The 72,089-nt window shown below is 38.5% G+C and overlaps 1 protein-coding gene across 1 annotated transcript; it reads left to right on the forward strand.

Moving 5' to 3' along the window:
• The first annotated feature begins 6,876 nt into the window (after nucleotides 1-6,876).
• On the forward strand, nucleotides 6,877-49,806 carry LRIG3 (leucine rich repeats and immunoglobulin like domains 3). The gene is made up of 19 exons (XM_088530375.1): nucleotides 6,877-7,061; nucleotides 14,309-14,380; nucleotides 14,619-14,693; nucleotides 29,801-29,935; nucleotides 30,574-30,717; nucleotides 32,041-32,184; nucleotides 32,496-32,639; nucleotides 33,064-33,207; nucleotides 34,584-34,664; nucleotides 35,410-35,481; nucleotides 35,849-35,920; nucleotides 38,817-38,980; nucleotides 41,656-41,976; nucleotides 42,525-42,806; nucleotides 43,454-43,906; nucleotides 44,126-44,284; nucleotides 45,270-45,413; nucleotides 45,510-45,785; nucleotides 49,078-49,806. The coding sequence occupies exons 1-19, from the start codon at nucleotides 6,877-6,879 to the stop codon at nucleotides 49,320-49,322; spliced, it is 3,312 nt and encodes a 1,103-aa protein (XP_088386501.1). The 3' UTR covers nucleotides 49,323-49,806.
• The last annotated feature ends 22,283 nt before the right edge of the window (nucleotides 49,807-72,089 follow it).

The following is a 72,089-nucleotide window of genomic DNA, read 5'->3' on the forward strand; positions in this document are numbered from 1 at the left end:
CAGGATTTGTCTGTGCTCTATTTTTTCCCCATTTAACCTTAACAGGATCAACGCAAAGGGAATGTTGCAGACCAATTGCTCAGCAGCGCTGCCAGCCGGTGTTTTCTGCAGCTCTTGCTGAACTATAGCTGGCACTCAGCCCATCAAGATCTGCACGCTGCAGTTGTTGCTTTCTGATCCAGGCTGCTCTTTGGTGCTGGCTGAGGGAGTCAGACTTCATTGCAGCCTCCTCAGCCTTCATTGCAGCCATGGCTATTGCCACAAAATACCTGAGCAGCTGCTAAGGATGCGTGTGATGTGTATTTGGATATCAAAAACAATTTTGGGCCCTTCTTGTTAAGTTTGATGTTCACCAGGACAATGTTTGCTTAATTGCTCTTATATAAGAATTGAGAAAACAACAGGCAACTGACAGCAGAAAAGTGGGAGTGAGGCCAAATGCAACTACAAAATCCACTGTGATTCACTGGCTGGGCCATGATGGCAGTGTGATAACTTTGTGCAGACTTGTGCAAAATCTCCAGTCCTGCTTGCTGTACTGTGACACTGAGCATGATTTTTTTTTCCCCCTCAAAATGGAATAAAATACTTGTTTTGAGCCTTCAACAGCACAACAAAATCATTATTTCCTTTCCCTCACATAGGAAACTTGATATATCTCAAAATAAAAGATGCCTTCTGCAATGATGGTTCCTTGTCGTCACATTTTTACTTCACAACACACTACTAGATCTTTTTCCACAGGCTCCTCACTTCACATTTATACATGAAATTTCTCTTAAACACAGCATCTGCAACTTGTTTTATGAAATCTTATCTTGTTAATATATCCTCAATGGAGTTTGTTATGTTCACAGACAAGATAGAAAACTACTACATGGTTATTATAAAATTAAAAACAACAGTAAACAAGTCATATTTGTAAGAAATTTTACTTATCAATGTTACAGCAACATTTATGGTAACTAAAATCAAAAATCTTTGTTAAATATGTATACATGAGTCTATTTATTTAGTTAGTTTTCATGTTCAAACGCACAGATTGGGAATAATCTAAAATCCTGGATCTAGTCTAAGCTAGACATGAAACTCTTTCTAGTAAGTGGAGGGCAGAAGCCTCCAGAGGGTGATTCATTCCAAATGTCTTGATTGCTTATTTTAAGAAGGTAGCAATCACTCTCTGGAGGTGTCTTTCTGTCTCCACTGACTACAGAAGAAGCCAACTGCTTTAGACTAGACACCAAATTTCTAAATTGCTAAAATTACCCAAGATGATTCCCAGCTGCAACTTATTGCCCCTGAAATATTCAATCAGACCTAAATTCTTCAAAGATTTAGTCCCTAAGTCCCATCTATTTCATGCTGTGAATTTCACTGAGCTATTGACTTCAGAAACTGTTCTGGGCCTAAATATGGTGCATAATTAATGTCTGGGCCTTAAAACACTGACAAATAAATCTTATCAAATCTGCCTGTGATGATTTAAGCAAAAACGGCCTTCAAACACCCATCCCTCTCATCCGGCAAAAATTTCCATGGCCAGTGCAGAAAGGAGCATGTGTTCATGCTTCAAATACTGCAACATCTTCCTCGGAGATCGTGGTGTCTTAGAAAAACGGATTAATCAAAAACATGCTTTCAAATTCTCTTTTTGACCATTTCTTGATCTTTCTCACCACAAAACATTTACTTATTTTAAAATATTATTATTAAAAAAAAAAAAGAAACTAGTAGAACAAACCTAGCAGGTATTTTATTACAGTAGCACTATTCCGAAATTACATCTACTTATTTTTATTCAAATTGACAGCATTTCAACTTGAGTGTTGCTTAATGACACAAAACTAACTCTTCTTCTTTCCCCTTTGAAGTTACAGCATTGTAGATGTTGATTGTTTAATTGTCCTTCCAATCATGCACTTAACTTCCCATTTAGCTCCATGCAGGACATGACTTGAAGACATTAACAATCATCACTAATGTGGATTGCCTTAGGATGTTTAAGTTTATTTGTAATGGAGGCAAACACTTGGTGGATGAATTCTACAAAAGCTGAACATTTTCAGCCTAGGGCAAAACTTTCAGAAAGAGTTCATATGGTTTTGCTGGTTGTAATCAGCGCATTCAAATTACGCATAATTCGGTTTTCATGGTTTCAGTGTTGGATCACATTGTCAAGTATAATTACTACCAAAAAAGCAATTTCTATATGCATCTTAGGATATTAACCATGGACTTACGACACATTAGTAGGAGATCCACAATTAGTAGGAAATTATTTAAGAACATTTTATTGTTTTCCTCAAATGCATGTGAAATTGCAAATGGTAATCACAGGAATGAAAATAAATGGTCATGATGTCTTGGTGTTATTAAAAACTGCAAGTTGTATCAATTTCTATTTGTACGCCCAACAGGCAGAAGAAAAGGTGGGTAGGGAATGCTTGTATTTATATTAATTCCCTAAAAATATATATTCCATAATATAGGAGGAGTCCTTTGTGTGCACAAAAGTGGAGAAAAAAGAATCTTCTGCCTTCAATGGGCAACTTCTGTGGGGGATTTCTAGCAACTTTCTGACGGGTGACTTAGGCAAACACAAATATCTCTAGCTGTGTTCTTGGCAAAAAAAAAAAAAAAAAGAAAAAGGAAAAGAAAATAGTTTTAGCCTTTGGACTTTTTTTAATGGACTGTTGAAGGATCTGCAATAGGTAGTGGTGATCTTAGAGGATGATTTCTTACTACCTTCTCCCAAACAATCCTAAATGCCTTCTACAAGAAAGATAATGAAATTGGGAAGGTTTAGTATCCAGTAGGTAGGATATCAGTTCTGCCAATACTCCTGCAAGGTCATTTACTGATAAGAAGGTAGGTACATGGGACATTGATTGCTATCTCACTCCATCTGGACTTAAGTGACTCAAACCTTAAGCAGTGTTCTTCTCTTTGCTTTAGCTTCTTGCTGCTACACTATCTAAATTGTTTTATTTACTCATGACAAATAGAGAATCCGAAACAAACGCTAGAGTCAGGTTTGGATTACTTGGTAATTTGTGAGGCTGTGAGAAACTCTAATCCCCAGAATGTCCTTAATGTCCTAATCGTTTAGAGGATGTGACTGTTCACCCCTTTTAACTTTCTGACATAAAAAATAGGAAGGTTAGCTATACACCATTACACTAAGTGTATATTCTTGTCTCTCCTAGCGACTTGAAACTCCTTTTAAAACTGACTAACCATCAAATTGCGTTTAGATTATCCAGGCCGTTAAAGTTACAAATGTTATATAAGATGTCCTAAATCTAATTGAAGACAGCAAATGTACAGTATCTTAACTTGGTTTTGCTTAACTTTAGATACAGGTAAATTACTTTCAGTAATCTGCTAAAACCAGCTTGATTTGAGGTAATCCTTTTCTAGAGAGAGGTTACATGGAAGTGACGCATGATTTCATTGTATCAGTGATACATACAAAATGATATTTTGACAGTTTCTGGATCTGCCCTTTGCCTCAACTTAATACATGTTTTAAAATATGTATGTTTGGGCTTCAATATGTACAGTCATGATTTAAAATAAACAGGGGCTGAAAATTAGATGATTTCAGTCATCCCGTAAAATTCCAATGAAGGGATTCACTATGCAACTTGCTTTCTTCCACCCCCAACTAATCCAGATACCATGCTCAGGGATCCTCATGGAAGAACAGATGCTAGAACTGGAACTGGGGAGAGATGTAAGGAAAAGAGAGCTTTTACAAGTTTTCCAATAATTGTTCTCTGCAGCAGTACTTCCTCCTTCTCAGCAGCACACTCTCACACAGCCTATATGCAGGCTTCATGGAAAGGGCCTTCTTTGCCTACACACCATCATCACGGATAAGTGCTCTTTCTCGTACAGCCACAAGGAAAACTGGACCAGGGAATTATTCCAGGTCAGAATTCAAGGTGGGATGGGAGAAGGAAGAGAGGTATTGTTTTTGATAAGTGAATTTTCAGTCAAAAGAGTCCCTTAATCCTGTTGACATTGTAGCTCCAAATGCTGACGCCAAACAGTGGAGGGTAGGAATGCCTCACTATGCCTCAAGACAAGAAGGTGGGAGACTGTGAGAGCTCTCATTTTGGTATATAGTCACTTAGGGCAGGTATAATATAGCCAAACCTGTGCAAAGGAGTCCCAATAAGCTTCACATTTGTATTTGCTTATGTACAACCATGGCACACTCTCACCTCAAAGCTAATTATGAAGAAATCCCTCGGTCTGGGGGTTGCAGATTCGGGGTTTATATCAGTTGCAAAAATGCTACTTGAGAGCAGAACTACCTGTGAGAAGAAAGGCTTTATGTCACAAGTTCTCTAGTACAGCATATAAGTATTTTACAGCTCAAAATATAATCAATTTTAAAATGCTTTTTTTGAGCATTCAGAGAATAGAAACAGCAAAGACAAATGGATTCATCTTCTGCATTGATTTACCTTGCTTAATTTAAAGAAGCTTCATATATTATTAACATTTAAAATGCATAAGCTTTCTCTGGTATAAGGGCATCCTACTCAGTAACTGCATGAGTGGTTTTCAGAATTACGAAAACAGAAGTTCTTGCCCTTTTTAATATTTTAATTTCCTTTTCTTCAGCTTTCTTTTCTCGGATTCTCTCTTCTACCACAGTTCATGTCCACACCATATATATCATTCAGTGTTACGATAAAGTAAGTACAGAGTGCTCTGCTTCTATTTTTTCTTTCCTTTGGATGTTAAAACTGACAGCTTAATGCCTGTGTTACCACTTACCAGTGAGTCATTGCCCTTGCCAACACTCAAGATAAGACAAGCTCACTTTTCTCAAATAAGAACTGTTTGCTCTGCATTCTGGGAACTGTAGTAGGATTGGCTCCTGGCTATTTTAAAGCCATTTTTAATTTTAATATGGTATGCAATAAACATGAAGATCTTAATCTTGTATTTTGATTACTTTGCAGAAGCAGCAAATGGAGCATTTTTTAAACCTAAATATAAACACAACGTTCACAAATCTTTGCGTCTTAGTAAAGTGGTACGAAACAACCATACAGATAGAACCAAAACATATCACTTTCTGAAACAGAAGGAAGCTTTTCCATTCCTACTCCTACTGTAGGAGTAGATGTAAAGCTAATGATGAATGGTATTGAAAAACTAAATTTGGCACTGTCTGCATTTTCCTGTGTGCTATTTACAGCAGCTCGGTATTTATCAGACTTTCTTAATCTAATGTTAACCTAATGTTTTTGAAGGGAAGAAAAAGGCTGCGAATAAAAATAACTATCACATGCCAATGCATGCCAATTCTTTTACAACAACTAAATGAAGGCAGTGTGTTAAAAAATGTGAATTCCTTTTTATTTATCCTTTATTTTGCTTGTTTTCTTGATTGCTAACTTGCTTTTCTGTGTAGAAAAATGTATGCTTCTGCAGCATTAGTTTTTTTTTTTTCCTGCAGTAATTTCCTTGAGGACCACCTATGGTCAGTGGATCACAGGCTAACAAAGCATCACACAGCACTATTCATACATGTAACACACCTGCAGTACCTGTGGTGAAAGTGTCATGAGTATTTTTAGCAGCTTATGCCTGCTTGCTTTGCAAATTCATAACTCCTGACTTAAAACAGAATGAAGCTTTCTTTGACTTAGCCTGTTTCCTGGGATACATACGGGAATAATAAAGACAGGGAGAAAATATTGACTGTACCCTTCTTGAAGTTGAAGGGGTTGGGCTTTCAAGGCTGTCCAAGCTGCCTAGAGTCTAGGCTGCCATCAGTCTCTTAGGTGAAATGTGTATATACAGATATATATATATATATATATACTCACTTATAAAGGTAGGAGGGAAGGTACAGTGTTCTTGAGTAGCCTGACATTCTGCTTCTGCTGTGTGGGCACGTGCAAAGCCTCTGGTAACTGAATCCACTGCAAGGTCTGAGCTTACATATGGAACTCGGAACAATAGGTATTTACTTAAATTACAGAGATTACCTCAGAGATGAGGAATCCATATGCCCTGCCTACTTCCCTGAACCTCTGGAGCTGGGATCCTGTGGGGAACATAATGGGCTTAATTACGGTGTCTGGCCTAGCCGTGCGGGACCCGGAAGGCAAGAGTTAACCTCACCTCACCTTTTACATCCCTGTGACCCCAGGCTTGGCCACAAACGTGTTTGGACCTTTGCACGAGCTAGAAAAGCCTCCGAATTGCTCCGGCTCACACCAAGGGGTGAGGCTGTGGAGGAAATGTGCAGGGCCAGCTTGGCACGCTCCCTTCATGGGCTGCAGTCTGTGTGCGGGGAGACAGCGCTCGATAAGAGACCCCCTCTGTGCATGGAGGTCCCCAAACCACCCATGTGTGCAGAAGGGTTGGCCCCAGGCCCCCAAGAGCACGGTGCTCTCAGAGCCCCGGCCAAGCACCCGAGCTGGCGCTTGGTCCTGTGCCAGGGCCACCGCGCGGCTGCCGCGAGCGAGGGAAGGGGCCGGGGTCTCCCTCCAGGTGCCCCGGCCCCTGGCCCGGCCCCGCCGCTCGCTGCCGTCACATGGCGGGCCGGGAGGGAGGGGGCTGCGCGCGGGCCGCCCCGCGCCGCTCGGGGGCGGGCTGAGGCGGCGGAAAGTTTGCGGAGTGGCTGGCGGCGGCCGCGGCGCTGCGCACCCCCCACCAGTCCCCCCGGCGGATTTTTTTTTTTTTTTCCCCCCTTCTTTTTCTACTCCCCCGACCTCTCTCCCCCAGCGCCTTCCCCCCTTCGTGGCAGCCCCGGGGCATGAGCGGGAGCCGCCGGCCGCTCTGAGAGGTCGCGCTGTGCTGGCTCTGTCAGTGCGGGAGCGCGAGGCACGCGGCGCGCAGCCCGCCATGCCCCGGCCCCGGCCCCGCGCGGTCCCGGCCGCCCTCCCGCTGCTGCTGCTGCTGCTGGTGCCCGGGGGCCGCGGCGCCGCCCGCTGCCCTGCGTCCTGCCGCTGCGCCGGGCACCTCGTCGCCTGCAGCCGCCAGGAGCTGAGCCAGGTGCCCGAGCGGCTGCCGCGGGGCGCGGTGCAGCTGTGAGTACCGGGGCGGCCGGGGCGAGGTGGGGGGGCGACCGCCATCTTCCGTCCCGCGGGGCCTCCGCTCTGCGGGTGCGGGGGAACGAGGTTTTGGGGAGGGAAGTGCCCTTTTCGAGAAGCGCGGCGGTGCCGGCAGGCACGGGGTGGGTGGAAGGTGCGAGGGACTGTCACTGCGCCCGTGCGGGTCGTGCCGGGCATCAAATCAACCCGGACCAGGAGCCCGTGGAAAACTTGTGCAGCGCGGGGTCCGGGGGAACTTGGAAAAGGCGAAGGGGAAAGTTTTTCTGACGATTGCATGGAAAACGTGCAATAACCGTCAGGTTCTGTGGGGTTCCAGGTACTTTGTGTGTCGGAGAAAAAGAGGAAAAAAAATCACTTCCAGCAGTCTGAGTTTTGTTTGTGTGCTTCTTACTCCTGATCTTCGGTCTGCACTAGTTGTGGGTGAAATAGCTGTATCAGTGCTGAAAGTTGCTATTTTTAATTCGCTGAGACAGACTTGCAGAATTCTTAGTAACGCGACCCGAAATGCTGCGTGCAGAAAATTTACTTTCAGTGACCAACTTTTACAGACAAAGCATAAATTATGAGGAACTTTCTGAAAGCCCGAAAAAGAGCCGAGGGACTTTTCACATTTGCTTTTAATCTCGTGTCGCTCAGATATCTTTTGTATTAGTCGTATTAATTTTCTATTACATTTCGAAAGCAGATTGAGATAAGGACTTTAAAGTAAACAGGAAGGCTTTCAATTAGTTGTGGCTAATTCTGCTCAATTGCCTCGTCTGGAGGTCATGCTGCTCCGCTCATGAAATGTGGAGGGCTCTATTGGCACCATATGGGGCTGCACGTAGGAATGGCTCTAGGAGGCGAATATTTCTGTGCAGCGCCATAGGAAAAAAGTGTGAGTGAGGGGAAAGACTCTTTTTTTTTTTTTTTTTTTTTTTTTGGCTTATGCGATTGAAACATATGAAACAAATACTGGATCTGCTTTGCATTCAGCATTTGTTTTACTTCCTATTAAGTTTCATCCCTCCTGTTCTTTTGAACGGTGCCTAATGTAAGTTGTCTGACAAAACTTACAAAAGTGTTTTTTGATACTCAGCTACACTTTATGGCTTAGTTTAATAGCTGAGGTGAGTTAGTGATGTTGGTTAAAACTCAGATGTGACACCTAAATTAAAACCATAGGGAGAAAATCTGAGAACTTCCATTTTTTGAGTTACTTTAAAAAGTATTCTTCATTAGCAGTAATCCAAATTTGTCTTTTCCACTTTACTGGGAGAAAATAAAACACATTGCAGGGCTCTCTTTTTTTGTGAGTGCGGGGAGGTTTTTCTAATTAGAATTCCCTTGGTAATGTAAATTGTCCTTATGTAAGTTCACATTCCTTTAAAAGCGTGAGAAAATAAGTTCCACTTGTGTAAATAAGCTTCGGTGTGCTTTAAGAAACCCTGCTGTGATTACTCATTGGACAGCTGTGTCACTCGGTCTTAAACTCACAGGAGTGCCTCTTTGTAGGTGTCACCAAACCATGTGGTCTGGCTGCTTTTGTGTAAATATTTCTTTTGTTTGTGTCAAATGCCTTAGAAGTGCCCTGCTCTTTCTTCCTTCCCTCTTCTTAAGAGAACAAGGCACAGGGTGGCATGGGCTCCTACCTCCCGCTACTCGAGTACTTGCAGCCTTATGTTATGTTGGTTATGATGCTTTGCAGTTTTGCATGCTCAAGGAAGCTTCAGATAGTCTAGGTTTTTGTTTCTCCAAACTGTGCATTTACAATTTTTAAAAGACCATTTTCTGAATTTTGTTGATATACTGTTTTTTTTTTTTTTTTTTTTTTTTTTTTTCTTCTTCTTCTTCCCCATGGAGGTCTATACTGCATATAGCCAAAAGCTAGTAGTTTAATTGCAGGATTTCCAATCCTCTTTGGAAAAGAGGATTCTTCTACACCAGGTTCTCAACATATGCAGGCAAGAACTCCTCAGTCGGAGAGTGCACGTTCTTGCTTCAGAAGTTTTGGGCCCATACTGGACCTTACATACCAAGACAGAAAACATGTCTGATGAAGTTGCCTATTTGAATCTCTGGTTTCACACTCTCATTTCTTTTGTATAGTGAAATAAAATGAGAGTTTGGAATGTGGAAAGACTACGTGACCTTATAATGGACAAAGCAAAATAAGAAAATGAGCCTGAACACTGAGTTAAATTCTGGGGATTTTCTTGGTGGCAAATATGAGACTACTGCATTGCACAGATTATTACTTCATGAAGTAGGGTGTAAACAGGGTGTCACTGTCCCCTTTACTGTAGTTTTAGCCCCCAGAAAAAAAGTCTGTAGCTACTGTCACATAGAATAATGATAATGCTCCGAAAACAGATACATATTTGTAATGGTTCTGTGTACAAATAGTTTTGAAGTTAGATTTTAATTTATTTCTAGTATGAGTGCCCTGAGATTGAAAGAATGTTGCTGTTAGAATTGATGCTTCATAGCCAAAAGTGGAGGGAGGAAGAGAATTTGCATATTAGCCAGTCTTCAGTATTTATGAATTTTCAGTGGATTTCTAGAATATATTTATTTATTTATATTTATCAGGCTCACCTAAGAATGTTAGAGCTGTTAGTGAGACAGAAGGGAAAATCTAAAAGACAGTTTTCACGAGTGTTTGTATTACATTTTTGGTATTTACTTTTTATAAATCCTCTAGTTCTTTACCAGCGTTGCCAGAAAAGAAAAAAGGGGCTGTATGGTTTTCACAGCTGTTTTTCAATATTTTCCAGACTAAAACTTGAACACAGCAAGCTGATTTATGAGTCATTTTGGATCAGTGTCTTAAAACAGCTACAGCCTGGCTTTTTGTTTTTCAGCTCTCTTGATTTCTGCTGAATTAGCAGCTCTATAGGCCCCAGTGGGACTGATTAAGAAGCTGTTGCTGGATTTGCATTTTAAAATTTGACTTGGGGCTCAGGTTCCTGAGTTCTCTAAGGAAGAAGATGATAATTGTAACTAAGTGTTGTGAATTAAGTTAAAGTCTAAAAGTCATATTTATAAAATGTGTGAAGAAACAGTCACCTTCTCCCTTTATGCATTAGACCTTCCTTTTGTTTTTTTTTTTTTATAGCATAAACATGGATATTCAGAGTTTTGTTTCTGTTTTCTGATACAAAGGCTCTGTGAATTATGAAATATATTCATACAAAAGCAAATGGGTATGGAAAATGCTTTCTTTCCTACAATAGTTTTTTTAAAGAGCTTCAAGAACTACGACCTGCTTTTCAAAGTGTACTTCGGAAATAAGTGCTGAGATCTGCTTAAATGTTTGATCACTTTTATTAGAAATCTTAGGTGAAGAACAGGTATACATACCTTGTATTGCTGAAAGGAATTTCTTAATATAAACTTGGCTTCTGGAGTTCCTGAATGTACTCACTATTGTGTAGTTCATAGCTTTTGAAATTCTAGTAGAAAAAGTAATCACAGAGGATATTTTCTCCCCACTTTTTATGTGGTTTTAACAGAGAGGGAAAATTCAGAAATGGCAAATGCATAGTAGTAATTTTAGTATTTTAGTATCGTGAGTTCCTATTTTACTTGCAAGTCTTATCCTTATAGAGCTTTTCAAATGCATTGAAATTTCTAGCTATATGGGACAGGGATGGTAAAATTTTATATTTAAAAAGTGCCTTGATTCTAGTGCTTTTAAGTCTGGAAACTCCTACAAGCTTAAGCTACACTTAGAATTTTAGTGAAAGACAAATATTTTAACTTATGGCTTACTTCCAAAAGTTCTGATTTAACTTAGAAATGTAACTTGAAAGAAGTAGGCTTTTCCCTGAAGTTGCTAATGCCTCTAATACTGAATGGTGTTTATCAAAATACTTACATTTTATGTTTTCCCCATACTTGTTTAGACAAGCATGTCAATAGTATTTGGCTTTTTTTTTCCTCTTCAATTTGTGCTTGACAACCTTTTGTAAGTAAACAAGGAATTGAGGTTTTGAATGCATGTATTTTTTAAAGTAGGTGCCACATGGAAAGTCTGACGATATCTGCAGTGTTAAAAAGCAAACACACAAAATTGTTTGAAACCTAGCGTAAGTTGTTATGCTCACGGTTGCCTTGATGGACTCCAGATGGATGTGAGATTGAGCTATGAGTGAAAGTGTCTGGCTCCAGTGTGGTGATCGTGCACAGCAGTGGTTGTAATTGCAGATTTTTATAGTTTAAGGACTCTGCCAGATTTTTTTTTTTTTTCATGTTATAACTCCAGGAGAACAAATCTACTCATGTCTGTTGCTGTCTGGTAGGTCCTTTAGGCAAACATATTTTAAATAAACCTTTTGCAGGGTTTTTAGATGAAAAAAAATGAAGAAACACAAGTTTTTAGCACTAATGTTGAAAGCTTTTTGTTGAAATAATCCCTAATTCCTGATTCTTGTTTAAAGCATGAAGAACAGTAACATATTAGTTCCTAACTTTACTGAATTTAGGCTGTTTATTTGCATAGTTCTTATAATCCCTACGGACAAAAGCCAAATATTGAATTAAGTTTTAGGGTAGATTTTTTTTCTGTACACAGTCTCCTTTAAAGTAATTTGTTAGATTCACATCCCTATTAAAACTTAGTTGTTTGTAATACCATATTTTTCAGTATTTACATTTAAGAATGCAGTTTGAAAATCTGAAGATAGTAACTGTGGATTTGAGATGTTAAACAAATGGGTTTTTCCTCAAATCTGTGGCCAGAATAATGTTTGCACTAGATTCTTAAGCAATGAAAGATTCAGTCCTGCAACTCAAGTGTGGTTAACCTCATTTACAGGAGAACTCAAAATCATAATGGTGAAACTAGCATTTGTGGATTTTGAAAGTCTTAACACTGTATTGGCTTTCCATAGTTAAGAGGAAAGATCTTTAGGGGTTTAAACACCTGAGAAAAGACACAGTTTCTATTCTGGAGGGGAACCCTGACACCCAGGACTGTAGCTGCTGGTGCAGTGGGCAGTCACTGATTCCCCCTGTTGGAGCTAAGTTCAGATCAGAGTTCAAGACTCAGGACTCTGGGTAGAGCTGGAGTTGATGGGGAAATATGTGGGTTGAGATTCTTGGGAAGCAGATAGCTCATGCTGGAAGCATTGAGCAAGTGCAGCATGAAGCACTGAACCATGAGGGAGCCTCAAGCATGATTTCACTGTCCCCTTGTGATGCATGAGGAGCCTATGTACCTGGCTGGCTTTCAGTTTTCTGTCCTCTTCGAGAATCTGAAATGATAGGTGCAGAGAAACCTGAGATCCCAATAGCTCAAGGCTTAGTAATGTGGCTGAGCACTTTGCACAGATCCTGGAACTGGCCCTTTTTGGCTCCTATGGAGAACAACATGGCTGTGCAAACCATCCATCAGGATACAGCGCTTCCAAATCTGTAGGTTGGGCTGCACCCATAGACTCATGCGTGTGCCTGTTTTCCAGCATGCTAAGAGCTGTGTTTGGTGCACAGACCATAGGTGGCAATGAACTGAATCATATTCTCTTGAAAAATTAAAGACTGCTTGAATTTCCTCATATATTCAATTTGAGATGCTCCTCATGCCCTCATGTCATAATGAGGAGCTGATTTAATGCTGGCATAGACAGTGACTGTCAGATCCTTCTGGTGGTGCCAAGCATCTTCTCTTCCAAGCCCTTCCCTGCTTTTATCACAGACCTATTGGCATAGTGCTCAGGATGCAGTAGTCAATTAGCACTGAATTTCATTGATTAGATTGATGAAATAATCCAGTCTGGGAACTTCTCTGGCCTTTACCTGGTGCTGCAGCTGCTCATTCAGCAATCTGCTAGTGCAGCTGTTTGTGGGTCTGTGTTGCAAATTCAGTTGCTGAAAAAGGGTGAGTTTGAGAACTTAAAAATAACAGAGCTTTTGTTTTTTTTGTTTTAGATAAACTCCATATTCTGCTATTCAACACCCACCTTAAAGACAGTTGTACTGGTGCAACTTGTATTGGTGTAGGCGCTGGTGGCAGCGGAGTAGGCGAGCAGGAACATAGAGGCCCTGGTGGATAGAGGATTAAAACTCAGGACATCAGGGCAAGCCATTGTGAAAGACCAGTATTAAATCTGGGCCCCTTGCACAGATCTTTACAGACCTGCATGTTTGGATTTCCCTGCATTCTCTTATAGAGTCTTTATTTTTGTTTCTGTGTTTTTTTTTTTTTTTCCTCCAGTACCTCTTGAGAGCAAATGTTCTTATATTTTTATTACATATGTTTTTATTACAGCAAATGTTTTTATTACATACTTTTACAACATGGCCTTTTCAAGTGTTCAAGAGGATGCGTGGTAAAGATGCATGGTGTCTGTAGGCAAAAAGAATTAAAGGTTTACAGTGGTCAAGAAAATGTATTGGATTCTTAGTACTCTACCTTGTTTTGTAGCAAATACTGTTGTCTTTAAAGAAGTGTGTACTTCAGTAGTGAAATTTCTTACAAAGTCCATCCATATATATTGCTATCTTAAGATCAGATAGGAAAAAGCCTAGTGTTACAAACTTGTAAGTGCAATTAAACCTCTGATTAATGTGGATAGTATATAGACATCTTAAAATTCAGCATAGTGTTAGACCTTCTTGTGTCTGTTTTCTTCTGATATTGTGTATTTAAGATCCACATTAAATTTGCTTCTTGAATAAGAGTTCTGAAATGTAGTAAAGCCCGAAAACAGAATCAAAATTTCTTTATTATCATATTGTGTAGTTGTAATTTGTTAATTGCTTTAGAGAAGCAAGTGAGAAGGCTGGATGATAACAGATACTCTGACCGTGACTGAAGAAATAAGCCTTCAGTGATCCTTGACTTAAAAGTTTCTCTTGATTGGCTTTAGCTGTTAGTAGTTGCATCAGGCATTAGAGGTTGGATCTTCTGTTGTGAAGAAGTGGGGAAGATTGTTGATGGAATATATAAATTTTGAGATGCTTTTCATGATTCTGCCTTAAATACTCAGCCACATGTGCACTCAGCCCTTGTTATTCAGAGTTGCAGGAAACAACTTGACACTGCGGGTAGTGATCAAGGCACTTATTTCAATATTCAATGTGTATAAATAACTGAGTTTCTATTCTAACTTCACTGATATCAAACCCTCACTTTTATAGGCTTGGAGACAAATGATAATATAATTTGTATTGAAATTGCATTGCTTTACTAAAAACTTTATGGCAAAACTGACAGCTTGTTTATTTTTGTAACCTCATAGGGACTTAAGTCACAACAGATTATATTCAGTCAACACCGGTTCCTTGGATCACCTTCATAGTCTTCGGGAAGTGTAAGTTAATTTGTCTTAATTAAAAATAAATTGTTTGACTATGTTAATTATACAGCTGTTTTTCCAGGGATAAGTAGATGAAAAACAAAGATGTTTGCTGTTCTTCTGATATGTTGCATTAAGTGATAGGCAAATTAATTTCAAATTTTGGAGCGATGTTGTTTGGCAATTCAGCAATTATAGTTTATTTACTTCTGATTGACATCAAAGCTGACTTTCCCTTTTTTAATATTAATAGGAAGCTGAACAACAATGAACTGGAGGTCATTCCAAATCTGGGGCCAGTCTCTACAAATATAACTCTTCTGTCTTTGTAAGTAGGTTTTGTTCTGCTCCCTAGTTAGTGGAACTAACTACAGTTTTAGTGGAAATATGTGTATTACAGAGATTAAAGTGAAATAATTGGAAATAGAGCAGCCTGTGGTTAGGAAGTTGATTATGTCATATTATATACCAGGTTGTTTAAAATGTGTATAATTGAGCTTATAATCCATGTAGGTTTTAGGCTCCTTGCAGATACAAAGACTACATTAGAATTAAGTTATATTGTGGTAGTGCCCAGAGGCTTCAGACCTGTTGTGCTAGGCACTGTACAAACAGTAGTAAATTTATACAAACTCGTACAATGCAGACTTCAAATTAAGAATTATATTCTATTACTATGCATCTTGGCTGAAATTATAATTGTGTTAAATTGTGGTGAAATTCTATTAATTTGAATGGGGAAGGTAGGGAAATACCTTCACCACGCACCTGCAGGACAGATGTCTAGGCTAAAAGATGTTGGGCCAATATCTTAAAAAGTCTTTGAGTCAATTTGTGTCTGTGGTGTATAATTTTTACAGCTTCAGTATGTGCGTATAACTGACACACATTGTTATGACTATGTTCATTGCTTTGTTTGAAATACTTTAGTATGTTACTTGGTGGGACATCTGCAGTACTGAGTATAAGATTTAAAAAAACATATGGGGCCTATACTTTTTTTTATTCTAAAAATATATAATTTTTATTTTAAAAGAAAAAGTATTCCTGTGAATTTCACTTGAAAACAGTTTGATTTTCTTGGCCATCTAATTTTTCTAATACGTTTGATGGAAAAAAATTGTACTGTTAATTAGGAAAAAAAAATGTGTTTTTCCAGAGGTGGAATTTTGTTTTTATCAATGGGAATCTAAATTCTTTAAAGCTAGTAAAATATAGCCCTCTGGCCAAATCCTGCCCTTAAAGACAATTTGCAAGTTACCTTTCTCAGAGATGCCTGAAGGGTTAAAGCAATACAGTAAACTTTGGAAAGCTGTTCAATTAATTAAACTGATCACTATTCAATTGCTTACATCTGGTGATTTATAGGGGTTTGTTTTTACTTTAGGCCCAGGTCAGCTAAGTCAGCTGGTGCAGCCGCTGTGTCTGGACCGCTCTGTTTGAATAAGAACTAAGTGACATTTGATACTGATGTGGTTTCTTGCAGATCAAAATCAAAAAAGAATGAAAGGAAAAGCAGATGGTGTCTGACAAATAACTGCTGAATTTACGCATATCATCTACTACTATTTTGCATTAGCACTTTGTAGTTTAATATCTCCTTGATCTAAAAGATATATTTTTATTTAACTCTTGATGCTGTTAAGGTTCTTTTTACCATAGGGTTGAAAATACTAATATAACCAGGTGTTTAGATCCTCTTGCCTTACTTTTGATGAGTACAAAGTTGAGAATTTTCTTAAGAGCTCTTCTACTCCATTGCATGGAAACTTAACTGGGTCAGATGAACCTAAAATTACCCTTCTGCAGCTGTGAAAAGATTTTTGTTTTCTTTTGATAGAATAAATAAAAATCAGTCATTGCTAGGCTGGTTGTTCCAGGTCCCTGAATCACTAGCTTAGTTTCATTTACCCACCTGGCCAAACATGGGGAAACTTTTGTTAGGGCTGTGCTCTGCACTATATGCTGACTTTTTTAAAAGAGGGGGGGAAAAGGTCTTTCTAAACCTGTTACTATATTACCAATGCAGTTAAAGTTGGATTTCTTGGGTGCTAGCTTGTTCTCATTGTATTTTGAAGTATTTGGCATCCTTCTGTATAGTATCACAATGTTACCAAATGTTCAGTATGCCTCAGCTGAGGTTTAACATCTAGTGTATGACTAGACTGTAGAGATTCATTGACTTTAACGCAGTAGAAATTGCTCTGTAAGCGACTCAAGAGTTTTACACTAACTAATGAATGTTAATATATGATACTCATTATGTCTAAGACAATTATTTGTGCCACATCAATAATGTAGAAAGAGCAGAAAATTGGGGAGTATCATTACATTTTTTTTCAAAAAATAAAGCATCTTGTGACTTCACGAAAGGTTTGTGTTTTGAACATTGCCCAAGTTAGAAATTTTGTCAGAAAGATGTCACACTTCATTTTACAAGAAAGGATATGGGAGGAATAAAACAGCTATCTGGCAAAAATATATACATAATATACTGGTATCATGGATCAGCAAATAGATCAATTTAAGGATATATTTTTAATGATTTTTTTTTTTTAATATTTACCTTTTTTTCTGTACTGGATGCTATTTGGAGAGGTTGTATCAGACTGAGTTAATGTGATATCCAAGTTATGTGAAGGAAAAACATATGGAACAATTACAATGTGATTTTTAGCACCACTCTTCAAAGAATAATTGCATTTGAAAAATACTTCTGATGACTTTCTGCAGGATTTTCAACTTTTGTAAAAAAGGAGTTTGTGGAGCTTTTCCAAAATAGACTGCTGTTTCCTTGTGAGGACTTCGTTCTGACTTTCAAATAATAACTGAAAAGAAAGTGCCAGTCTTCTGAAGCTTTATTTGATTACATTTCTTATGAGATGCATATACATCTGCTCATTACTGCTGGTTGAGAAGTCAGGCTCTTTTTTTATTTTTTTATTTATTTTTTTTGAAGGAGTCTTCAAGGAATGCTGTGAAAGTGATGCCCTCCTTTCTTGCCAAGATCTTTACTGTTGAATAATGTCTCTTCCTAGAAGAGAAAAATATTTTCAGGTGCCTGTTGCTTACCTGCAGAGCTTTGCATTTTTACATATTCTGCAGAATTTTTTCTTGCCTTGCAAACGAAATCACGCTGGTGGTTTGTCCACAGGGAATAATAGTGCAGGTATCTCCACATACCACTGCATCTCTAAATTCTTTGAGCAGTGTAAACAAGTATGAGTGGGTTATCATGTTAGTGTAGTTTCCATTTCTGGAGCTGCCTTCTTTCCAGCTATTTAATTGATATTTATCTAGCAGAGATATTTGCGTGGTGCTGAATTATGCAGGGTAAACATACCCAGAGCAACAGATGTTCTCAGTCTCACACTCAAAGTCTGCTGGTGAAATTAAACAACGAGGCCAACATTTGGGCTTTTATGGATGGCAGCTGAGAGTGGAACACCATGGGAGAGAAGTCTTAGGCAGTCACACCCCAGTGTGCATGTGAAGGAATATGCAAGCAAATGCAGGTGCACGCTCATTAAGTGACTGGAAATGCATTTATCATTTTGTTTATGGGATGACTGCATCTCATCATGGGCATAGTGGAGCTTAGGAGACTCCTGGGAACCTGCAACTGGCTGTGAACTACACAGGTGGTACTTTGGGCTAAATCTCACCTGCAGGCCTTTGGTTGTGAATTTTGTGATGATTTTCTTAATGTTGTCAGATGTAATACCTAGCAGAGAAAGCAGATTTGTCCTTCCTACACTAAATATGTGGAAATTTGGTATCTTATGTAGGCATTAGTCCCTGTAGACCCTCTTCAGGGTGGATGGAGGAAAGCTGTCTCTTTTTGAAGTGATTTGCCTTTCCTAAGTTAAGTCAGGTGTTGGTCTAGATGCCCATTTTAGACTAGTTTTTAGATGTTTGAACTTAGGTTCCTTCCAGAATGCCCAACAAATGTACTTGGGCGTACCTGTCTTACTGTGAAGGCATTTGTACAGGTCTGATGGCATCTTTTGGTATGCCTGACCATTTGTGTTAACAATGTCATAGTGAGATTTCATGCTGTTTTTTTTTTTTTTTTTTTTTTTTTTTTTTTTTTTTTTTGCTCAGGCATCCAGCCTGTTCCTTAGTCATGTGTGAGAGGGCAGGAAGAGAGCAGTTTATCAAGGTAGAAACAGAGGTCAGCCATTTGACAGACATTTCCAGCTCTCCAGTCAAACCAATAGTTCTAAACAGGCTGCCAGTCATGCCAAGAGCTGGGCAATGCCAGCTTTTGGGAAAATTGTGGTAATTGGTCATTAAATACTCTGTGTGTGTGTGTATATATATGTATCACAATGTATACATACTGTACATGATAGTGTAGGTGTGTTAGTGTAGATCTAATTATCTATCCCTGCAATGTTAGATGTTTCCTTACTTGTATTCCTGAAATGCTTGTAAAACCAGTGATATAAACGTGGAATTGCTTTAAAAGGCTATAGTAATTTTGTATTAGACAATTTCAAAATTCTGTGAGGATTTTTTTTTCTCTATATTGGTGAGTCACTATTATATCAGGTATAGAAATGAGCATTCATTTCCTGGTAAATGAACAAACAAATTTTGAAGTCTCCTAAAGATGGCTGAGTCGGTTCTTATTCTAACGGCTTTCCTTTTCCAAGATATGCCAGCCTTTCCCTGTTTATCCTAAAAATCTGCTAGTATCTGTCCTGTTGATACATGAGCAGAGGGCTAGCATTACCGTTTCAGTCTGTTATTGTTCTGAAGCCTTGCACCTAATTAGAGTCTAGATCCAATATACAAAGACTCTGAAGAGTGGAAGAGATTTTTGACTTTTGTCTTCTATATACACTAATGTAAAGGTAATGTGTACTAAAATTCAATCAAATATATATCAACGCGATCACTTTAGTGATTGCAAGCGTGTGATGTTTTAAAGTCTTCCTAGAGTTTCCACCCTGTGCCCAGAAAGCACAGATCCAGTGCTCTTTGGAAGATCCCTGGAAATTCTCCTCTGGAAGCCTTGGTGCCTCTCTTGGGAGGAGATACCTAGCCGGTGTAAAACAAACAGATGTTGTTTGTCAGTGTCACTCATCTATTTTAACTGTACATTTGAGATAAGTAGTGCTAGTTGTATATCACACTCAAGGCATGGTTTTCATGCAAGCCTGGGACTTAACTTTATTCAGTGTTGTTGTTTTTGTGTGTGTGTGCATATGTGGCATATGTCTTAGAAAATAAATGTAAAAACATCTAAAGGACTAGCATGTAAGGGTTGGAGTGCATTAAATGCTCAAGAGACGATTTGGGTTAAAAAACTACTACTTTGCGTGTGACCTACTTCAGTTCCAAAGAAACCTCCAACAAGCAGTGACTAAGGACCCATAAAGGTACTTGGGATTATGATCTAACTGCTGTAGGGGAGAGCAGTGCTACTAAAGCTGAAGAATTAAATGGGAACCAATAATTACAATAACTTTGTAGAAAAGAATTATATGATCTTTAGCTACACTAACATGCATGTTTGCTTAGGAATTCTACTTTAAAACTCCTCAGGGAAAAAAAAAAAAAAAAAAGGCAAAACCAAAAACTGATTTTAGTGCTTTGAAAGGGAGATGGACAGGATATTCAATTTAAATAAGAAACACATAATGCTTTGCTTAAGGGATTTTAAAAAATATACTCTAAACTGAACATGCAACATCTTCAGCATACCATATGCTTAAGTCTGATGGAAAATGGCAGCAATCAGACTTTAGAGAGACAGAACAACCTTAATCATCAATATTATAGTATTCTACCTCCCTCAGTGAACTTTATAATGTTATCAAAATATATATGAGAACTAGAATTAATATAAAAAATCATGATTATTATTTTGTATATCCAGAATATATTATTTAATAATCCTTTTGCTCTCTCTAGGGTCTAGAAAAGCCATGCATGCAAAAATCTCTACTGCAGTATAGCATGCAATTCTAACATTAGCTAGCTTTAAATGACAGAATGCTTTAAATATATTTATGTGTTTTTTTGTATTTTTTTTGAATAGAAGTGATTTTAAATAAAATATTAAAATATGTAGATAGGTGATCTAGCTGGAAGTATTCTTGTAGCTTATAAAGACTGACCACATTACTCTAGAACTACCTAGAATACTTAGCCTTACTAAAGCTATAGCAGAAAATGCAGAGTTTGTGGTGCTGAAATAAAAGGATGATCATATCATTGATGATATAAAATGCAATAATATTTTTTCAAGTAATACATTAATACAATGTTTATATTACATTTGAACTTCACTTTTTTTTTTTTTAAAAAAAAAAAAAAAGAATGTAAAATCCTTCCATCAGAGGGGCATGGAATATATATGTTATACAAGTTTACTCTTAACAGTATTTCCCATCTCCATTTGCACAGGGAGCTTTTAAGGCAGTTGAAACAGCCCTAAAGCCATTTCATTCTGATTTTTTGAAATTATTAAAAATGTTATTAAAAATGTTTTGTTTTTGTTTGAGTGTACCTACTTGTGTGTTAGTTGTTGGACTGCATCTACAGGTCATTTTTCTAAGCACTTTTATAGCCTTCAGTTGGTAATATTTTTAATGATGTATACTTAGTGTGCACTGGATTTGAAGACAGTTAAACACTGGTGTGTTCTGGATGTTTAGAAAGGCAAACAAGGAATATTAACCTATAAGATTGGTAAAAAGATAAAACTGGCGAGAAGCATGGGGAAATAGCTAGTGGTTTGCAGGATTAACAAGTTTTTGTGGCGAGTCAGATGACTCCTGCTTTAAACGCAGCTTACCTCCTTTGAAAAGACTTTGACTACTTGATTATTAATCTCAGGCCTTCTGTTTTCAGTGAACACATTTGAGAAACTAACCTAAAAGCTGAAAGTCAGTGCCAGACTGACAGAAACGCAAGGTCATTCACTTCAAAGAAAAAAAATTATCGAAGCCATCACAATGGTTTGTCAAAAATAGGGTTTTCTTTGGTCACTGAAAACAAGCAAAACCACAATACAACCACAGAATTAAGAGAATGCCTTATTTTATTTATTTTTTATTCTATTTTATTTATTTTTTTCCCAAATCTAGAGAGTAGCGTATTGCCAGAATGGATGTTATACTTACTGTAAGTTGTAGTGTCTACAAAGCTTCATTAACAATCTTACTTTAAAAATAAGTTACCAGAAGAGCCAAGGTTTAGCTTTGTGTCTTACTATACTAGCTTCTTGCTTAATTCCTTACTAATCCTGATTTCAGTCATCAGTAGAGTTTCCTCAGCGGACAGCACATGTTGCTCAGAGCTGAGTAAACCCCAGCTGATGAAGGACGCAGCTACAACACATTGTTTCCTGAGATGTTTAAAGCATTGCGGTATTAGGCAGCGGGGACAGAGCGAACTGTTGGGATACAAAACTTCAGTATGTGGAACCTACCATGTTGCAGTGCCGTTATCTTTACTTCTGAGGTAAACAGGATTGTTCACGCTGCCAATTTAGATATGTAATCTGAAAAAGAATTTTTTGTTACAGCTCTTAAAACTAAGCAACTCTTAAATTGAAGAGTAGTTTCTTGTAAGTCTTTGTTAAACAAGATGCCTAGCTTATGACCAAAGAATTGTTAATTCAAGTGTTTTAGGCGGTTTCATTCTTTCTGCTTCTTTCATTCTCTATGCCGTGAAGAAAAAGATAAGATTATCTTCTCCTTTACTGAGAAATAATAAAGGGTATTCTGGTCACTGATACTCGTTCTTGCTTAACCAATTTCTCTGTTTTCAAGAGTGATACTCCCCTGAAATTAGTTTGCCCTATTTCATTCTGTTCTTGATTAATGAACATCCGAGTTAAATACCTATCTAATGCTATGAACAAGATAATAATGCTACTAAATAAAAGTTGTGATTCTCCGTCATACTCTGTTGTAGTGATTTTATTTTAATTTTGTGTGTCCATTTCTGTTTAAAAATATGGAAATATGTATTCAAATATGTTTTCAGATAATGGACCTTCATAGGTGTCTTGAAGAAAAATTCAATTCATTGAAACAAACATGCGTAATAAATTGTACGTCTGTCCCAGTTAGCAGTATGGCGATAAGAATGATAATTTACGCTATTTGGCCATATTTTACTGAGTAAAACTCCTTTGAAGTGACTTTAAAAATGCCTATTTTCAAGTAAGATTGTTTGGAAGAAGGAGTATTTGGGGCAGATTGTTTGGGGTAGCTTGGGGAAATTTTGCCGCTCTGTAATATATCAATATTTTCAAAATGGCAGCTGTGTAGAACGTGGAAAACCACCATCTCCATTGAAGTTTAGACACAACTCCTGAAAATGAAAGCTTCTATTCAGTAAAAGTGGATGTTTTTCCCTTCTACGTTTGCCAGAGAAAGTGGTATTGTGTGTTTATAAAGCCAACATACTAAACTAAAATTTGGCTCCCAATATTAAGAAAATTTTGGTCAAATATTTCAAATCCTTGTCATCTCTTCAGTTACCACTTTATTATGTGGAAGGATTAAGATTTTGATGCTGCCTGGAAGAGTTTGTTTTGAAGAAGGATTGGGGGGAAGAAGAGGAGAAAAAAAAAAAAAAAAAAAGCCAGACTGGGCTTCAGGCATAAGGCAAGTTGGAGAAAGTCCTAAAAATGAGAGTGGTGGTAAACCATGTGTGACTTGGGTTGAAGTTGTGAGCGAAAACCTAGAGTAAAGAATCTTACTGGAATTAGTTTTTGTAGTCTTTGACATTTGGTGGGGAGAGTAAGAGGAATTAAATGAACGAATTTGAAAAGGAATCTGTCTTAGTCAGCCTTGCAGACATGGAAACAGGTTTTTATGGTAGCAGTTTATACTGAGTGATTCAAAAGGAAAGAAGTATCTAGAAACCTAGCTGTGGCACATATATAAAGTAGTGACAGGCTGAATGCCAATCTAGTGGTTATTTTCAGTGGGGGAAAAAAAAGAATGATTTTCTGATTAATAGTGCTAAAAATATTAATTAAAAGCAATAATATTGGATCTGAAAGCAGAGAGCAATACAGAAAATGGAGGAATGGTAGGAAATTTTACCATGGAAAATAGTGGCAAGTTGTAGGGCATATGGTACAGAAAATGAGGGAAGTCAGGAAGGAATTAAGAGGTCAGAAATAGCTCAGAGACATAGTTATTGCCATAGAGCAGTCAAATGTAATTACTGTGAGAAAGACATAGCAGCCTGCCCACTACTCTGGCATTGGGGGATTAGGAGTTGATAAGGGAAGATCCCTCCACCTGTTAATGATTAGCTCTGATGAAGTGAGGGTCTAGGGGAGTGGGAGTCTGTAGTCTAGGGAAAGGAGTCTCCAAAAGGGAGAACTGACTCTGTGGAAATGAAGGACAGATGTTTTTGCTTATTGATTCCCCATATTAGATTGAAAATGTGATTTATAATGAGGATGGGCGCTAAATTGGGTTTCATCTACCTGGCGTGAACTTGTAACTGCAAGATTTTAGAATGGACTCAGAGCCCACAGGGCTAATATTCCTGCTGCTGGCCTCTGCTGGAATAGCCGTGCCTGTGCTGCTGCTCTTTGCCTTAGTTAAAATAGAGTCACGCCCTTAAACCTTCCCTTAGATATCACATGCTAAGTAATTTGTGGGATTTTTTTTGTTTTGTTTTGGAGGGTGGTGGTGGTAAAAATGTTGAATTGAAACCAGACTCTAGAATATCAAGAGAAGGGTTTGGAAAGAAATTTTAATTAAGTGCATATTAGTATTATGAGTGGATTTAGGAAAGAATTGCTGTGAAAGTATCAAGTGTTTGGAAGTTTGGATTTGCCTCCATCTTTTTTTTTTTTTTTTTTTTTTTTTTTTTTTTTGAGACCAGCATGTCTCTTTTCTTCTTTTCTCTGTTTATGTTTGGCTTGAGAATCAGTAAATCTTTGATCTCAAGTTTAGGATAGAGACGTGATCAGCTAAGGAAAGAATCTTGAGTCTTGAGTTTGTGCTTTGTGCCTATATACCATAAAAAATAAGCACACAAAACAGGACCTGAGATTGTGCTGATGTCTGGCCTGACAGGGCAATGACAGACAGGAATCGTGGAATGAAGGAGAGCTTCAAAAGAAAGAGCAACTACTTGCCTTAAGGAATGTGAGGAGCCTGTGTGTGAACCAGGCAGCAGACTTGCAGACTTAACCAGCCGGACTGGAAGGTGGCCAGAATCCTGACTCTGCTTCTGGCATCAACTTCCCTGAGATAGAAGTTTCACTTGAAATATTTATGTTTCTTGCTCTGTAAAGATTCAGAAAACTGGAGGTTCTTGGACTGCACTTGGCTGTCTGGTTGTGAGAAGTTTGCGTAGTCCCATTTGTATCAGGGGAGGGAGTGTTAAACTTGAAACCATAATTGCAATATTTTAAATGACATAATTGTTCATTACAGCCTGGCTAATTTTAGTAGGCAAATGAGTTGAAGTGGAAGAAAAAAACCAAAACCACCAAAAGATCTTTTTTTTTTTTTTTTTCTCTTTCTTTCTCGTCTTCAGGAGTTGCTTAGACTGTTTCCTGTAGTATGTACTCCTGAAACTTGTCCAACCTCTCTCTAAAAGCCACAAAATATGAGTCTTCCAGCACTTTCTGAGGAAGTTTATTACAGTCTTGATCTTTCATCTCTATTTGAAATTATGTATTCTTTTTGTTATTTCTTTTCTTCTCAGTGTCTTCACATCATTGTTTATTATGAGAGCTCCAAAAGTTATAGAGCAGAAGTCTTGGAGGAGTTTGGAAGGGGGGGAAGTAAGAAACAATAGCTGATATGACAGTATGACAAGAATCATATGACACTGATGGGTGAGTGGAAAGAATACAAGAAGCAGCAACCACAAAATTCGGGCAAACGTGACAAAGCAGGCAGTGTGCTGTTGTGGAGCGCAACTGAGACCACCCTGCATGTGCTTGGATGGAGTCAGTCAAATCTGCTTTCCCTGGGCTCAGACGTGGCTGCCTGCAAGCCCAGCCCTCATCTGGAAGCCATGTAAACATGAGAGCCTCCAGCTAAAGATCTGAGGGTCTTAGTGTCTTGGCTAAACAGTGCTCTCTAACATACAGCTGGACCTGGCAGAATGTTTTTTGAGTAGCGCATCCTCTTAATCTCTGTCACTAGACAGTATAATCTCATTAACCTGTTCGTAAAGCCGAACTAGTATACCTCTATCTTCCAGGGCTTAGTTTTTGAGGGTCTTAGGACACAATCACACAGTTTTTAAATCAGAGCTGCATTACATGGAGAGCAGGCTACACAAGCATACAGCTCTCCAAATGTTTCTCTATAAGAAACTTCATTTTTCACCAGCTGGTTCCAGCTTCAGACTTGCACATGTGTTAACTTGTCATAGTGGTGGTGCAAGATAATGTCAAAAGGTTCTCAAAAGGTAACAGATGATCTTCCTTTGCAAGCAAAACTCTTTGTTCCAGTCAGATTTTCGAGAACTTTATTTGCAGAGGTTCTGAATAGAAGTAAAAGATTTCAGGGCTGTAGGATCAAACCAATTCAGTCATATTTTTAAGCTTCTGTAACTCTTTTTTTCTAAGATAGAAAGCATGTATTGACAGTCTTATTGAGAGATACTCTACCATCTCGTATCTTAAAGTTTTCTTCATCAAATGAGAAATACCATGTCTAAATGGTGTTAACAAAATCCTTAACAAGATGAATATGGAAATGGCTGCCCTGTTTTATGCTTCCTCAGAGCCAAAGGAAGCACATGTCAATATATCAGATATGCTGTAGCTGCTGTTTATACAGAGTGAATCTTGAGATCACGTTTGGTTGAGCTTGATAAATGTTTTGGCCTCGTGATGTGGTTAGAGTCATGAATGCTGAGATGGAAAGCTCAGGTTTTTCTCATGCCCATAATGAGAAACTGGTATTCTCTCTTAAGCTGGTATTCACACAAGCTTATGTGAAAAAAATTAAATCAATCTGCATGCATACTTTTGTTGTTTTTTCTGCAAGTTAGGGTGTAGGCACTTGAATAGCAAAAGGCATATATTCAGACTCATGTAGTTATTTTAGTGGTTTTATCTGTAACTCCTTAGTGCTCCTGCCTCTTTAGCTGTAACAGAAGTTCTAAGGAGGTTTTAGCATGTTGCTCTTTGTAGCCTAGCAAGAAACTGAAATGTGCCTGATCCAGGTGCGCTTTTGTAAGAACTTGATGTGCTGGTTCTCCCATTGCAAGGGGATCTGTGTTTGCTGTGATCTTCCCTGAAGGATCTGTAAAATGAAACCAGGACGGTATATGCAACTCTTTTGTCTGAGTGCAGCAACACCACTCGGCTGAAGAGCTTGTTCACGGAAGACAAAGTTGAACTTAATTATGCCAAGAAAGAGGTTACTGTTTGATTCTGTCTTCGTACCTTAGACAGACTTGCTTTTTCAAACATGTCCTGCTTGACTAATTTTGAAAAAAGCTTGACGGTTATGAGAAAGTTGACATAGATTTTATTTGATCTACTTAAGTAATGATTGTGAAGAAAAAAAATCAAATTAGAATTAGACATTGTAATTTAAATTAGGGCTAGGGCCTCAAGTAGAATGGTTTGGCATGTTTTCAGGACCCAATAACCTCCTTTTAGCTGGGTGTTTCAGTTTTTTGATGGGACTGCTGGATTAGGAGGTTTGGACAATAAAGTGCTTAAATATTTTGCATTTGAGTAACCCCCACAAACATGGCCAAGAAGGCCAATGGGATCCTGGCCTGCACCAGGAGGAGCGTTGCCAGCAGGTCAAGGGAGGTGATCCTGGTCCTCTACTCAGCTCTGTTGAGGCCTCACCTGGAGTATTGGGTGCAGTTCTGGGCTCCCCAGTACAAGAGGGATGTGGAGCTTCTAGAGAGGGTCCAGCGGAGAGTGACAAAGATGTTTAAGGGACTGGAGCATCTGTTGTATGAGGAAAGACTAAGCAAGCTGGACATTTTTAGTTTGGAGAAGAGAAGGCTGAGAGGAGATTTGATCAATATGTGCAAGTACCTGAAGGGAGAATTTAAAGATTATGGGGCCAAACTCTTCTCCCTGGTGGCCAGTGACAGGGTAAGGGGTCATGGGTACAGACTGAAACACGGGATGTTCCATCTCTGTATGATGAAGAACTTCTTTCCTGTGAGGGTGACAGAGCCCTGGAACAGGCTGCCTAGAGAGGTTGTGGAGTCTCCTTCTCTGGAGATCTTCAAAACCCACCTGGATGCCACCCTGTGCCACGTGCTCGAGGTGTCCCTGCTGGAGCAGGGGGGTTGGACTAGATGGTCTCTAGAGGTCCCTGCCAACCCCAACCATTCTGTGATTCTGTGAAATAGAAGGGTAGAGTGGGTGCTCATTTGGTTTTCATTATGAGATGGAATCAAACTTTATATAACTCTGTATCTGTGAACAAAAAAAAAGTTAGTATATCCAAACAAAGTGACTATAACATTACCAAACAAACAAACAACAACAAAAAAACCCAAAAACAGTCCCCCAAACAAACTGCCTATTTATTATTATTATTATTTATTTATTTATTTTTACTTGTAACCTGGTTTGTGTCAGGTAATTTGCCAGTTAGTTTAAATGCTGATCTGAAGAATTTTATTCGGTTCCATTAGGCCCAACTAAACTTTTCAATACAGGGGCTATTATCCTGCCAGTTGTAAGGAATTTCTGTTTTATGAGGCAATGCTGACACAAAGACAGCCCTGTGTAAGCCGTGTCCATAACTGAACACTTTCACACTGCAATTTAGGAGGCGTGCAGTTCAGGAAATTGCTGGCTTCTGCTGGAGCACACTTTTACTGCTAGGAAAATTTTATTCGTCACTCAAGTAATTGGCAGTTTTAATACCTTGTTAGTAATTACCTTATAAACAAACTAATGCATAAAGGCAGGGCTCTGTAACCTGTTATCTAACTCATAGTCTTATTTGGCCAGTGGAACCGACACGTGGTGGTGGTGTTTGTTGTTGTTTTTTATTAAAGTAATTTGTTTCCATTTATTATAAATACTTTCAGCTAAGAGTTGAAAAAAAAATGCAGTGCACCTCTACCAGACAGCCTAAGGAATGAAACATGATACGGAAAAAGAGCAGCGATGGAGGGGCTGCAAGATCACTTACTCATTCCCACATGTGGTCGAAAGGGCCATTAATCTAACTTCTGGTTCAGTTTTTTGAGACAGGATTTTTTGTCTTGAGTAGCAGTTGTATTCCCTTCCCCCTTGCCCCTTGCATTTGCTTATGTGAGGATTGCCCACGCTACCCAAAGTCTTGGCTTTTTTGATGTAGAACTAGTACTTCCAATAAAGTCAAACACATTTCAGAAGCAAGTTCTCTCTTTTTCTTTTTTAAACCTGAAATTGTCTTTGCCTGCAATCTCTAGGAGCTGGGGAGAACTCCTAAATTTTGATTATTCATTGTACTAGATGTAGGATGTGTCACAGCCAGAACTGACTTGAACTTGACAAGGTAACAAGATCATTTAGGGTTACATTCATTTAATTAGGCATGATCTGTTTTCCCTTATGTGCCATTAGGCCCAAATGAATAAATGAATAGCCCTGTTGATGTTGCTGATGTGTGTGTACCATTCTGAACGTTATACAAGTGTGTCCTGGGTATGAACATGAAATATAATGGCTGCCAAAAAGCACATTTCTTTGGAAGTAGAAAAAGTGGTATTGCTAGTAGTAGATGAAGATGAATCCGTACTCTTAAACTCTTGCAGTTTTTGTTGTTGTTGGAGAATAGTGTGATGCCTTAGTTGAAGCTTGAGCACACCTGAAGTCCAGAGCCTCTGTAATGAGCTGTAATAAGTTTGAATTTTATTCTTTATTAGCAATCAAGTAAAACCTGTAGGATGAAATACTAGGTCTAATATCAAAACACGAAGAATGTCTTTCTGAGGGGGAGCACGCTGTCATTCATATCTTTGTCAGGCACTGTGTTTTGTTTTTTCTTTGAGATTCAGACTCATTTTCATGCTGTATTTTTTTTTAATGAAGCAAAATATCTAGCTACCAAACTAGCTAGTTAGTTTGGTTAAAATGATTTCATTGCAATACTGTGACATATTAATAAATATAAATATCAGATATTTCTGCAATTCAGAAACAATGATCATAGTTTTGATTCTTCTTTTAAAAGCCGTGAATTACAGTAACTGGATTATAATACGATTGTTTCTTTGTTTCTGCTGAGAATATTTTTTTAAGAATTGCTGATATATGCGTCTATTTACAGTATTCAGATTTGCAGCTTGGGATGGTTAGAAATAAATATTTTGCTTAGAGATAAACAATATTTTTTTTGGGCAAAAAAAAAAAATCAGGCAAGGAAATTAAGAAATAACCTTTGCCAGAGTGACATGTAGTTAACACTTTACTCTGGAAACAGCAGTCTTCTAACTATTATCCTTAAATTTCAGAACCAGCAACAAGATTTTCAACATCTTGCTTGAACATCTGAAACCATTTCAGAGTCTAGAAACTTTGGACCTAAGCAACAACAACATATCAGAGCTAAAAATGTCATCATTTCCTTCTTTGCAGCTCAAGTATCTGTAAGTAAAGCTTAGTGTTACTTTCAGGTTTTTCAGGTTATTTTCCAAAAAACTTGTTCTTGAAAAACTTAGATTGGTAACTGTATATTGAGGGACTAATAATTTTTTTGATTGGATGCTTACATTAAATATTTATTCCCATTTTCACCTCATGAGTATAGCATAAATTGCTAGCTTGAATACATTAGTTGTTGCAATGAGATGCTTCAGTTCATAGAAACTGAAAATCATTAGATTAATCAAATAGGTGTACCTTTTGAGAAAGTTTAATTTCCCTATGGTTGGCTCTGTCTTGAGTTACGTGGAGATTTGTGAGCTCTTTTTGAATCTTCCCTTAATCCTTATTCAATAATGCTGTAAGGCCAGAACTATGCTGTGTGAAAATGAAGTAATGGGGTTTCAACATCCGAACCTTTGACAGCACACTGTCTAATGCCAGTGATATACTCCTGCAGAGTAGAGCAAAATTTTGGCGTTGAAATACCATTTGACTATAGGCTGATTTGTCAAGAGCTCTAATTAATGTGATAAAAGAAATTCTGAGGGGACAGGCAGCATAAAAGCTTTGAGTTTTACTACTTGGTATTAAAAATTATTAAATGACTGTAAATTTAACTTTCTAGACATTGTTTCAACAGGTACATTAACAGTAACCGAATAACCTCCATGGAGCCTGGTACCTTTGACAATTTGTCTAGCACACTTCAAGTATTGAAACTGAACAGGAACAAAATTTCAGCAATCCCTCAAAAGATGTTTAAACTCTCCCATCTGCAGCACCTGTAAGTGCAACCTACAATTGACTAATTGTTTGCAGGTTTTCCAGTGCTTGAACTTTAGCCTTTAATTTAGTGAGAGGCAGAGTGAGACGGACACAGAAAACACATTAGTACAACCCTTACTAACTGCAGCTTTATACTGAACAAAAGTAGTGTTATATAGGGGTGAGTTTGTGAATAGTCTTTGTTTTAGAATTACATTTGCTTATTAAAAGCAGGAAAAAAAAAAGACTGGAGAAGGGATAACTGCAATTTTCCTCTAAGGAGATGTTTCAGAAAATACTAAGTGAAGGAAATTTATGTTTTGGATACTAGATCAGTCCGTGTGTTTTTCTATTTTAATGCTCACAACAAATGAAGGAAAAGAATTTCTTTCAGAAAATATGACAATAAACAGTGTGCTCAAGAAAACAAGTCTCAGTCATCCTCACTAACGCAATGTGTCTATAAGTATTTTACCTAATAAAGAGATAAAACTATTACATATTACAGAATGATTGAGGTTGGAAGGGACCTCTAGGGATCATCTAGGAGACTTTTTTGTTTTAATTTAAAAAGTGCAAATATTTTACAGAAAGATGGGCTAGGATGGGACTTTGTTACAGCTTTAATAACTGCTTTCATTATTAGATAGCAAAGAGCTAAAATGATGAAGTCTTTTAGATTAACTTTGCAGGTAAAAGGTATGCAATAAAAACAGTAAAGTAATAGAATACTTGACATATCTAGAAACAATGACTTGTGTCCTATGCATAAATGCAAAGAAAAAACATTGACTCTAGCCTTTAAGGAGGATAGAAACATTAGGGTGAGTGCCACAGCCACGTTAGAGAAAGGAAGAAACAATTGTAACTAGTTGTGGGGAATTAGAGGAGAATGTGTAAGGAATGCTTGACTCTGGATAAAAAAGGAGAGGTTACCCAGCATAGAATATTTACTTTTTGCTTGTTATCCACTACTGAAAATTTTCCTTTCTTCCAGTATTCATTGCAATTGCTAGCCAAAATTAGTATCTGTGCTGCTGGATAAATACTAAGAAGTTGCCTTTATTTTGTGAGAACAGGGCTAATTCTTCTAGATTTTTTAAACTGGAAAATCAAAAAAATATATTTTTTGACTTTCCTTCATATCCAAAGTACCAATGACATAAGCATGGTTAAATATAATGTATTGCAGTAAAATGTTTGGATTTTATTATATCTTGTCTCGGTTGTTTTATGTGCAGCCTAGCTATTTAAATAAGGTTTGTTTCAAGGGAGTGAAGAAAGGTTGTTGGTGCACTGGTAGGCTTAATCTGCTTTAACTTTTTAAAATTTATTGATGCAGGGAGCTGAGTCGCAACAAAATAAAAAAAATAGATGGGCTTACTTTCCAAGGACTTCCAGCTCTGAAATCATTAAGGCTGCAGAGAAATGGAGTGACTAGGCTCATGGATGGCGCCTTCTGGGGACTCACCAACATGGAGGTCCTGTAAGTGTAAATTTTCATATATTCTGCAATTTGGTAGACTTGCACAGAATGAACAGAACTGCATGATAAAATTTAAAGGTATTTTTTAATTAAATTGTTCCAGAGTGGTTTGAAAAGCAGGAAGCATTAATAGGTGAAAATATAAAATGGCACATTCTGAATGCGTGCATCCAATTGTAAATGTAAAGAGAGCCTGCACATACGTAGCCAGTAGCATTAAGCTAGATGTAGACCCAGGGCAAGGCATGCAGTGCAGTGGCTTTCCCAACCTTATGTCTTTTGTCTGTCTGTCTGTGTTTGTGTGTGTGTAGGCAGCTGGACCATAACAACTTAACAGAGGTAACCAAAGGCTGGCTTTATGGCTTGCTGATGCTGCAGCAACTCCATCTCAGCCAAAATGCCATCAGCAGGATCAGTCCTGATGCCTGGGAATTTTGCCAAAAACTCAGTGAGCTGTGAGTAGCTTTTATTCAATTCCAGTTCTGAAAGCAGTGTACATGCCAAAGCATGAGCTTCTTACCACTGATCTGTAAATTTTTCGTAACAAAGTTTCCAAGGTGACAAGAACTTTTTTGTGTATGAGACAGTTACATTTTGTTGAAAGAAGTTGAAGCCAACCGTGACTACTTCATTTTGCTGTGGCAGTTGAACTAAAGCTTTGACACAGTCATTTTCAAATGAAAGAAATCCATTCTGCAGTAATTCGTGAATTATGGGAAATAATACACAAGTTATATGACCAAAATTGTGTACTAGGCTTTGTTGTAGTAGTTGTAATGGAAAGAGTGTTTTCCCCCACAAAAAAACTCACCTGGGTTGAACTGAATCATAAACACTCCAGCATAAACACTAAAATACGTTTTTCCCTTGAACTTGCAGAGATTTGACGTTCAATCATTTAGCAAGGTTAGATGACTCAAGCTTTGTTGGTCTAAGCCTACTAGTTGGACTGTACATTGGAAACAACAAAGTAAACTACATTGCCGATTGTGCCTTCCGGGGACTTTCCAGTCTGCAAACTTTGTAAGTTGACAGAATTGATTTTTAAGGTCTAATACTTTCATTTTTTTAATAACAGAAATGTATAACTGCAAAACCTTGTGTTAAATTCCCCCGATGAGCATGTGTTTTTTGCTTTCAGTCCGACCTTTTTCCAAGGTATTTGGGAGAAGGAGGACTTCCTAAGTCTGCGTACAGGGTTATGTCTCTGGAAGTCTCATCTTAACCATCATTTTAGCTGTGTAATGGACATCGCAAAAAAGAGTCCCTGAAAGAAAGAAATAATTTAGTAGATGGTGGGACATAGGATACAAGCTTTCAGCAGCATTGTCATGAGAGGGCCATGCCACCCTACAAAGGCAGCAGGCAGCACTGCTCCCTGCAGCTGTAGGGACCCAGACTGCAGTTACATGTTTTGAATCAATGCTCTCCATCATGGTCAAAATGAGAAGAGAGAACTTTTAACACTTAGAGTTACTATGGATGCTGACAGTTTTCCGACTGACCAAGTGTTTTAAACATTTGAATATTTTTATTTTTTTAAGTTTGTGCTGTAAGGAAAGAGTGAGAAAGAAAGAAATGAATCTGAAAATAACTAGATTTGTTAAAATGTTCCAGTTGCATATCAGTGACCCATCTGTTCGTCAGATGAATGAAATGATTGCTTTTCTTTCCAGGCTTTGAAAAGGATGTTAGCATTTTACTTGTAGGCTTTTACTCACGTACTTGCAGCTTGGGCATCTAACCGAAATGCAGCTCGCAGAGTCATATGCTGCATTCATTAAGTTTACAGAAGAGAGATGAAGGCCCTTGAGAGAGGAAGTCGGAGACCTGTGAAGTGTCTGAGTTCACAGATGGGAACTGAGTCTTAAACATTTCCTGCTGGATTTTTTTTTTCCTTCAGCCCTACCCTGTTGATTCTTTTCACAAATATCTCCAATCCCTTTGGGTTTTGTGGATAATTAAGTTTGCTTGTGGAGGCCCTAGGGTTTTAAAATTCTTCCGTTATTAGTAAATCTCTATTCTTGTATTAAAATCTTGCAGAAGCATTTTGTTTTGTAGGAGTAACAATTGATCTCCACCTGTCCTATTATTCTTCTCTTAGGATATTCCTGTTTTTGAATATCCTTGCAAGGTGTGTGTATGTCTTTTCTAAGGATTCTTAAACATGTTCTTGTGATTTTTTTACAGTATCAGTAGAAAGAGATGATCTTCAAACTCTCCCAGTAAAAATTTCAATGGAATAGAAATCAGGAGAAAGCCTCTCAAAATAATACTATGGAACAGCTATCCTAGAAATTATTTTAAATGTCATGTGCTTTTTAAGAAGTATATAGCTGTGGTTGCTTTTTTTTTAATGGCTCTTGTGATTTGATTTTTGTTTTCCTCTCTTTAAACAGGGATCTGAAAAACAATGAAATATCATGGACTATTGAAGATATGAACGGTGCTTTCTCTGGTCTGGATAAGCTGAAAAAGCTGTGAGTAGGGATACAGGATTCATATCTTGCCATTCCTTGAACAGTTCAGTATTGGTTTTAGCTTACACCTGTTGCAAGGGACAAGCTCAGCATTTAAGATGTTATATTTTCCATAGCAGAGATGTTTTTTTTTCTCTGTTACCATTTTGTTCTTGATAAAATTCTGTTATATTCCATGAGCATTTTAAAATTTTATTCTGTTTTATAAAGTGTTCGTGTACTCTAAAAGAAATTCTGTATTTTTCTAGTTAAACTAATCTGAAATATGTATTTAGATTTAAACTATTACTAATATAAGGACTGATCTTATTTATAGAAACTTTTACAAAGAATGAGGGTTTCCCATAATAAGTAGTGCTGCTAAGTTTATGGACAAATATTACGAAGGCCCAATGACAAGGATAGTGTTTGAAACAGTAATGCAGCATGCAGAAGTGCATTCATTGCAGTGAAAAGGTACCAAATGCACATCTGTGAAATAAAAAATGCCTAGGCTTATATGTGTGTAATATATAGGATAGTCCATATCACTGAACTCTGCATATTGAACATCTTGACTGAGGTGATTGTAAACGGGTATATTTTAGAGGTATTTTGCTGCAGTGGGAGAGGATAAATGGTGAGTGTTAGTCACAGTTTAGAAATAAACACCAAAGCCAAAATTGTTTGCCATTTTCTCCTTTGGTCCAAAAGTACCCCTGTTTTATTTCATCTGCTTTGCATTGTGTGTTTATATTTTTTTCAGGATACTACAAGGAAACAGGATTAGATCCATTACAAAGAAAGCATTTTCTGGCCTGGATGCACTCGAACACCTGTAAGTAGTAGAAGTTCATGTTTAACTCATTATTGAAAAATGTCTGTTTTGATACTAACTGAAACAAAATAGGACTAACAAGCTTTGTTTGTGACTTTCAGTGGGACACACCTTGGCTGGAGTAGTGTTATTAGCAAGGTTAATTTATTTTGCAGCTATGCTGAATGTGAAATTTGGAGTGAAAATTAAACGTATTGCATACATTGTGTGCTATAAAGCTGTTTAATACTGTATTATTGTTTTTTTTGAGCTAGAGAATCCTTTGTATATCATTGATGTAACAAACTATTTTTTGAATCTTCCTTCTAAATGTATCATTAACAAATTCTTCTTTTATCTTATAATGTTCGTTTTTTTTTCCTCATAGAGATCTAAGTAACAATGCAATTATGTCAGTTCAAGGAAATGCCTTTTTGCAAATGAAGAAACTAAAAGAATTGTAAGTTTCTTTCTAAAAAATCACTTCAAATATGTATCCATATACTTATTGTATCCGTATGTTTACATGATATTTTATCTATGCTTATGTGCATAGACTGTAAGTGTGTGTGTTATTTATAAAAGCCTCATGAGGTGATGCAGTGGTAAATTCTTATTGTAGTATCTCTGAAATCACATAACAAAGGTATGTCTTTTTTTATTATTATTATTTTCATGTGATGACTTTATTTAAGTGAGATAGGATGGGAAAGATGTTCATTTTCTGCTACATTTGGTGTCTACAGTCCTCCATTTTTAAATTGGTTGATTCTTAATAGATAAGGGAGACTTTGATGTAATGTTCTATAATATGAGCAGTGCTATAACTGAGCTACAGCTTATTGGACCAGTAAAGTGCAGTATCGTAATTCTTTTATAAAGACCTGGTTGTCAGTGCTTATAATTGGGTCATTCTATCCCTACAGCAAAGGGGCAGATTGTCAGAGAAGTCGTGGAGCGGTCACCAGGAAGAATGGACCCCTTTAGTGTTTTTTTGTTTTGTTTTGTCCTTTCACCCTCTTCTCCAGTTAATTAATGAGTTAGATTTTAGAGCCAAGTTTTGCTGAAGGGAAAACACTATCGTTGTTCACTGTGTTTGAAGCGCAGCTCATTCTTTCTCTTGCATATACCTATTTTCTCCCCAGGGTTCATATCAGCCTTTCCTAGTCAGGTCTGTTGTCCTGCTCTGCTCTATTGTGTAAGCTGGCAGCAAGTTAAAGAATAATAAAAAGGTGCTGCTCTCATTCTTGTGCCTCTTCTGAAACACCTGGTAGATATTGATTAGGACTGATGAAGATATATAGAGATGTTGGGAAGTACTTTCCCAGTTTTTAGTGTAAATTCCCATCTAGTCATTTTATTCAGTGGCCCTATTATCTGAAGATAATATGACAAATAATGCATCAATCTAGCTGAAAGAGCTAGACTGCCTTCTAGGAGTAACAAGAATCCCCTTAGCACTTCAGTGAAAGATGATGTGTTTCATCCAGATGCAGAAGACTGAACTGGCATAGAATCATAGAATCATAGAATGCTTAGGGTTGGAAGGGACCTCTAGAGATCATCTAGTCCAACCCCCCTGCATACGCAGGGACACCTAAAGCACGTGGCACAGGACTGCATCCAAGCGGGTTTTGAAGATCTCCAGAGAAGGAGACTCCACAACCTCTCTGGGCAGCCTGTTCCAGTGCTCTGTCACCCTCACTGTTAAGAAATTTTTCCTTAAGTTCCTATGGAATTTTTGATGTTTCAGTTTCCGGCCATTTCCTCTAGTCCTATCAGTGGCCACCACTGAAAAGAGACCATGACCGTCCTCTGCACTCCCTCCCTTGAGGTATTTATATACACTGATTAGATCCCCTCTCAGCCTTCTCTTCTCCAGGCTGAACAGGCCCAGCTCCCTCAGCCTCTCCTCATAGGGCAGATGTTCCAGGCCCCTGATCATCCTTGTAGCCCTGCGCTGGACTCTCTCCAGCAGCTCCACATCCCTCTTGTACTGTGGAGCCCAGAACTGGACACAGTACTCCAGATGCGGCCTCACCAGGGCTGAGTAGAGGGGCAGGATCACCTCCCTCGACCTGCTGGAGACGCTCTTCTTAATGCAGCCCAGGATCCCATTGGCCTTTTTGGCCACGAGGGCACACTGCTGCCTCATGGTCAACTTGTCGTCCACCATGACACCCAGGTCTTTCTCCGCAGAGCTGCTCTCCACAAGCTCGGTCCCCAGCCTGTACTGGTGTCTGGGGTTATTCCTCCCCAGGTGCAGGACCTTGCACTTGGCCTTGTTGAACTGCATGAGGTTTTTCACCGCCCAGTTGTCCAGTCTGTCCAGGTCCCTCTGGATGGCAGCACAGCCCTCTGGGGTATCGGCTACTCCTCCCAGTTTGGTATCATCAGCAAACTTGCTGAGGGAGCACTCTGTGCCTTCATCCAGGTCATTGATGAATAAATTGAACAGGACTGGACCAAGGACTGACCCCTGGGGGACCCCACTAGCCAACTAGCCCCACTAGCATCTGTAGGTCTTATCCACATCGATGTGAAAAGAGCATAGAGCCCCTCTACCTTTTCTGCAAAAATGTTTGAGAATTTTTGTGCTAGTTGGTATCTTCATTTATGACTTAAAGATGTTCCCTTGATCCATTATTTTTGATTTCATATAAGAAGAGCTAATATTGCAAACTTTGAAGAGAGAAGTTTCATTACTTAATCTGTTTGTTTTTTAAGATGATTCTGCATTTTAATCTAAAACTGTGAACTCTTTCTACTTCAGTTCCTCATCGAGTATGTTTTACAGAATATCCCTTTGGTTTCTTCACATTTTGCTTTCCCTTTATGAATGTAGTAATTCACAAAGATTAGGTAAACTGATAATTAATTCTGCACTCGTTACTGCAGCATTATTGCTTGACTTTCCATCCCCCTATTTTTAAGTATTTTCCCCAATATAAATTCTGACTGAAGCAGAAACGAGGGAACAAATTTGAGTCAAAATTCTTTCTTTTCTTGCAAGGTTACTCTGCTTTAACGCCGAGAACTGCTTCCTTATGTATGTTCTCCCAAAGGCCCATTCTGTGTGTCCTACTGCTGTGTGCTGTTTTGTCGCTAATGCTGTACAAACTTGGCCAACTGCTTGTGCTCAGAACAGAAACTGAGAATAAAGACTGCACATTTCTGCTTTGTAAAATTTACAAGTTCTGACAATGGTGTCATCACATGTGTGCTAAGTAGCATTAGTTTCTAGTAATTTATTTATTTAAGTTAAGATTTAACTATACCTTATTGCCGTGTGCTGTGCGGATCTGTATTACAAACAAAACCAAGCAAGTGTTCAATGTGTAATTGCCTTTTCTTAGGCACTTAAACACATCGAGTCTCCTGTGTGACTGCCAGTTAAAGTGGCTACCGCAGTGGGTGTCGGAGAACAACTTTCAGGGCTTTGTAAATGCCAGCTGTGCCCATCCTCAGCTTCTCAAAGGCAGAAGTATCTTCGCTGTCAGCCTAGAGGGGTTTGTCTGTGGTGAGTATGGCCCTACTCCTCGCTCCATAGAACAAATTTTGCCGAAAAAATTGGTTTTGTAATGTTTCCTTTGGTATGGTTTGATTTCTCTAACAAAATGCAGAGGATTTAATATGTGTTAAAATTTGCTTCTCTGTTCCCAAACTTTGATGTAGAAGCTTATGTCTTCAACCAAGATGGGGAGTGACATTTTCTTGATTCTTATTTCATGTACAACTTGCTTACCTAATGCACCAAAGGGTGTACAGAGAAAGCTCAGCTGTTTGTGGTGGTAAATATGTCTAAGTTAAAATATGGTATTGTTTAGATAACTACCATTTTTAAAGGAAACATATTTTGGCAAACGTGAGCCATTTTTTGGTTTTGATTATTTGTAAATTACTTTCATACTTCGTAAGAGTTGAGATCTTCCAAGGCTGAGAAAATTTGAAAGTAAAATAGCCATACTGGCCTCAACTTTGTCATTTCTTTATGTGTACTTGTTGTCTACCTTTAAAAATCCCTGGGAATGCATAAGTTATTTTCTGTTTTACTTAATCTGAATTTTAAATCATAAAATTTTCCACAGTTATGCTCCCAATATTTTGTATTTCAGTAGACCAGAAAGTGAATCATAATTCATGTATTTTTTGTCCCTCATCAATCTGGGGTGATAGCATCTATATTAAAATCTTTGTATGCGTGTGTAGTAACACCCATTTGTGTGTAGTAACATTTAGTATCAACTACTTGAAGTTAAATGTACAAAACAAACATGCAAGTGCCGTTGTAGCGCAGTCTGCATTCAAATGCTGTGAGCACTCTCATACAGTAAGTAGGAACTTTGATACTCTCAAGAAATCAAAGTTTGACTAATTTCCTATATTTTTGTTCTGTACATTTTATTCTTTTCCTATTAAAGAAAATTCAAAGTTTATGTTCTTTAGAGAAGAACCGTATTTGTCAATAACTTTCCTCCCATAAGAAACTCTATTGCTTAATTTTTGCTGCTTCTACTCTTATCCTTTCTCAGTGTCAAGGCAGGCACGGAATAGTTGAAAATAATGTCTATGAATGTTAGGTGTCATCCCTCCCATTAATAGCCAAATGTCTTAATATATTAATGTTATATAACAAGTCCATAATGAATTGTACGTAATTTAGCTAGTGCTGAAAGGAAGAAGCTGACATGGACTTTGCAGGAAATAACTCATTGCTAGATAGCTAATGAAGTTTATATCCTACATGCGATAAATTCACTGTGTCAAGAAATTAAGTTGGGTATTTAATCTATATACTTCTTTATATCTTACTTATTAAACTGCAGGGGATGGTGATCTTTCTTTTAGCTGCTGAATGCAAAGCATGTGTTAAGCAAGAGTTCCGTATCTGTGAAGTACAGAAAGTTCATATAATTTATGCTTTCTAAAACTGTCTTTCAGGCTGAAACAAATAATGAGACATGTCCATACTAAAGATAACTCTATGGAAGGAATAAATAGATGCTTCGGTGACCTGTCTCTATTACTTAAATTTAGCACAATGATGCTAAATTTAGTACCATTTAGGTGATGAATAGGCTTTTTTTTTTATTATACAGCTGTCAGGCATCTTCTATATCATAAGAAATATATTCCTCAAAAGAGAAAGAGAAAATGTGTTTGTGTGTATGTTGTGTGTATGTGTCCTTGTGATGCATGGGCATATATATCTGTGTAATACATGTGTGTACGGGCGCGCACACACACACACACATTTTATTCTCTTCTGGAAGAAAAGACATTGCCAGTTTTATCCTGAAATACTCTGTAACATCTAAGTTATTTAAGTGATCCTTCTCATTCCACCTCAGAAAAACTACATCTTAAAATATTTTATTATTCTATTGATAATACAACTAAAACCAAATGAAGTATGTTCAGCACTCTTATTTTACTGGAGTAATTTAAATATGTTTTAGTTTGCTTTACTTTAACTGTCAACTTGTGCAAGTAATACAATTTGTTTTGGAGGACTCAACACACAGGTACAAAGCAGGAAAACTAACCAGAGTCAAAAGACAGTTAATTCTGGAAGCTGACAAAATGGCACTTTTACAATAGCTTTTCAGTAGCAAAGACCTTTCCAGAGTATAACATCTTGAAATTCCTGCATTTTCAGCACTGCTGCATTTGTAAGATAGATCAAAAAGCCACAGATCACTGGAGCAATGACTTTTGCATTTGACTTTTTTTTATGGGTTTAGGAAAAACCCTCAACTTTACCTTGCCGTTTTCTGCAGAAGAACTGTGCTTTCAATAAAGAAAAATTCCTATCAAACTGAGGTTGCAAAAGTGGAGGGTAGGCTTCATGACTGACATTCAGCATAGGTGTTATAGGTGTCAGGGGGTAGTTCTCCCCTCTTTAGTGCAACTGTTGAACAAACCGTACAGCCACTCTGCTTCTAAATTTGCTTTCTGTTCAATGAGAGACAACTTGGCTCAATAAACACATAAATATGGCATCTTTAAATGCCCCAGGGCTAATGAAATTTAAAATAGAAGTATCATATATCCACTTTATATACACTTGTCTGACTCTTCTCTCAAACCTATAAAACAAGACTTACAATCTGTTTCTAAAAAGAGCCCTCAGAGCTCACATATATTTTTCTTTTCCTCAGTCTTACTTTTTTCTCTCTTCTTCCCTCTGTGCAGATGATTTTCCTAAGCCACAGATCACTGTCCAGCCAGAAACCCAGTCAGCAATCAAAGGCTCCAATTTGAGTTTCGTCTGTTCGGCAGCCAGCAGCAGTGATTCTCCAATGACTTTTGCATGGAAGAAGGACAACGAATTACTGCATGATGCTGAAATGGAGAATTACGCACACCTCCGGGCCCAGGGAGGAGAGGTGATGGAATACACCACCATCCTTCGGCTACGCAATGTGGAGTTCAGCAATGAAGGGAAATACCAGTGTGTTATTTCAAATCACTTTGGCTCATCCTACTCTGTCAAAGCCAAGCTTACAGTCAACAGTAAGTATGTTACTTTTTGTTTATGGATTGTAAAGGAAGAATCATTTAATTTACATATGTGTATATATTTTTTTTCAATTCTATTCATTCTTGTCTTTTAGAAGGTCCCTTAATACCCTGAGATGATTTTTCAAGGTGTATCTGGTTCCAAGACCACTATTCATGCCCTCATATGTCTCCTTTGTGCTGAATGCTTTGAGATGATAGTATAGGGAAAAACATTACGAAGCCAATTTAAAGTAAATCTGACAGAACCTATGTAACATGACGAGAAAATGTTCATCTTTTCCTTCTTCACAGGAGATACATGTATACACTCTATCAAGATATCCAATACTATGGAAAGATCAGATTTTAATCTAGGTGGTCTCACATACTTGACAACTCCCTTTCTATTTGTTGTCCACTGGTAAATTTAAGCTGTATGTTTTTCAGAGATTTATAGGAACAGGAAGGATATTAAAATAAATAATGTGCTGTGCAAAGGGGTAAAAGTGTGTCCTGTTTATCATTCATTATTCATTCCAGTACTGCTCACTTTTCTTTAGTGCTACCATCATTTACGAAGATCCCCATGGACTTAACCATCCGTGCTGGGGCCACGGCCCGTTTGGAGTGTGCCGCCGTCGGGCACCCCGTCCCGCAGATTGCTTGGCAGAAGGACGGCGGCACCGACTTCCCGGCCGCACGCAAGAGGCGGATGCACGTCATGCCTGAAGATGACATGTTCTTCATTGTTGATGTGAAAATTGAGGACACAGGAGTTTACAGCTGCACAGCTCAAAACACTGCCGGAAGCATTTCGGCTAATGCAACACTGACAGTCTTAGGTAAGAAATTGTCAACCATTAATGGCATAAATCTTCTTGAAGAACGTAACCGTTGCTGAGCACTTTTTAAAGTCATATACAGATTAAAGATAATACAGTTTCAAAGTGTTCTATAGAAATAACAATACTGTGAAATACTTTATACTGATATATGACTATAGGTAAGAAATAAATACTCAAGAACACAATCACTGTTATGATACACAGTTAGAAAAGTTATTTATGTTTCATTTCTCAGTGTGTATTTGAAACAGCATTTAATATGTAGAAGAAGAAAAAGAAGCAAGGTAGAAAAAAGAAAAATGGGCTGTTGCTTAGAGTCAGGATATTTAGTTAAGTTTTGTTTCCTGTCATTTTGTCACTCTTTCTAACCTAATTCTTTGCATTCTTGATCATATGTGATTTTCCATTTTTTTTTTTAACCTTTGAAGAGAAAGCCAGCATCTATGTTTGATCGATTGACAAGTAAACTGCAGGCTTTTAGTTTAAACTCCTCAAATGTGTTTTCCCTGAGAGAATTACTGTAAGCTTCATTAGGCCTTACTGATGCATTTAATTTAGTTTTTCCTGTTTAACTGTGAAGGAAGGGGACATGTTCCCGTTCCTGCGAGGTCACGTAGAGCATAAAGCTTCTGCTCTCTTTGCAGAAACACCGTCTTTTTTGCGGCCTTTGCTGGATCGAACAGTAACAAGAGGTGAAACCGCCGTCCTGCAGTGCATTGCTGGCGGCAGCCCTCTCCCCCGGCTGAACTGGACCAAGGATGACAGCCCTCTCGTGGTCACGGAAAGACATTTCTTTGCTGCTGGCAACCAGTTGCTGATTATTGTGGATACAGACGTCGACGATGCTGGGAAGTACACTTGCGAAATGTCCAACACGGCTGGAACCGAGCGAGGCAACATCCGTCTCAATGTAATTCCTACTCCCACCTGTGATTCTCCCCTAAACATTGCCCAGTCGCTTGATGATGATGGCTGGGCCACGGTTGGCATTGTGATCATAGCTGTGGTTTGCTGCGTGGTGGGCACTTCCTTGGTGTGGGTGGTCATCATCTACCACACCAGAAGAAGAAACGAAGATTGCAGCATCACAAATACAGGTGTGTAAACTGAAAGCTTCACTGGAGAGGGAAAAAAAAAGAAAAGTGTGTTTGTGCGTAATTTGCAGCGACTTTCTTATAGGAACACTCATGTGTCTTGATTCTGACTCAGAAGAATGAACTGCCTGTTATCCTCAGCACTTGCAGGCAAATATAAAAATGGTCCTACAAACACTGACATATGTTGATATATTTTGTGCATGTTTTGTTTCACCACAGATGAAACAAATTTGCCTGCTGACATTCCAAGTTACCTGTCATCCCAGGGGACACTGGCTGAAAGGCAGGATGGGTATGGTTCATCTGAAAATGGCAGTCATCATCAGTTCCTCACATCTTCCATGGGAGGATACTTCTTACAACAAAGGGACAGTAATGGTAGGTGTAAATGTTAAACACATTTTCCCTGTTACCTGAATATCTGCAACTTGTCTAATGTCTTGCTCATTAATGGAAGTAACACCAATGAAGCATAGAGGTCTAGAGAGATACTTTAAACTGATTAATACTTTTCCAAAGCAAGAGTGTCCACAAGGAATTATAGCAAGTATGTCTTCCTCAGTTTTAGCTTGGAAAGGGTGCTTGTAATGGTATGTAGAGATGGGTGGTAATACTTATGAAACAGTTAATGTAATACAACTAGTTAAACTTTCCTTTTAGAAAAGATTTTGGGGCCAGTGAAAGACTTTTCCATTTAGAAAAGGTTTTGGGATCAATGAAGGACTTAAGGAAGCTGCAGGTTTAAAAACTGCAGTATTTAACATGTATGCATCTGGCCCTTGACAATCTAGCTCATACCTGGGTTAGGGAAGCAAAACACATTGCTTGGGACGAGTTGGAGGTGGAGATGCCATCAGGAGCAATGGTTGGGGCAGGTGGGGCCGGAGCAGTGGAGAGAAAGCTCTGCAGTTGTTGGGTCGTGGGAGCAGCTGCCTCTGCAGAGCATGTCCAGAGCTCTCGGGAACTGCTGAGCTGAAAGGCAGCGGTGACACTGAGCAGCAAGCGATGCCTTCAGACCGCCCCCCCATCCAGAATTTTGTCACTTCGACTGTGCTTTGAAAGCCCCCTAGGTGACACAGCATGACCCTGGCTTCCAGTGCCCAAGGGGAAGAAAGGCCTTGGCCCTGGTTCCTGTAGGCAGGTTTGTTTCATTATCCAAGGACTGCATGATAAAGTCCAGCACATTCTCTGTCAAACTAGTGAACTGAACGCTTCTCACTAGAAAGGTTAAACTTAAGGAAGCTGTAACTTTTCTGTGAAATATAGTTGCATAGATGGGGGTTCCAAAGTGAACAAACTCAGGAAAACATCAGTTAAAGCTTAAGAAAGAACCGTATGCTTACCTGGCAATTTTATTTTTAAGGCATTTGCCATCTAGATAACGGCAGTGAAACAGACTTGGAGGGTGTTGCAGAACCATTTCTGTGCCACTATCTGGGGACCTCGGGGACTGCGTATCTAAAAGGAAGCACATATGGTTCTGAGGCTTTTGAAGCATACAGCACAAGTAAGTTGAAAAAAAGAAAAGCGTCAGTCCTACTTTCATCTTGAGTTATTGTAAATCTATATAATCTATATAAAGAGAATTTCTCCCTTTCTTTAGGTTGCAGCCCTGAGCAGAGAGCAGCTTGCTTGGACCCTTATGAGTCTGGATGTTTAAAGAAGAGGGAATGCTGGCGGTACTCCCCTCCACTGGAAGATCCCTTTGACCAAGGTGTTGGCATTACTGGGATTCAGGCAACAACTAGCAAGCCCAATAACTCCACTTATACTCGAAATGAAGGAACTGGACTAAAAAATCTAAGTCTGAATTCAGACACCTTTGATTTACATAGAAGTTTAGAACCCTCATCTGTTATCAGTAACAGCACTTTCATGGGTATGTTCTACCTATTGTTTTTATTCAAGCTGTCAGTATTGTTATCTCTTGTTCCTTGTGATACTATTCAGAATTGATTTCACAGTTTTTTCTTTCCTCCCTCCTACAACAAGTAATTCTGTAGTGGTGCTTTGGTATTCATGTAGCTAGCACTGTGAAAAATATAATTCTGTTCATTGAATGTAAGATAATTAAACATGTGAATTCCAGTTACTTTCAAGAAAGGTAGATGTACAGGAAGTAGTTGGGGGTAGGCAGTTTGGGAGTTTTCTTGATGTTTAGCACATGCTCTTGTTTCTTTGCTTTGTTTCATTTTCCCCAGAGCAGACTGAACTCTAGTTACTGCGGAACAAGTTTATGTTACTGCAGTGTCGATTTTTCAAGGCGTGCACAGCACAGTCAGGGATGCAGAACTGAATGTGCAGGCTCTCTGCTGCCACACATACAAGGACAGGTAGACGCTGAGAATTTGGGATTGCACCAGGAGCCGGTTGGGAAATGGCCCTTTCTTGGTCTGTAAAGTTTGGACAGTTTGGAGTGTGCTCAGACAGAACTGCTGGATATCTAAGGAGTTCTTGGGTCAAACACGGTAGTTCCGTGAGTAGCTCTCTTCCAAGTGTAACTGCTGGTTCTCTTCTGCTCTTAGATAACCTAGAATCTAAGCAGCATTAGATAGAAAGTCCAAAATGTTTGAAGTTCAGGAAGAAAAAAGTAATTGGAGTAAAGCTACAGAATGAGCAGATTTTTAGATTACCAGGAGATCTTAGTAGCTTAGCTAAAAAAACAAAGCAAAACCTAAAAAGCAACAAAAGTCACACTTAGAATTTTTTCTACACCCCCCTCTTCAGTGGTGTGACTTCTATCTTAATATAGTTGGCAGATATCCGTTAATGATAGGATTCTTCTGGTTTTCCTTACTTAAATGCATCTCCACAACTTCAGGCATAGCAGATATTTTTAGCTAATGGTCAAAAGATGTGTGAGGTGCTGAGAAGGGCTGGGGCAGGAGTGAAGATTGACCCTGTGTGTCAGTTTGTACTGTAACACTGCATGCCAAAGCTATTTACCTTTTGAAGTGAGGCACTGTGGGGAGAAAAAAAAAAAAAAAAAAAGCTCTGCATAGCCCTCCTTTTTCCTCTTTTCTCAAGAGGTGAATGGCAAAAAATTAACTCTGGGTTTTACAGTTTCAACTGAAGTAGCAGAAGGAGGCAGGCGGAGGGAAGCAGAAAGGGGAAAAGCGTTGCTTTTGAAGCTTTGAGGCTCTCTAAATTTGGGGGGTTCGTTGGGCTGGTTTGTTTAAAATGCATATAAACACACATGCTGCTTTCATCCCCGTGATAGGCACGTGCCAGATGCGAGCCTGATAGCGTGCGTTCTCCCCTGGCTCGTGTGTCAACAGAGTTGTTGGAGGCCGCGCTGCTGCGCACGAACCGGTGGGAATCTGCATCACTGGCCTCTTTGTTCCCTGTGCATGGAGGGAGGTGGAAGCTCCCCGGTTTTTCCCCCTTCAAAAGCCAGATGTTCAGACCGTAAAGCCTTGCAGATGCCATGACATCTGGTAGAGGCCCTGGGACTGCACAGGGCCTCCTGGCTCCCTCCCCAGGGTAGCTGGGCTGGGACTGGGCAGATGCGGTTCCTCCTGAGGAGCCACCTCTTGAGGAAAGGTCTCCCGTGTGGAGGGGTAGCCCAGGAGCTAATTCAGCCTCTCAGGTTGGCTCATACTCCCTGCCGACCTAAAGATTTTTTGCAGAACTGCTTTTTTTGCAAATACCATCCACCCAAGTTGTATCCTCATAGTCTTGGGCAATTCATAATCGTTAGCCCTCTTCATTCTAAGAACCTATGGTTAGAATTTGAGGTAGCAGCTGCAGAAGAAGATTTGATATATTTCTCTTCTTTATTTGTGGGAGTCATGTCTTCAGCATCATTGCCTTCAAATCTTCCCTGTTTTTGCCCACTACAGTTGCAACGAATAAAAAGAGTTATCATTAACATAACTGTTGGTGCACAAGCTGAAAAATTCACAGCTTGGTTTTTTTAAATATTTTTTTCGCCTTAAGAAGCTGGGATTCATTTGTAGCTCTCATAGTGTGAGACACATCCTTTCATGTTGTGTTAGGAGCAAAATTGCTCTGCAAAGCATTGATGCAGATATGGAGCTCATCCAAATCCATTTTTAGTAACTTCTCAAATTACAGCTTTGCTTTAAACCTTTGTTTCTAGCAAATACGTGGTATTTCTACCACATATTTCTTTATTTCTAGCAAAAAAACACCCTTTGTTTCTAGCAAATATGCATACTAAAAGTATGTCTGTTTGGAAACGAAGTTCCTAATGGTTGCAGTGCAAGGTTGCCTGTAAAAGCTGAATTTTTCAGGATCAATTTATGGCACCTTCTCAGAAAACAGGTCTTTTAAGTATCATTTACAGCTCCCTTGCCTTGCAACAATTCTGTCTTACCTAGTGAAAGAAGAGAAGGGCCTTCATGTTGAGGTGTTGCTGCTGAACCTTCCCAATGGTAAAGAGAGAAAGGAATGCTAATTTGGGGGGAGGCTGGTGTATGCAGATAATTATTAATAAAGATTCAGCTGGAATGCCAAATTCTTTTTGGGCTGTGTCTATTCTAGCCAGTTGTGGGAAAAGAGATACACAGGTGGGAATGAAGGGAGAATTTGGCTGGCAGGGCCTTTATTAATGTGAGCTTCTAGCCAGAAAAACAACAACAAAAAAGACTCTCTTAGCATTCAGATTGTATGGTGGAGGGGTGTTATATAATCTTTCATACACTTTATTTATTTATTTATTTTTATTTTTCCCCCACAGCTGCATGCACATTATGTGTATCGTTCTTTTATTCAAGAATGGGACAGGGAGAATGCCTTAACTTTGCATTAGAGCATGTTGTGATGTGTTGGCATCTGATCAGTGTTTCTCCTCTTCCTTTCCCCCTCCCCACCCAAAAAAAAATGGGTGTGGGAATAGTCATAAAAACAAAGATAACGAAACTGTGTTTTTCAAGAATAGCTATCAATTCATTTTCTTTGGAAGAGACTTTTGGCTGTTTTTTGCTTTTGTTGGCGGGAAGAATAATAATTAAGAAAAAAAATCCTTTTAGTGATTTTTTTTTTTTTTTGCTTGTTTGTTTTCTGTTTTGTTTTTACTCGTTTTTTGTTTGGTTGTTTTTTCACTCAAGTCTGTCCTTGGCTTGCGTTCTGCCTTATGCTCAGCCATTAGCAAGACACAAAGCTGTTAGCCCCGTTACTGCTGTACTTACATGTTTACTCTCTTTCAGGGACATTTGGAAAGCCTTTATGGAGGCCTCAGCTGGACTCTCTTTCAAGCTGTAGACAGCCAGCAAGTTACCAACCAAAAACGTCCCATAATAATCCTCCTGCCTCACTGGACTTTGACTCAGAGGCAGATGAAGATGAGAGAGAAAGGACACTTTCTAGAGGAGAAAACAGCATTTATACTTACAAACAGTCCTTGGAAAACTTTAGGACTTCTACTTTCCAACCTTGCGATTTGGATACATAGCTCCTTTTGGACTTGCTATTGATTTCTGGAACCAAAGAAATATTTTGACATACTACCTCAGTGCGGAATTTTATTTAAAAAGGGAAAAGGGAAAGGAAGAAGGGAAGAAAGAAATGACATGATGCTATGAATTCAGAACAAATAAATGCATTTTTATTCAAATAAACAAGAATTGCCAAAATGTTCTAATTTTTATACTGGGAAGACATGCCTTACAAAATACTATATTTCTAATTATTTTATAGCTTTGTTTATACAAATATCTTTTGTAAATTAATGATGTAAATAATACAGCATATGTATTTCTATGTCAGACTTCATTTTATTGAAATGAGTAGTAGGTATTCTAATTTTGTACTGTTACTTGTACCTTTTACAAATGGAAACTCCATGCTGTTTGCAGGTATCATGCATCTTATTTGCACATTACTTTTAATAAAATATGCTGCCATGTGGTCTCGGTACCGCATTAGTGTATGAAGAATGCAAAGTGTGAATTTTATGTTTGTAGGTACAGAAAATGCGCGTTGCATATTTAAGCTGCCTTCTGTTGCCTGTTTAGCTCTTTATTTGTCTAAAACTTGTGTCTCTGGATTTACTGTCTTAAATATGTTCAGCTCCTACAGGTGGGTGTGCTCCTACCACAAGTACAGGTGGCTGGCAAGGTGCGTTGAAGGTATTTGTGCCAAAAACTATGCAAATCCTCCGCTTTGTGAATTCCCCCTCTCAGCTGTGCACGCACACGTTCTGCATTTGCATGCGCCCAGGGCTGAGGCACCAGCTGTCTGTCCGTGCGTGCAAACAGAGCGCACGCGTCTGCTGCGGGATATGCACAGCAGGTCCGCAAACACATAGCAAGGAAAAGGAGAGGGGAAAAAATGGCACTGACTGTTTGCCTGGTGCCATCACTCTTTTTTTAAAGTGGCTTAGTGTTAAACATTTGCCAAATATTCAATACATGTCCAAGTTTTTGCTTTCCCATACTTTTTCTCCCTCTTTCCAGTTTCTGCAGCCACTTCCACGCGCAACATAAGAAGGTAATCCAAGTACAAGATAATATTTTCTTTGGTTTAACTTCTGCTTCTGTTCTTTATTCAGCTCCCCTTTTCTGGTTATAGATAAATGAGATCTGTGCTTTATTCGGTTGCTCAGTCAAGTATAGCGATTATAAATGCTTGCTGGGTTAAATTTGCACTAGTGAACCCAATGCCTTTAACTCTAAAAAGTCATAGAGTCATAGTCATAGCTTGCCATAAGATAGTAATTAAAACTAAGTGAAAACACTCTCTTTTGTTTTTCTATCTACAGATGCCTAATATCTTAAAAAGCTGTGAATACTGTTGTCATCACTGCATTGAAACAGTGCGACTCCAAAATGGTTAATATTACAGGACATCGGCTTTTTATGTCTGTATGCTTTGAAGGTGCAAACTTACATAGTTGTCAAATCTCTTCTTTTAAACTAAATTAGAAGCAGCTGTTAGAATAGGCCACCACAGACATCGTAGCTAAAGCTAGAGCAAAGGTTTCGCTGCAGAATGTAGCTGAGCTCAGGGCTTTCTGTTGTTTGTAGCCAGAAACCTGGTACCCAGATTGCCATGAAAATTTCCCTTCAATTTAGGCAGGAGACAGGAAGTTAATCCATCCTTAGTCACTGGTGGTCTAAGTGCAGAGAATGCATTTTGTCTGCTTTAGTTTATCATATTGCCAGATTTTCTGACTCTTATTGTTAATTTGTCTTCATTGCTGCCAGATGTTGTGATGTGGTGACAGACATTGATATGGGTACTTGATTATAATTAAGTGCATTTTGAAAGGAATTATTTTTTTCTGAGTTAAGCATAAAGCTATAAGTCAATAGGAAAAAAAAAACTCTTAAATTTGATTCTTATAATAAATGAAGGTAATTTATCTCTTTTTTTCCTCCCCTGACCCCGTTTTTGGGAGGTGGGAACAAAGCAAGGGGCATGATAGCTTGCATTTGTAACCAAACGGTGCTTTTTCACATATCTTAAAGTTAAAAAAAACAGTAATATTTTGTATTCTAAGATTAATATTTAAGCCTACAATTCATGTTAAAGGTCCATCAAGAAAAAAACAAACTTTAAATTTGTCTTCTCTGTAGTGAAGGAAGGAGGGGACAGTTGGTGGTGGAAACAGTATCACTTTTTTTTTTTTTCCCCTTTCATCTTTTCCCCACCTTAAATATTTTCAGACTGAGTTTTGAGGAGTATACAGAGCCCAGTCTCCCTCTAATCCTTGCACCAAAACGAGTTCAGGGTTAATGACTGCATTTTAGATGCTTCCCATTAATTTTCAAACAGCATCCTAAAAATACAAATGGATACAATTTCACTTGATGCCCTAAATACCCAGGAAATGGAAATGAATGCTCATGAGTATTTTCAAAAAAAAGAAAAAAACAGAAAAATCGTATTTGACCATTTATATGGCAGAAAGCTAAAACCCTAGGTTCATGTGATAAATTGTAGCCAATAATAAATAAATCTTCTGCTCCATCTTAAGAGATTCTTGGAGTGAAGCATCGGTGTTGTGGAATGACCCAACAATTTGCCGTTTTATGGCTGGCAGCAACTGAAACCGTGTCACGGGCTAACTTACTGCTTGTAAAATGTTCTTTAAAGGCAGTAGTCTCTTAATCTGTTACATAATACAGTGTTCTACCAGCTAAATTCATACAAACAGTGAGGTGTGTGGTTTCTGCATGAACTGAATAATCATTTTAATGCTTTATGGAGTTGCCTATTTGCTGGAAGCGCTCTGAAGCAGGCATTTCCTAACTGAAAAAAGCTAGATGCTCTCTCCGAGGTGACCCTGGGGATACCGGCATAGTTTCAAAACTGAAGCCTGTATGTTACTGCTACTATCTTGTACATTTAAAAACATAAGGTTTGAAACTACTATATTTCAGGACCAAAATTTTTAACCTGAAATTCTTTATTTTTGCTTACTTTAAATGGATCTTGATAGTGCCAGTGTCAGGAATGCAGGCCCAAACTGCCTCTTGAAGAGCATTGCTGCTCGTCCAGCTGAGGCCTCCATATCATTCTCAAGCGTTTTATTCCAGTCTCAGAAATTTCTTGCATATTCAGGCCTTTCTCATCCAAATATTTCAAAGAAATTAAAAACTTTGAGAGTTAAATTCTCTCTTTTATGTAAAAAGAAGAAGAGGGGGGAGGATCTCAGCCTCTTTAGTGAAGAGAGGAAAAACATATATAAAGGTGCAGGTCTTGTGCATGTGGCTTTACTCAGATGAGGCACTTACCAAGTACCTTTCTTTATGGTATTTAAGAACGTTTTACATCTGATAATAACTCTCAGTGTCTTTGTTCACCGTGTGGCTAAATGGGCTTATCATGATTGTTGTCCTAAGTATTAGGATGCAGTATTGCCACTGATACAGCACTGGTCCACATCCTGAAGGACGTGGGAGGCCTCCCATTTGCCTCACTGCTTTTTCTCTTGGAGCACAGACTGCTCTCCTGCTCTTTTTTGGATCTTTTTTGGTAACCCACCACCCTCCATTTCTATTTTCTTTGCTTGCCTTTGCAAGCTAGGGCAGATGTGTCCAGTTTATAGGGCACAGCATGGTTAAAGGCATTAAATTAGCAGCGGTCGAGTGCCGGAGGAGAGGAGGGGGAAGCATCAGGTGACAGCCTCACCGCAGCTTTAGGGGTTTGCTGTATGAACAGCAATAAATGCATAAATGAGCAGGTAGTATATATAATATGTATAAAATATTATATGTACTCCCATGGACTCCACTATGCGTTTTGTGTATTTTAATTCCACTCATTCTCTGTGCTCTAAAATGCCAAAAGCAGCTATGTACCAAAGAACCTGTCACCTCGAGAGCTATGTTTTACTGCATCCAAAATATCCTTTTCTAGTAGACAAGAAACAAGACCCATTTGTTATTCTCTGTTTGTGTTCAGACTAAGTCTTGTTGGTGTGATGCATAGTTTCCCAGAGTCATGTGGTCCATGGGGCCCACTGTATCATAAAGTATCAATGTTACTCAAGATTGCCATGGGACAACAAGACCTCAGAGTAGTTGATGATGATTTAAATTCACTGCTTGAAAAATAATTTTAGGTTTTGCGACTTGAGTCTGGGATTTTATTTCCCACATAGCAGGGAACAGAAACATAAATTCCTCTGTAGATTATGGACTACTCGTAGTACTTCAGTGATCGCTTTTCCACAGCCATCAAGGCAGTGACTTCAGAGTAACTATCTTTGTTATACCTGTTGGACTTGACTGTTCACTGTGAACTACTTGTCAACAAATAACCATGCAGGAGCTCGCGATCTGAGCACAGGTATACACCATATTCTGAAGTCAATGGTGAATGATTTTAAATTATTCAAATTTCAAATACGATTTCACTGGAAATTATGGGTTTGGTTGCTCGACCAAACTAATAGATCCTCAGAATATAGAATAGACTTTGAGATTTTGTAGACTGATACCTTTACTTTGAAAGACTTGCAATTAACATAGTCTAAAGAGTCCAATATTTTCTATTGCATTGTGCAATCTACTGTCCGTCCCACCATCTGTCAGCAGTTCCTTTGTAGGTCAGCATGGAGAGGCCCTGACCTTGGATCCTGCTGGATAATCAAAACTCAGGTACTGCTTATGTTGCCACTTGAAATAGTGCCTTCTTGAAGGGTAAGGTTTGGGGTTCTTTTGAGGCAAAATGATTAAAACAGTTTCTCAGTCTTGCACTGAATCTGGACTCTTAGGAAGAGCCAGAAGGACTTCATTTTCCCTGCATTTGCTATCAAGAATTGCCTCAGTTTGCTCGTGACCTACCTCACTGCGTGCGGATTTTGCAGACTGTTGTCTAACATGGCTGAAAAGCAGAGGTAGCACAAAAATACTTGGTCCACCGTGATCATATAACAACTGCAGCAGCTCTCAGAAAGAGGCATGTGCTCAATGGCTTTTCAGAGCAGCTTTTTACTCACACAACAGCAAACAAGCTGCTATTTAAACAGTGGTGCTGGAGGACCAGCCAGTCCTTGTCACTGAAACTAGTTGCTCTACTGGCTTAGAATAACCTGTGCTTGCCCTGCTACCTGATGCGGATTTGTGTGCCAGCAGCGCTGGGAAGGCATCAGCACTGCAGCAGCCAGGGCCTGGCTTTGGCCACACGTGGATCGTGCTCTTCATTAGTGAAACCTTCCTTCCCTGTTGCTCTTCCCCCAGGAAAGGGGAATGGGTGCTCTCCGTAATTAGCTTCCTCTGCAAGTTAATGAAAGCGTTGGTGCGCTAATAAGCAGGGAGACGTGCGCCTGCTCCCAGGTTTTGGCAAGGGGACAAAAACCGTGTGTAAAATGTTGCTTAAAATGAATTAAATTTCACATAACTGCGACCACACAGTAGGTGGAATGGCAAAGTGATGGGGATGGAAAATATGACTAACTAGAAAGCTGTGTTGACTTAATGAATAAAACCATGCTTTAGTGTAAGCTGAAGTTCTTTCATGCCTTTTTTTTTTTAAGAGCAAGTGTTTGAATATTGCTTGGTTTGTAACAACAGCTTGTGTTTCTTTCACCTGCCACCACACTCTATCAGTTTCATCTGAAATAGTGTTTTTGTTCAAAGTAGGAGAAAAAAAAAGAGAAAGAAGCTGAATATGTGGCAACTCTGATGCTGAGTCACTTCAAGCATTTCATTTTACTTCAGTCAGAACATCAAAAATTTTCTGAAATCATTTTCCACATACTAACAGTGAAATACTTTGATTTCTCAATTTCAAATTACTTCTTGTTTTATTTTTCAATTCCTAATGAGCCTTGATATTCCAAGTGGAGCTGAAACCCAGCAAGCGGAGCCCTTTGTGTTATCAGGGCAGCACAGAACAGACACTGGAGCTCTCCTCAGTAGAGCTGTTGCTGTTGTCTCCTCACCACACATACCTCTCTCTCAAATCTATTTGATCTGACTTTGGCGGGGCCCTGCAGGTTAATTCTCTTTGCTGCCAGAGCATGTTTCTCTTCTTCTAAGTAGCTCTGACTCAACAAGCTTCCTTAGTCTTAGTGCATCAGCCTTAATAGTTTTTTGCTGTACGATTAGAAATTTTCTGATCACTGTACCCTTGAGAATTGTAGGAAGTCAATCCCGAAGTTTTCTGAGCTGTATGTGAAGGGTCCATGTCATTCTTCCCGTTAAGAAGTGAAGTGCAAACAAAATGCTGCACAAACTTCTATAATGAAGCACTTGAGGAAATTTCTTAGATTTTATGCAGTCTGATCAACATTTTTTAAAGTCAAAAACAGCACTGTGCTGCAGCATGATTGAAATCATATTCAGTATTGATAAATATATTCCTCTTTTCTTCTGCATTTTTCTTTATTGCAGAGAGAATTTCAATCATCAAACAAAGTGTAGGAGCAGAAGCTGAAGAGCTGTTTGAGAAAGGCATTCCTTCCTCTTACCTCCACCCACACTGCCCCATCTCTTCAGCTATCTCGAATCTTCTTTCTCCTCGCAAATCATTCTTTAAGGGAGAGGTAGGGATTTGTGCGGATACTTTATAGTGATCACAAAGAAACTACTATATAAATTTGATTGATTTTTTTCTCTTTTTTTAATGAGGCCTTTCACAAAGAAGTTTTGAATCTATGTGAGCTTCCTGTTTAAGCTTCATATTTTCCTTAGGGGGGGAAAAAAAAAAAAAAAAAAAAAAAAGGTCTGAATATGGGGCCAGGTGTTTTATATAGCTAAGTGAAAACATGCCTGGAAAGGCCATGATTATTCTCCTGCCTGTAAAGTGATTTTTTTTTTTGGGGGGGGGGGTAATATTTAACATATATCACTTTAACCATATTGCTTATTTATCTTTGTCAATCTTCTACCGCCTTTAATTTCTTTGAAACACTGAAATCAGGAGTGGACATTGGTTTCCTCCTCTTCCTCAACCGTTCTCCCAGATGTTGCCATAAATCAATTATGGGGCTGACGTAGCATTTGGCTACATGACAGATGTTCCATAATAATGCAGCTCAGTGAAATGTGGAATTTCTGAGGTACTGCTTGTAACATTTTCAGTACTGTTGTAAATTCCCAGCCATGTCAGCACAGGTGGAAGCAATGTCATAAATAAAATGTCTGTGTGTGTAGGGTGGGAGGGAGAAGTGGAGACTGCATGTGCTCACCCTTTCTGGAAAGTTCCCTAGGTGGTTCACCACCTCCCTGACTTAATTCAATTACTTGAATAAAAAGAAAAAAAATCCTTGATTACAGTCAAAATAATCTTGCTAACAAACTTTTAGAGAGGGAATGTGCTGTGAAAATTGAAGCACATACATAGGCTGTTGTTCCTATGGGTAAGCCATGCCAAATATCATGGCATCATGTCAAACATGCAGAAAGAGCCATTTCACTTACCCACCACGAGCTGCTGCTGCTTAGAGGGCTGAGCTGAGCTGACCGTCATAATCACAATAAACCATAAGTGAGCTAGAGTTTTATCCTGGTGGCTTCAGGGCATTATATGAAACTCTTTTGCTTTTCCTTGTAGGATCAGTTCCAAGAGGCAAAATATCTGCTTTTTTTTAATTTTTTTTTCTGTCAGAGCTAATCACCTTCTAATCCCACTTCTTTTTAGACCATTGAAAGGTAGGGTGATATTTTGGAGTACAGCTAATGTGATTCAGAAGGTACTGCGGAAGACCTGGTCCCTCTCCAGCCACAAGGCTCTTTCGTCATCTTAACATACACTGAGCTTGTTGAGGAGCTAGACCATCCTTCCCATAGCGATAGATAGTTTCTGGCTTTTTCCTTTGAATTCGTGAGTGCAGGACTACTCAGGAGTTGTTAAAAAACAGCTGATGGGGAAACAGCTGGAGGTAACTTTGAATGAGTATGTTGAGTTGGTCCTGCTGAACAAGGTGAGATGAAAGCTGGGCTCTAGGAACACTGACTATATCAAAGTCAGCCCCTCTTACAAGTTATTGCTGCTTATCAGCCACATAACAACTTCAGCCTCGGAACCACGTAGCCATTATTGCAATCATCACTACAGAAATGTGATGTAGAACAAAATACCAAGTCGTGGTACTCAATAATATTTATAGGCTACATACACCATGAGTAACATTGAGCTGCATGCAAAGCTGGACTTAAAATAGTGTTTAGTTTCACAATTATAGACTCTAAAATCAGGTATTGTCAAAGGTAAAAGTGATTACTTGACCTTATCAATATCTTCATATAATTTCTCTCTTTAATTGCCTGGAAATAAATAATGCAAAGTATTTATATAGTATTTTCAAAGTTTAAGTTTATTTTAAGTAAAGTCTATCCATCAATACACTTCTGAAATCTTAACTGACAAGGATTATTAGCCTTTAAAATTTGCAGAACAAATTAGCTTATTTGGAAGAGTAAACAATATTTTTTCTTTTTCTTATTTCCTTTCCCTTTTTTTCCCTCTTTACTCTTTTATGGTTGCCAGCATTTGTATCAGCACTTCCCAAATCAAGCCCACTTAAACCTAAACTCACCTGTCCAGCAAAGTATTTAATTTAAGGGAACATTCTTAGCTCTATTCTCAGCAGGCCCCCAGATCAATCTGCTTTTAAAAATTACAATTACTCTGCCTGTTGTGAAATAGTCCAACTAGTGTGGACCAACTAGTCCAGAAGGTAAAATGAAATAGCATTGCTTCCTTTACCCATCAGGTCCTTGTTTTTTTTTGCTGTTATCAGCCTCTCTTCCATGGCACTACCTCCAAACTGATGCTGGACGAGCTCCCCGCTGCAGGGCTCTGGCTCCTGCTTTATCAGACTTGCAGCTGGCTCCTGTGTTTGCTTCTGTCAGTTGGGATGGGAAGACTCAGTCAACGAGAAGGTGAGGAAAAGAGAAAGGAAACAGCAAGGTGGGGACTGTGGATTTGTGTGGAATACCAGTCAGGGGCAGATAGGTATATGGAAACTGGGAGGAGCAGAGACCATCAACTATCAAACCAAACCAAGAAACTCCAAAGGAAACAGCAGAAAGACTGCCTCCTCTCTGCAGCTTTCCCTGTCGGCTGATCGTGGGGGTGGGTGGAAGGGGAACAGAAATTTTAACAACCGTCTGTCCCCGGGAAGGTCTCCTTTTCAACAGATTTTTGATTGTAAGCTGATTTGGAACTGACATTGAGACTGAGACTATGAACACAGTGGCCTTCAGTGCTGACTTCAAATGCTCATATAGGAATGGCAGAGAACTAGAAGTAGTCACAGAGTCCAGCCCTTTTGCCAATATTTGGCCTATCTTGCAGAAACAGATAATGCTCCATAACAGAAACCATCTGGGTTTTCTTTCCTCAATCCACTTAGGTCTGGCCAAACCTGTTTTCTGACAGTAAGGAGTTATCTAGTGGAAATAAATCAACTAGATCAGAAACCTGAATATTAATGAACAGCAGGAACATACTACCCCACACTCACGTTTTAGTTAGATCTCCATTCTGTTCACACTGAATATGTTTTGCTCTTTAAAGCATGTGAATAGCTTTAATTACACTGAATAATTTTAACACTCTAGTCTAGGATCTGAAACAGTATCTGCAGGGAAAGGCAGGGAAAAAAGCAAGACTCTACACTTTCTTCAGAAGGTGACTAAATAAGTAAGTGAAGTCATATTCAGACCAGCTACATGTCCAACATTGTTGGAGCAGTGTCTCTTGCATCTAAATTCAAGATGTAGTGAATAACTCAAGCTGCGGACAGTCTCTATGTACAGTCAGTATATGGCTGGATGACATTTGTGACCTTAAATCAGGCATGTTGGTGAAATTTACCTTGTAGTTTTTCACTCACCTACAAGCAAGATGTCTGCCTCACCATCTAGCCTTTCCTTAGTGATAACGGTGAGAACGGAACACCATTACCAACCTAGGCCAATCGTAAAACTGATATTTCCAGAGAGGAATTCAGTTGGTCAGTGTCTTTCCTCTACAGGGAACCCCCATGACCATATGGACTAGATGTCTGTTAGATTTTTAGCTGGATGAAATGAATCCTAAAGCAGGTGGTAGATGACTGAAAATGGCCTGAAGCTAGTACCTGTCACAGATAGCCTGAGAGATGCATTTCCTGAATCACAGTTGTGTTTGGCAAAAAAAGTTTTTTTTGCATAATATACTTTCACAGAGTTCAAGCTCTTTAATCCTAGTGTCCACTTTCTCTTTTCATATTTCTCCCTCTTCTACTTTCAATTGAGACTCATAAGAGATAAACTTAATCTTTTCTACTAGATTGTAATTTCCTAGATTATAAACCTCAACAGCAAAAAGTTGCCATGCTGCTGTGCTCAGATATTGATATTCTAAGTGGCTTTTTGTCGTTGCCTTCACATTGACCTATCTTGTCCGATAGACCCAAATGCACCTATTGATACAAGAATTTAAACAGATTGAGAAAGATCTTTTTCCTTCTCCTTTTTTTCTTTTTTTTAATCCTGTAATTCCTGGAGCACTTCACTGGAGTGCTTTATGAGAAGAGTAGTAATCCTTGCTTTGCAGAGACTGGTTGAGCCCATCGGTCACGTCCTGCTCCACCTTTTGAAGTGCCTGTTTGCCTCCAATAACAAAAAAGTGTGGTTTGGACAGAGAGATGGGACTTAGGCAAGTACCCTAGGTTAGACTGAACTGGGATTGTGCTTGGTGTTCTCACAAGTGTTGGAAAGACTGCTTTATCACTAACATACACACATTCTGAAATATTTATATATGAGGTTCTAACAGCTAGGATTTCAATATTAAACTGGATGAAACTACAAGCTCTTTGTTTAAACAAAAACATCTGAAAACAGGCACAATTTTAGTTGCACACTGCCAAAAAAAAAAAAAAATCACTCTGATTATGAATGAGGGAGGTGTACCCAAAGAACATGAAGCAGTATTATATTTAACGTACGGTTTTGTTATAAAATGTTCCATTATGTAAGTACTTATTTTGTAAGTTTGAATGGTATAATTATGTTTTGCAGCTGGAAACTCTTATAACTTTATATTACCATTCAGATAATTAAACAAAGGATAAGGTGTTTCTTGAGATGCAGAATGAAAATAGAGTTTTGCAAATAACTTCTTTTCAACAGAAAGTGTTGCTCCCTATCAATAAGATCCTGAAAGAATTTTTGACTTTTCAAAATAACTCCAGACTGTAAATTTATTTAACTATATTTTCTTTTTCTAAAGTTTGAATTTTTGAATTTTACCTCCTTTTAGTGAAATTTTAGGGCGCTTCCTAACCCATGTCCTCAATTTTTTCAAAAATGCCCACCAAACATTATTATCAGCTTATCTTATGGAACTAAAACACATGATGTGCTGATATACCCAGAGTGAGTTCTTCATTTATCAGAAAGATTCACTCCTAGCATCATCTGTAAACTTAGACAGCAATAAGTTGGGAGCCTATAGAGATATGTATTATCCTCACTGTCTATCAACTTACTTTTCCTTTTCAGATCTGATCTCCTTTTTGGAGTGAATCAACCATTTCCTTCAGAGAGGACGTTGAGACGCGTTTCTGGGTTCTGCAGACGGTTCTGCTGGGGCTGTTCCCTCAGGGCAGTGGGGCAGCCGCGTTCTTCTGCACAGCTCTCCCGTCATCCCAGAAGAGTCCATTGTCCTCATGCCTTCTCAAGGGCCTCCAATTCAAAGATCAGAACTTGCCACAGACCCCCAAGGCATCATGAAGTACGAATGGCATGACAGGCTGTATCATAATGCTTACTTCATTCCATGGCACTATATCTGGAAAAAAAAAAAAAACAGCTCCACAGAAATACTGATTTCTTATCATTATTCACAGAGATGCTCAGAGAAGGCTCAGGCTCCCTGCTATTCATTGCAGCTGCTGCCAGGGTTAGGGAGAAGAGTGTGTCCCAACCAGCCCATGGGCCACTTGGTACTGTTTGTTCTGGGGCCATTCCCTTAAAGGGATGGCTCTGTTCAGTGCAGAAAAGTTACTGGAATTTCACAAGGCAGACTTACATCTTTCGTGGGATGATTTCATGACCAGGTTTGTATTAAAAGCTATAATAGCATTAGTGCACACAAAGAAGAAGAGATAGTTCTGAGTATTGGACCAATCTGAGCATCTCTTAGCATGGGATTATTCTCTTTTGGTTATGTCCATATCAATTTGTCTTCTTTTTCTCAGCCAATGTTCCTCTGAGGAAATTATATTACTACTCTTAGTTTTTAATAAAGCTGTGACTATAACCTTTTATTCAGCACACATACATTCACTTGTGAATTGAGAAAAGGCAAAAAAATCAGAAAGAGTAAAATAAATAAATAAATAAAATAAAAGAGGGAAAAACACATCTCCAGAATCCAATCTGTCAGCAAAGACAAAAACGGCTCCCAAATAGGATGTTTGTGAAAGAGAAGTACAGATAAGACTCTTGATGAAATGTTCTGAGTTAATTTGATTTGGAATCTGAGGAATTAATCACTCCATAGCCCAGCGTAGTGGCAGTCCTACCCAGCAGGTTCTTCCAACTCAAGAGATGGAGGTTTTTCACTGGGTTCTTTTCTGCACGGTATTTACAGTCCTCTGCCACACAGCACAGGCATGTATGTGCTTGGGATAATTTTCCATTCAGAGCCATCACCTCTGAATTTCTCATAATTTGGCTGACTCTGGGTTGAATACGCTGGAGGCCTTAATACTTCATATTTTAGGCAGGAAGGGCAATATGAAATCATAAGGAGGGAATTTTGATGAATTTACCTGGAACAATCCTTTTTGGTTATTCTCTGTCTTTTACATTTTATTCCATTGCACTTCTAATTTATACACAAAGAAATGCAAAAGAAAATCTTACTCTTGATGAAATCAACTAACCTTAGAAAGGACAGAATTTAACTCAGAAACAAATGAAAAAATAATTTGCATTAAAATAGAGAAATGACTTTTACATGTATAAACATTACTCACTCTTTACATAAATAGTACCATGTCATTTGGGAGAGCAAATGTACTAGTTTGAATTTGGAATTCCAATCACTTTAAAAATGTGGAAAAACAAAGAAAAAAAACGCAGAAAAAAAATCACGGTCTCGTCATTTGGCAAAACATCCAAAAAGTCGGTTAAATGGCAGTCTTCTGGGGCACAGTTTTCCCAAAGAAAATACGTAAGGGTCACTGGATTAATCGTCTTCAAGAAATAATTCAACAACTTCTTCAGTTAATTCGGCATTGACAAAAAATAAAAAAGCAAGACAAAAAAATGTTTGAAGTAAAATCTTCTGTTTACTCTTCCTTTCTTGTTAAAATGCTTACAGATAATTTTTATTGGTAGCAATTTGGTTTTAGCAGATAACCAACAATTTATTGCTAGATTCATGCCATATTGCTTTTCCAGCTTGTAGAAACCTATTTCTTTTATGCATAACACTTTTTAGTTTATCACCTCTTGAGAGCACTTAAGCAACTGTGATTCAATTAAACCCATGTTCAATGGCTGTTCCTGCATTCCACACTTGGCTGATAAAAGGAAGAGATGGGATACATTGCAATTATTGATTGGGTATTGTTTATTTATGATTGCAACCTGTAGGTCTTTAGCAATCACTTCTATCTTTTGTTCATGCCTGGAGATGGCTCAGCTGATGAAGAATGCTACAAGTACGATACCTATTGAGAAAGGAGTTAACAAAAAGCACTCTTTAACATTTATCTGCTTATGGTAGTGGATTTACAGCCTGTGACTTTGTCAGTTCTAGGGAACATTCCCTCCTTACCTGCATAACAAGGATGTCGCGAATGCCAGGAGCGCACGATCTTCCCTAAACTGGAACAGCCCACAGTGCTATTTCCAGGGAATTTTTATAGTGATTCTCTCTCTCATCCATTTCTGTTAGTTTGCCAAACACCTATGATAGACTTTCTGACACTAATGTCATTTCATTTTGTGATATCAACACATCAGAGAAAGGAAAGCATTCTTTAAAAGGAATGACCATGGGGAAACTAAACCGACTTGTTCAAGGGCATGTGGAAAGTTACAGCTGAAAAGATCCAACGTCCCTCATTTCTCTTTTGACACTGGGCCAGGTTGAATTTAAATTCGGAGGTTGTGCATGAAATTTCAGAGGTACCCATCCCCATCAGGTGAGTGAGTCACACAAAGCCAGACAAAAAACAGCCCCTGAAAATGCAAAAGGAAGAGAAAGTAACATGATTGCACAGTTTTCACTCCTTATTTAATCTGCTGTATGGTGTTCACAAGGAAGCAGAGATTTAAATGCAGAGAAGGCAAAGCGGGAGGGCACCAGAAAGGTACTTGAGATGTTTCCCCTGCTGCGTAGTTCTCAAGCTCCTCTGAACAATAGCTCTTGAGGCTGTTAATGTGAAAGGGCTTCAAAAACAAAATGCTGTTTGTTCTTGCCTTTTTATTTATTCATTTGTGCAAAAGGCAGTTGTCAGGGACGCTATCACAAGCACAACCACTGAGATTTCTCCTTGGAATCAAAATACAAAAGACTGCTGGCATGAACATTTGTGCATGTGGCTCCTAACCTCACAGACCATAAAAAGTGGTTGAATTTTAAAGAGTGCAAAATGCTCTTGTAAAGATAAAGTGATCGTTGAAACAATAAATTAGAACTGCTGGATTTTTTTCCTTTAGATTTTTTATTTGACATAATTGAGATTCTTCTGTATGTGGAAACTCTATTTTTAAAGATATTTTCTCTAAAGCTAGAAGGTATTTCTTAGTATTCAGTATTTTTATTTTTTTAGGAATAAAATTTTGTTTCTCCAACAATTTCAAAGAATCTATCTGGAAAAGTAGTAATGATTGCTTAGCTAAATGGCACAACAGGACCTGCATGCATTTGATGTGATTAGTCCAACTGACATATGATTAGAAGGAAGAGACCCCCTAGCTGGGAAAATACCATCCTTCAAACTACTTTAAGGAAAAGCCACTCGCCTTCCAGCCTCCCCCTGGAAGTGGCTGCTCTTCGGACCTGTCCCGGGAATGCGCAGCATCTAGATGTGGTGTTCCGGCTTGAGGATTCACTATAAAAATGAGCCTCTTTCCCAGTCGGATGAGCAAATTTTCCACTCTGCATAAATGCCTGTCTCCATGCTATCATCGCATTTCTGTAGTGGACAACAGCTGCTATACTGAGGTACAACTTTCTCCATAAAGTCTCAGTGTATTTTCATTGTTCAGAAATGGTGCATCTTTGCCCTCTAGGGTGGCAGTAATATATATGATGCTATATTATCACATACTATCTTATGGGACTTTTAATCCACTGTAATGCAGAGTAAATGAAACAGGTGACATCTCATGACCAGTTTCACTAGCTCACGCAACCACCACCTAGCAGTGGTTTGGCCATAGCGGATTGGTGACCTTGGCCGCAGTTCCTCACCAGGACTTGGCAAGATCTTCAGCAGCCAGTGATGCTCCTGCACCCAAGCTGTAATGTGGAAGAGGGAATCATCAGCATGTCAGGGAAGGTACAGATACTCTACCAACTATTTCTGGTAGGACTTCATCTCTGAGGTGATATGAGGTTTAAATGCTGACGTATAGGTTTTATTTTTGCTTTTCTTTACTTACATTCTCTTTGTCATAGCTGGTGACACCCATGGGAAGATGAGGTGTTTGCTTGTTTGCTTGTTTTCCTCAGGCTTCTTTTCTCTGCCGAGGCTGTTCTTATGCTCCTGGTTTGCTGCAGCCAGCAATTTGGACGGCCTTTTTGTTATATTTGTTATATTTGTGTTGAGATGCTGCTTTCTGGCTGTGGCTTCCATCTCTAATTTTGCACATAATGAACAAAATAGGAGAAAAGCAAACACAATAATAAAACGTGTCATTATCCTTTGCATCTTTTCCATGCTTTTTGCTGATCATATGCACATTGTTTGTAGGGCTGCCAACACCATCCGAGTTTCAGTAAACTATCTTTGGGATTGTAATTCCTTTATGATCTATTTTGCTTTTTACTTTGATCTGAATGGTTGAGTAGTGCAGTTTGGAAAAGACACAGGCAAAGGTATTTGGACTAAGTTTCTGGTGAATTAATACAAGCCATTTCACATACCACTGGGTACTAAGATAACGCAGTTTGGGCTGGCAGTTGGCCTTCAGAACATAAATCTAATTTATTTAATTTCTTTTTCAGCTCCCATCTTACTTAGCAGTAAACATTCTTGTCACAAGTCAATGCTATCCTAACAGCAGATTACACCCAAAGAAAGGTAATTGATACAATAAATTCATTTATCCATCTTGTTATTTATCCTACATACATTACTAGAATGTCTGTTACATAAAATTCACTATATTTAGTTTTTTCTCCTTTAGTCCTTGCATCTGTACATATAATTGCATTTTTTTCACAAGAAGAAGAGAGAAGTACTACATTATTTATAGGGAAAAACCATGGCCAAGAAGTGGGTCTGATGAACTAAAGGAAATCACAGGGGTAGTTGGCAATTAAACTGATCATCCCAAAGCACATACTTAAGAGTTCAGTGTGCCCAGCTCTGAAAGACAATATTTCAAAAGAAGCCTTTACAGTCAGAGAAAACAGGGATAGCTTTCAAAATGTCCCCACCACAGGTATCCACTGTATTTTTTTCTCCATTGACAATGAAAGAATCTGAGTAATTCAGATAATTCAGATGTAGTTGGCTGCTGCATCAATGTTTAACATTTCTCTGGGATCAATCTCCCTTAAAATGTTATCAAAGTTGAACTGTTGCACTATTTTTGAGATTGTGATGAATTTGTATCCTAAAGAATGGCATCCCTTATGATGGTGTATATGTTTTGTGTTTGGGAACCTTAACTCTGTGGTGAAGTAGAATCAAATATTTTCTATATTGTCTACTGCCAATACAGATAGGAGATTTAATCTTATGCTTGAGGTTCATCATCAGTGAGTCAGTAAAGATAACGAATAAAAGTAACTAGATACACACACACACAGGATTTTAAAGAAAAAGCATCTTTTTTCTTATGGAGACAAGATTCATGTAGTGTGGGCATATTTTACACAGATTTGCATCTGTGACTCAGCCAGGAGTGAGAACATTTGCAATTGCTGCAAAATGTCAAGGGATTGACCTTGCATTTTTCCTGACCACCTCAGTTTCTGAATTAAAAATCACTTATTTTAAATAATACATTATGAAAGACATTACATTGAAAATTCCTAAGGTCTCCTAGCCTCAATACTTCCAGATAAAAGAAGCAGTTGATGTAGTGAAAGCATAAAGCAGTATAACATGAACCTATAACTGTTGGAAAGTGAGATTAGAGCAGATAATCAGTGCAGCAAATATCTTTGCCATCTGCTCCTTCAGCTTCTTGACAAGGTTGGAGGGCAGGCAGCATCCTCTCTTCTGTCCTATTAAAAGTGACACGTGCTGTCTTCTGCATCAAGGTTTCTGATGAAGTCCAAACTTCACACATTTGGATTTAAACAGAAAAGACTTGGACCAAGTCATAGGAAGTTATTCTTCAAAGGTTGTCCCATTGATGCATGAAAAACACTAAAAAACTCAGAGTAGAATGTGCTAAGCTAAACCACAGAAGCCAATCCCAAATGAGCCAATTTTTATACTGGGACAGCGACATGGGACTTTTCCAACATTGACTGATCCCATTAAGGAAATTATTTTTCTCCTGATCTCTAAGACAGATCATTTAAAGCTACCATGGGTATCTCTGTATGACATTAGCCTCTTCAAGTGCAGTTATGTCTTCAGCAAAGTTATCTAAGCTACTGAAAAAAACACACTAGCAGAAAAAAAAAGCAAGGCAAATAAAAAATCTATAAATATTTTGCTATTATTGATCTAGTTTTGTCTAACAAAAGGAAAAATCTCAATTATGTTATTTTTTTAAATAAAATCTCTCAGTATTTCTATATGAATTAAATATATTTACCCTAATTGTTTTTTTAAAAAAGATCCATCATGGAAATATTTTTCAATGCTTTCTGGAAATGTCAGTAACTGATTATTTTAATTTGCAGAGCTATGTCAGAGATCATGCACTACTTCATTATCAATTTTTTAATGCCTGAGATTTCAGCCTTAGAACAAAGGTTCTCATATCCTTGAAATTAGCATTTGGGGAATGTCTGTTTAATGCATTAATGCTGGTTTTGATGACATATTATTAGCAAAAGGAAGTTTTTTGTGAAATATATTTGGTCAACAGACTCTATTCTTTTTTTTTTTTTTTTCTCTTCATTGTCTTTTCAAACCTACAAGTATAAATCGTTTGCCTAAAGAACAGTGAAGGAAGTGTGAAGAGATGAAGGATCTAGGAGCACTCATCACTGTCTGAGTGTTACATTAAGAGGGTGAAATAGAGACCCTGAGCTACATAAGGATGTGTTCAAGGGATGACATGTCCCACTAACGACGTAAAGAGCTCAAGCAAATGAGTGAATCTGACCCAGATTCAGAGCACAGACAGAGGTTGAGAGCTAAGCAAACATCTTGAATATGAGGTCTACATTGGGCAGATGGAAATATCTCAGCTGCATGTACTTCATAGCCATCCACAGTTTTTTTTTTTTTTTTTTTTTTTTTGTTACTTTAATTGCTCTGAGTATTTTTACTTGCTGTGAAAACCATAGCTTCTTTCCTTACTGGAATAGCAGTTTCTGTATATTATTTAGTTTCATAATGCATTATGAGACTACTATTTATTTTTAATTCACAACTTATAGCAAGATTTTTCAATCTGGAGCCGTAAGATTTCCTAAATTTAGCATATTTTCAGCTTTTTCAGCATTCAACAAAAATTCTTATGGTCAGTGAATCAAGAAAGGTTGCAAATCAATATTTACAGATATATAAAAAATACTTTATTATTATTACTAAAAGGCCTCAGATTAGGAAAAATTCTGTTGTATAAGCACTTCTTTACCCTACTACCTCATAGCAGTCCTGCGATACTCCTCCCTTATCTGAAAAATAAAAAGGTATGTAATTCCAAAACTGGAAAATAAAATCAATTAATGCACAATTGAATTAGCTACCCCCAAAAGCTATTATTAGCAGCAGATGTCCCCTGGTGTGATTTGCATTTACCACCGTACAACCCTTTCCCCGTTGTCTTAATCCTCTTGCTGCTGGCAGCACAGCTCCCTTCTGGCCATGTAAGATAGGATTTCCAGCTGCTAAAACGTAGCCAGTCTTTCTGCCTCCTAATTGTCTCCATAAAGGAATCATTCAGGGTAATTATCATTGTGTTCCAAAGGCATTTTCACCTTGTCTTCCACCTTCTGAGGGTGCATGCAGCACTTGGCAAATAAAGCAAAATTAATAATGGGCTTTTTAGAAAGTAACTTTCTCTTCAGCTGCTGGGCTGTGATGAGGTTCTTGAGGGAAGTGTAAGTTGCACTTACTTTGTTTTTAAGGAGGGGATGAGACCAAAAGGAAGCCTACTTATTCTGCATTAAAACAAAGGAGAGAGAAACGAGTAGGTGGTGAGAGAGCGTGCAGAGAGAGCAGAGCTGAGCCCTGCTGTAATTCCGGTGGATTTACATTTCTTTTGGCAAAGAGGCAAAGGTGGGGCCTGAGTCCTGTGCATGATGTCGGGTTCTCTTCTATGCTAAAGGAAAACCGAAAAGTCTTCTCAGGTGACTTTTTGCTGAGGCTTCATACAACACCCAGAAATACAGAACACTTACTAAAACTATTATATGACACGGCTTTTTCATTACAACATTTCTCTCCACTGTACAATATTGAATAGTATCAAAACACACAGAATTTTTATCATTTTAAAATATTTTTACTCTCAGGTGTTAGAAATCATTTTCATTTGCTTAACTATCATCAAATATATTTATGGATAGACCGCTTCCAGCTCCATGAGTGTAGCTATGTGTGAGTGTGCGTATACATACCCGAACAAGGTTAAATCAGACTGTATGTATGCAGTTCCCTTGGGCCTTTGAACCAATCTAGTGAAAGAAGGCAGCTGGGAAGGCCTCGTGGCAGCTGAACCTTGAAACATTAACAGAGGCAGCTAAAAAGAAGTCAGCAACAGGACTATCCTGGTTGCAGTCGTAGCGCCGAGTACTGCCAGCAGTGCGGATCACGGCGCTCGGTTTAAGAGCTCTTGGCTGCCAGTCAAGCTCTGTGTGTGGCCACGTGTGTGTCATTAGTTTTTGGTGGAGGAAAGATGGGTACAAACGCAACGGAAGAAGGACCAGGTGAGAATTTTCAAAATTGTCTTGTTTCTCTTTCGCAGACACCTTTGTCTATAGTTTTCAGAGTCCTGAGCAGCGCTACGTGACTGGGGCTCCCCTCTGTGTGGTCGGATTTTCAGTTGCCTGCAGTGGTCAATGAGCTCTGTAATCAGTGTGACTATTTAAAAAAAAAAAAAAAAAAACAGCTGCTGAATCCATATTTTGCCCTCGCATGCATTTGTGTGGCTTTTATGCTTCTGTGAGAACAGTGACTGCATATCTGAGGACAATCTGGCTCTGTGTGTATGTGCACATACACATAGATGTGCATCTCTGTACTACACAGGTAGGAAAGAGGAAGAAATGTGCTTATTCATCTGTTTCTATGCACAGTGCTGGTCTTGGTGTCCAGCAGCCTTCTTCAGAAAGCACACAGGCCATTTGGTGAATCTGCTCTGACAAAATCAGTAGATTTGTTCCAAGCTTTTGTCCAAACCTGCATCTGAACCAGTGCCTAAACTGTTTGGAATGTTAAAAGCAGTTTGAGAGAAAAAGACAAAAAGAAAGAGAACGAAAAGGACCAAATGTTCTGTTTGTGTTTGGGACAGGAAGGAGCAATACCAAAATATCCCAGCAAGGTTATTCTTGCTGCATTATTGACCCAGCCAAAACCAAGTGCTTCTGGAAATCTTTCAAAAAATCCTATTCGAATTATTTCCAGTCTTGTTTCCAGACCAGAGAGGCTTGGATAAAGCTTTCAAAGGTTGGAATGCTTATCTGATACTTCTTCCTTTGGTCTCACCCCATGTATGAGAGTCCAGCTCTCCACTGATGTAGCAGATTTCTTCTGCAGACATCCCTGCCTCTTCCTCTGCTCAATACAGGTCAAACAACGGAAAGAACACTTTTAGCAGAACTGAATTTGGTCAACTATGTTTTAGCTTTTCTAATATTAAAGGAAGGCATACTAAATAAGACAACATGCTCAGGAAGGTACTGTAACTGAGAAAGAGCTTTTGGTGATATTGCCCTTCCTCCCCTCACTTGAATTTGTGCACTGCAACTTTTTTAACATCAGTATGTACCCTCTTTGAATAGCAATCACAAATTTTTTAGTAATGCAACCAGCCAATTTTCTATTATTGCAGAAGAGCTGCTGCATTTCTCTCTGCAGCTGCCTCTATATTTCTGCTTACTGCTGTATTTGTAGTTCAGGAAGCAGCTGTGGCCTCTATTTTTACTCTGTTCTCTGAGAACAAACAATATGAATTACTTTTTCTCTTCAAACTAAGAGAGGCTTTGCCCTGACTTCATTCTCCACATGGTCATTTATGTTTGCTTGCAGTCTGAGGTAGAAATGTAGTTCATTTCACACTTTATTTGAACTGCTTTCCTCATCCCTAGTTATCTTAAAGAATGAAGTATTGGACCTTAGCTTAAAAAAAATGACAGTCTGATTAAGAAAAAGTAGAAAAGAGCACTATATCTCTTTCATAAATATTTTTCTGTTTCTTAAAAAATGTTAGTCCTGGAAATGTTTTTCTTTTTACTATATGTTTGAGGTATGGCATCCATAACTAAGCCTAATTATTTCTACAGTCTAACTAATGGTTCAGTTTTCATTTCTTTTTGGCAAGTTCTACCTCCGTCAAATGATTCAAATCCAAGTTATCATTCTGCTTGATTTGAAACAATTGCATTTGCAAGTGAGTCATAGGTTACATGTACAAAAATGACCACGTTAGCCTCTGATAGAGGACATATAGCTACTCTGATTTACTTGTTACCATATTTGGACTACGACTTTTAGAAAAAATATCCAACGACATTTAAACTGTCATTTAAACTGACATTTAAATCGTCAGTGGTGGAAAGTTTTCTGTAATTTTCAGTTATTCCTACTGTTAATTGCTTTTGCAAATTGTACACCCTACTTCTCATTTGACCGGATGCAGTTTCCAAGCATTAGATATTCTTCTGCTTTTGTTTATTGTCTCACAATAGCCCTTCTAAAAATTCTCCCTTCTCACTCCATGTAGGTATATATAGCTTAAGGTCACATCATACCTTATCTTTGATAAAATGATCAGACTCCCTGGATTTTTTCCTGAGTCATGTTTTCCTCTCTTCTAATTAGTCTTACAGATCTTTTCTGAATTGTCTCCAAAAATCAATCCTTCTTGAAACCTACTTACAGGCATAGGAATTTGATTGAGATTCCAGTATCATTCATTTCTGGCCAAATAGAGAAGTGATCTTGCCCCTTCGCACTTGCTCAGGATCCTTTTGTTTCTAATTTCAAAGGTCTTGTTAACTCTGTTAAACACAGAATACTATGAGACACTCAAATCAGTTCAGACCAAGACCATGATTCTGGATCTTTTCAGAATTACTGTGTCCCATGTTAGTATCCCTTCTCTGCTAACTGCTCTGCTAGTATAGTTTATGACATTTATTTCTAAGTCTCTCTGTATATAAAGATACATAGAGTTTTTTTTCTTTTTGCTTGTTTTTATCAAAACACATAGTTTGCAAGCTTCTAGCTTACCAA

Source organism: Tinamus guttatus, unplaced genomic scaffold (assembly GCF_059628265.1).
Source record: "Tinamus guttatus ecotype Peru unplaced genomic scaffold, ASM5962826v1 Tinamus_guttatus_pri_ptg000368l, whole genome shotgun sequence".
Lineage (NCBI taxonomy): Eukaryota > Metazoa > Chordata > Aves > Tinamiformes > Tinamidae > Tinamus > Tinamus guttatus.

What these genes read in the sequence shown, in the direction of transcription:
- LRIG3 (XM_088530375.1), top strand. Translation starts at nt 6,877, where the DNA reads ATGCCCCGGCCCCGGCCCCGCGCGGTCCCGGCCGCCCTCCCGCTGCTG. An exon ending in CTGGATAAGCTGAAAAAGCT is followed by an intron (nt 34,665 to 35,409) that starts GTGAGTAGGGAT and finishes TATTTTTTTCAG; the next exon opens with GATACTACAAGGAAACAGGA. An exon ending in AGCCAAGCTTACAGTCAACA is followed by an intron (nt 41,977 to 42,524) that starts GTAAGTATGTTA and finishes ACTTTTCTTTAG; the next exon opens with TGCTACCATCATTTACGAAG.